The sequence below is a fragment of the Vanellus vanellus genome (genome assembly GCF_965231255.1).
Source record: "Vanellus vanellus genome assembly, chromosome: 14".
In the NCBI taxonomy this organism is placed as follows: domain Eukaryota; kingdom Metazoa; phylum Chordata; class Aves; order Charadriiformes; family Charadriidae; genus Vanellus; species Vanellus vanellus.
The window spans coordinates 17,599,745-17,669,614 of NC_138919.1; the positions used below are offsets into that span (position 1 = coordinate 17,599,745).

The 69,870-nt window shown below is 52.1% G+C and overlaps 1 protein-coding gene and 2 long non-coding RNA genes across 3 annotated transcripts; all 3 read left to right on the forward strand.

The window, feature by feature from the left end:
* Positions 1-6,976: 6,976 nt before the first annotated feature.
* MICALL2 (MICAL like 2) lies at positions 6,977-32,272 on the forward strand (the record flags this gene model as incomplete). The annotated part of the gene is made up of 17 exons (XM_082490692.1): positions 6,977-7,119; positions 13,436-13,484; positions 17,091-17,232; positions 19,708-19,868; positions 20,538-20,659; positions 21,050-21,721; positions 21,922-22,097; positions 22,960-23,035; positions 23,354-23,478; positions 23,986-24,135; positions 28,682-28,737; positions 29,242-29,365; positions 29,952-30,042; positions 30,415-30,488; positions 30,833-30,947; positions 31,924-31,970; positions 32,060-32,272. 17 exons carry the CDS (start codon positions 6,977-6,979, stop codon positions 32,155-32,157), a joined length of 2,421 nt encoding a protein of 806 aa, XP_082346818.1. The 3' UTR covers positions 32,158-32,272.
* Positions 32,273-55,887: 23,615 nt separating this feature from the next.
* Positions 55,888-58,728, forward strand: LOC309677751. The gene is made up of 3 exons (XR_014269710.1): positions 55,888-56,231; positions 58,265-58,515; positions 58,665-58,728. It is a non-coding gene; the product is annotated as an uncharacterized lncRNA (long non-coding RNA).
* A 1,137-nt stretch (positions 58,729-59,865) lies between these two features.
* LOC309677514 lies at positions 59,866-67,919 on the forward strand. Its single transcript, XR_014269686.1, has 3 exons — positions 59,866-59,945; positions 60,277-60,444; positions 67,782-67,919. It is a non-coding gene; the product is annotated as an uncharacterized lncRNA (long non-coding RNA).
* Positions 67,920-69,870: the final 1,951 nt, after the last annotated feature.

Sequence of the window (69,870 nt, forward strand, 5' to 3'; positions counted from 1 at the left end):
TCTCCTCACCTATGTTGGGATGGCATTCACGTCTGGTCCTCTCAAAGCACAGCTGCTTGCTCACAGAGGTGACCAGGTCCCACCTCCATACCCTGCGAACATCAGGGATCACAAATCCTCTGCAAACAGCAGGCACCTTTTGTGATGGTTTCCCACTGCAAATTATTTCTCTCTGCTGCAAAGATAAAATGTTTTTATGATTTGTGATCAAAACATCATGGTTTTATGATCCAGATGTGGCAGCCTTAGGAGGCAGATGGACACTTGTCCAGCGTGCACATGATGGACCTTCACTGCCTTGGCTGGGCACAAGTGGGCATTCCTAACCTGACCATACCCCGTTCCTGCCAGGCCTGGCATGGCTGGGAGCATGGCCCCACATGTGCCGATGCCCCGGCGCAGGGATGCGGCTGTTTGACTCAGCTCTGTGCAGGGTGGTACATCCCAGGAACCATGAGGGGTGTCCTGGAGCACCATGTAAGTTTGGCCACGAGCAGGGCATGACTAAGCTGGGAGGTGCTGGCATGCTCTTGACTCAGTGGCAGCTGCCTCTGGGGCATGCCTGACGTGGGGGAACTGGACGAGTTCCAGCACTGAGCTCAGAGGCAAATCTGCCCGACCCGCTACATCAACAGTGGAAACACAGGGAGAAGTATACAGGTAACAGCCCAACAAATGGGATTTCATGGCTAAAGGCACCGACGTTTTGCCAGGCATTAGGAAAGAGGAAGGGTAGAGAAAGAGAAGCCTCCCTTTGCAAGGAGCAGCATGTAAGAAGCCTCGCATAAAAAAGGGAGAGGAAAGCTCCATCTCTGTTACTTATCATCTGTGCGTAAATGTGGGGCATAGAGTCTATTCCTGGGACTGCTCCCCGGGGCCGCACCATCCTCTGCCTCCAGCCAACCTCATCTGTGACCTCGGTCAGCGACAAACGTAATCCCGGCCCTGCCTGCCCTCAATTAACTTCCTTCTGGCTATGCCACAGTTCAGGATGGCATGATTCACGCTTAACTCGAGGAGTTGTTCGCTAAAAGCTAAAAATGGTAAACCTTTTGTTAGCTTTCGGAGTGTCAAAGCCAGCCCCATGCCAGCTGAGTAGCCTGGCTTCTGCAGGGGCAGCATTGGCCTAAGGTGGACTGAGTTTAAAATCTCTGCATTGCCTATTTAGATAATTTGACCCTAAAGCAGCAGAATATAGAGTTTGCATTTTCCCCTCTTAAATTTGAGAGACCTTTATAATAATGTATCAGCCTGTCTTGTGTAGCCGAGCTGGCGGCGTCTTGCCTTTAGCATTACCCTGTTTGCATGAAAGGCATCTCCAACACAAGAAGATAGTGGGCGAAAAAAGTCAAGACCCCCAGCAACAATTAAAAAATTCATTAAGCTATAATAGGCCAGTCATTGCTGGGTAATTATTAAGCTGTAAGAATTGCTAATTGTCTTATTAGCATTAAACAATTATGCAAATAATGGAAAACATACCAAAAGAGTAATAAAATTACCTCCCTTTCTCTCTCTCTCTCTCTTTTTTTTTTTTTTTTTTTTTTTTTTTTTTTTTTTTTTAAAACCAATAACGAAATTTAAAATCTAAAGTGATGCTTATGGTTTTGCTTTCCAGGTTTTATTGGTAACAGCTTCGGAGAGGAGTGAGATCTCTAAGGGCACTCAGCAGAGGGTGAGTAGGACATCTTGAACCACAAGTACCACGAGTCATCTTGGAGGTCCTCGGCACCAGGCTGTCCCCCTGTTCTGTGCCCACCCCAGCCACCCAGGCAGCAACAGAGGGACACGGAGGTGCTGATGGCTTTGGGGGACCACGCAGTGGTCACACTGTTAGGCCAGGACTGGAGGGAGAGACAGTACAAAATTCAATCATAGACTTCCTATGGGACCCCCTCTTCTCCCCCAAATAAAGCATGTGGTGCTTCAGGTTTGGTCTGCGTGAAGACAAGGCAATTTGTAGTTTTTTGCATCAATTCAGCGCAAAAGTGGAAAGTTCTGGCCTTTAAAGTTATGCTATCTCAAGGATTTTATTACTGCCAAGTTAGTAACCTGAGGTAAGAGCCGACCTCTCTTCCGGGTGAGGTTCCAGCTGGGTTTTGGAGGTCAGCTATAGCCAAACGCCGAGCAAGCACCTTTGTGTTTACCCCCACCACCAGGAAAAGGAGGCTTCACTTAGCCATGGCCACAATGAGCTTGGAAGAGGCAAAGTGCCTCTTTGCTTCAGCATAGTTAATATTGTTAATCACTAACAAATATTATTGGTTTTCCAGGCTTTAAACTCTGCTCTGCTGATAAGGCACAGCATTTCAAGGCAGCCAAGCCAGCTCCTGCTCCAAGGTGGGTCCTGCTCCCATGGTGATGCCATGATTGATACAGGTCACCTCACCCAATCTCGTGATCCAAACAGGTTTCGATCTGTAAAACGCACCTTCACTTTCACTTTCTGATAAGAGTAGTGAAGTTTTCCGCTCCCAGAGAACTGGAGGGAGCATTGTGGCATGGTAGTGCAAAGATTGGAGATCGCCACCGCCTATTTCAGCTTCCTTGGAAGAGGAGGGGAGGTCACCTTCTGAAACAAACACCATCCCCTTGGAGAGCTGCTTTTAGCTCCCTGAGGCTCTCTGGTGACCCACCAAGCAGCTGTTTATGGCCTCTTCGTTTTTTTCTTCTCACCTGGTGTGTAGGATGCAGCATGTGAGCCATTTCCCATCCTTGTTGCCTGGAAATAACTTTCTGACATCAACCTCCAGCCTGTCCCGCACCGTACTGTTTTGGGGGACGGGAAAGTTGGCAGGTCATCTTGCTGGTGGTCAGGAGGGACAACAAGGGAGAGAGACTGGTTTCTTATTTGATGTGACATTGTGTTATACCTAGGTGACAGGACACACTTTGCTCTGATGCTCACTATTTTTGATCCTTTGAGGTTTTAGGATAATGGATTTACCATTTATGAGCTCCTCGGGGGCATGTGTCGTGCAGAGATTTACCAAAGTGCTTCTTTCTGTAACTCCACATTTCACTTTCATCTTCTTTCAGTAGAAATTCGTGTTCAGACTTGAATTTCGTAATAACCTTTTTTCTGCTACTTTGCAGGTCAAACTGGCCAGACTCGGAGGAGAAGCGGGTATCATGCGGAAGTGTTTCTGTGTGAGTAGCTGTGAAATTGTTGGGACTTTCTTTCCTCTGGCCTGGGCCTTTCCATCTCTGTGGAGTCAGCCTGGCTGCCTTCTGGGAAGAAAGAGCTGATGAGGCATGTTACTGATGAGATGCATACTTTTTCCTTCTCGTTTTGAATCCCTCAATTTAATACAAGCCATTGGCACAGGAATGTGCGAGAGCTCTTGGCTACGACACACACTTGCTATTGTTGGAAGTGAACAGCCCTGCATACAGCCTGCAGCAAAATTATGAAGTAGCTCAATTTGATCAGCTGGTTTCCCACAATAGTTAAAAGATGTGATTTCGGTCTATGATGCGCTTTTTTTATGAAAAAGAATGCATTACTTGATTCCCAGCTTCATGAGGCCCCACATTGTCTGATATAAGGAATGGACCCTTTCTCCCTCCCTTAAGTCCTCAAGCTAACAAACATTGGTTGTTTTTCTTTGGGCTTTAAGGTGGTCCTAGTCATATATTCAAGTTTTTTTCTCTACTAACAGTAAAGTCCAGGCTGCCGCATATGGGAACCAGGATAAATTTAAGAGGTAATGGCAGAGGGTGGTCCCCGCTAGTCATAGTCATGGCAACCGTCAGGAAGCACTCAGCATTTCTCTGTTGCAGTTCAGTATCTAGGAAGAGAACTGAAAAGGACTGTAGAAAAGAAAGACAAGGAGACATGTCTGTAGGTAGAGAAAAATAAATCAGCCCATGTTTGTGGACTGCTGCTCTCCAACAAGCTTCCAAACATGCCTCGGGAAGGGAGCTAGGGGAGCTGGCACTGCACTCACGGGATGCGCTGTGCTCCATGAGCCAGCAGAGCATCACAGGTGGGATAATTTCACCCAGCAGCACTGGGAAAAGCTCAGTGAGTGTAGGCAAGGTCCACAAAATAGGATGAGGACATATAAGGCTCCTCCAAGGAAAAGATGTAGAAGGGAAAAATACAGTCCAGAGTAAGGATTTGTAAGCGTCATCCCACAAGGAACGTCTTGGGAGAAGAGTGGTTGTGGTTAATGGGTAGGCAGCTGCACAGGCAGCTCTGCTCCCTTCCTGCCCCATTCCTCCCTCCAGTGCTTGTTAGTTTACCTGTTGGGTCATTAAAGACTCATCATAGCTATAAACTAACGCAGAGCTCTCCTTAATCACCAACTAAGAACACTGCACAAGTCGCTGATGCCTCTATTTTGAAAAGCCATTATTGGGCCAGTAGTAGTACTATTACTGCATTAGCTAACTCCTTCAGCGATGTCATTTTAATCACCTTAGCGTATAACGTGGACCTGATTCTTCCAGTGTACCAAGGGCTGTACCTCCAACCTAGCCCTCCCTTGGGGTGCACAGCTGGAGCCAGCGACTAACAGTTTCTTCTTCTGGTGCCTGCAAGCCTGGATGCCTTTCTGATACAACCATCTCGGTCAAACACAGATGACCGGGCTCAGTGCAGGGAGGAACGAGGTGAAATGTAGTGGCCTGTGATATACAGAAAATCACAGCTGCTCCCCGAGTCCAGGCTGGCTTTCCGCTCCGTGGGTCTGTGTCCCCTGCTGCCCAGCCCCAGCTGCCCCTTCCCAAAGCGCGAGGTAATGAGAAGGGACTAACCGCATCGACTCATTAAGCCGGGTTGCTTAGAAGACAGATTGTCATGTTAAACAAATATATTTTTAAAAAACTAAATATCGTTCCCTGGGCCGTGCCCCATCTGGGCCATTAAATCTGAAAGGGGTAACTACAGCTGTGTCAAAGCTGGGCTCAGAAGCCGATTTTCAGTATTTGTACTACTAGCAATTGGCAACAACTCCATTTTCAAACAGCGTTTTCTTCTCCTCGTTTCCCAGTGCTGCACTATGTCGATCGCAAGAACGGCGGGGGGTGCACACTGCTAAACAAAACAGTCTTCAGGACTTGCAAAAAGAGACCCCACAAATGCATTTCCTAAACCCATCACATCCTCTTTATTTCTCGCCAGCCCCTAAGTTACCTGATGTCAGAAGATGGGAGAGGCTGCCCATCGTTAGCCAGATGGCTTTTTATGAATTATGCAAATTCTATCAGTCCAATGAAAAGGTGGTGTGGAAACGAAGCGGGACAGCTCAGCTTTCAGGGCTCCAGCGCTGCAAGTTTCCAACTTGCAAGAGCGCAAGCATCCTTTCTGAGGGGAGGGGAAAAAAACCACCAACTTTGAACATAAACAACAACCAGCATTTCTTTTGATCGGTCCCTTGGTAGTCTGATTAATTTTGAGTGCAGATGTTTATGCTTTCCTTCGCAGAATACACCCCGTACTCGGGAGCAGGCTCACCCTGCCGTATTTCCTCCTTGCCACACCGTTCCTGTTACGGTTGTGCAGCAACATATGCTATGGCCTTATTACAAGGGATTCCTATAAATGGCATAAAGGATTAATAATGTATTTATAACACAACTTTGTTTTAGTATAAAGTGATCTATAAATTTGTAATAAATGTTTTATAATGTTTTTGTAGCCTGTTATAAATGATAAATGGGAGACTATAGATGCCACATCAAATATTCATGCTGCATTGTGTGCATTATTATGCCGTTACTGTTCAGGAAACCATTAATAATAAAGTGAATGGAGATGTAAAAGTTGCTGACATGCCCAGCAAGCCATTTATAATGAAATGTATAATCCTTACCATAAAGTAAATACATTGGCCAGTGATTGTTGATGAAATGGAAACACACTGAATTATTTGTGAGGTATTTATATATTAATGTATATTATCCATATCATGTCATAGAAATGCCATTAATATATTATATTATATGTATTATTAATTATTTTTACCTAATTTATAGGCAGCTTTTAAAGCGTTACCTTGTCTCTTCGGCAGCGGTGTCAGCCGCACGAGACCTGGTGAGTTATTTTACGTGATGTGCGTGTGGCGGGGCGGCCGGGGGGAACGGCAACCGCGCTGCTGGCCCTGGCTATGGCCAGCCCCGCCGTGGCCAGCCCCGCAGCAGGCGGCCGCCTTGCCGGCTCCCTCATCCAGCCATCCTGCTCTTCCCCCCTCAGCGGGGACAGGGCTGACGGGGATGGCGGATGGCTGCCGGTGACGGTCGATGGCAGCTGGGGATGGTGGATGGTAGATGGGGATGGGGGATGGCGGCTGGTGACCGTCCATGGTTGCCAGGTATGGTTGGCGACCACTGATGCCTCATGGCCGCCCCAGACGCTGTGCCCATGGCCGGCCTCCCTCCTTCCCTGGCCAGGCTGAGGCCTCTGGGCGGCCATGCTTCATCCTCCCTCCTCCTCCTCACACCTCCCCTGTGCGGCTGCTCCTTCAGGAGGGAAACCTGATACTTAGTTTTCTTTCGTGCGTGGGTGCGAAGGAAATCTCCCTTGTCCCGGCGGCGCAGGCCCAAGGGGTGGGGCGCCATGTCGCGACAGGGCCCCGCCGGGAGGGCCGCGGGTGCTGCCCACCCCCGTCCCTGTGGAGAAGCCGCCCCCCGCCCCCCCGCTCTCCCCCGGGCCCCACACGACGCCCCGCAGCAGCCGCCCACGCAGGTCCGCCCGTCGTGTCCCCTACACACGCTGTTGCGGGGGGACGGGGGGGGTGGACGGGACATTTTCTGTCACGTCTCCCCTCCTCCGCCCGGCGCGGCCCCGGGGCGAGGCGCAGGGAGGCCCTGAGGGGCCGCTGCCGCCCGCCCCTCGCCCGCCCCTTTCCCCGCCTCCTCCCCGCCGCCGCCGGTCGCCACACGCCGGCAGCCTCCGGCCGGGCTGGGCACGGCGAGGGGTTCCCTCCTGCCCCGCTGCCTACCCCCCGCACCTCCCCGGCCCGCCGAGGCCATGGCGGCCATCCAGAACCTGCAGCTGTGGTGCAAGCAGCAGTGCGAGGGCTACCGCGATGTCAGCATCACCAACATGACCACCTCCTTCCGCGACGGCCTCGCCTTCTGCGCCATCCTCCACCGCCACCGGCCCGACCTCATGTGAGTACCCTCATTGGGCGTCGAGGCCAACTCCGGGCCGGGACCCTCCGCCCGCAGCCGAGGGTCCTCTTAGGGCTGCGGTCAGCCCGCCATTGAGCAGCGGTGCCCCGGGCCCTGCGTCCACCATGGGCACTCGCCTTCTCCGCGGACGCAGCCCCGGCAGAAATCCCAGCTCCTCCTTGGGAGATGCTGTGGGCCAGCGGCCGGCACCAGGAGCTCTGCCGGCACCCACGCCGAAAGCCTCCAAGCGAAGAGCTCCCCTCTTGCTGCCTACATGTTGGGGTATTTTTCCCCCCACTATGTTTTTCCTTTCTTCCCTCTGTGGCTGAAGCAGAAATAGTTTAAATGCGCCTTTTCCATTGTAAGACAAGTTCAGGCACCAATTTTGGGGAAGCATTTCCTTCTTCGCCGTTTGTGTTTGCTTAGGCTGGGCTTTCCTCGCTCAGCCATTTACGAGTCGGGAGGTGAGGGCTATTTAAACAAAATGCAATAGCAAGGCAGGGCCTGGCAGCCGCTGGATTCCTGCACATCACTCATTTTATCCATCCAGAGCTCTGCCTGTGGGAGGCAAAGTGTTTCCCAGCACCTTACTGGTGCCATTGCTTGTGCCCTCTGGGTTTTGACCTGTCCCTGCCCAAATGTTAACGTCTGAGAAGGTGAATCGCCGAAGGGAGATGTAGGTCCTGCTTCCTAATTGTTTTTGTTTTTTTTTTTTTCCACTTCTGGGCTTGTTGGACTGTGAGGTGGGGGTGTTGAGGGGGGAGGTCAAGGCAAGGGAGCAGTGCAAAGATTGCTCAGGAATATCAGTTTAAGTGTTAGGTCTCTCCCAGTCAGATGTGTCCAGCTGGTGGAGGACTGGGTTGGGTTTTCTGTACTGCAGTTTTCCTCCTGTTCCTTGAATCCTGCCGTTCTCCTCATGCTCCCAGGACCACCTGCTGCTTGGGTTTGTGTGCAGAGATCTCTCTTGCAGGTGTCTTGCTTCTGGTGGAAGCCCAAGGAGAAGATCTCGTCCTGCTCTCTCTCCTCTGTTGTCTTGAAGCTTGGAAGAGGCAGGAGTGGGCTGGGCAGTGGGAGGTTGGTGCAGGAACTTCAGGCATGCTTTCTCTGTAGTCCCCAGTGCTTGGGCAGTCCCCATGGTGTTGCTGCATATGGCTTCCTGACATGCCGGTTCCCACATGACTCCAGATATTTCCTTTCCTTCCTTTGATTCACACTCCCAAAAATACAAAATACCAGGGCAGAAAGGTTGGTGTGACCAGGAGGTGCTCGCAGAGGGACTGTGACTGCTTCCTGGCTGACTCTGCAGCTGGCCCATCCGGAGGATGGGTATAAACAGGGGCTCAGTGACTTGAGAGCTGGAATAATCCTGTTGACCAGTTGAGTGGGCTGTTTATAATACTTGAACTGTGCATCAAGGGTTGTGGATAGACGTATCCTGTGCAAACACTCCTGTGCTGAAGAGGGAGTATGTTCCTTGTGGCATCTCTCTGTTCCCATTCATTTTCTTTTACGACAGAAATTCTGCCTGACTTTATTCAGGACCTTAGAGAAGCTCTTTCTGACTTTGACCCACTCAGCAAAGACTGCCTGAAGGTTAAAGTAAGAGAAGCTTTTATCAGTGACCTCCCTCATTGGTGTCAGTGGTGTAGTGCAGGAAAGCACCAGGTGTATCCTTGGCTGGCCAAAGTCCTGCTGGAAGGAAATTATGCTTTCAAGTGGTTGGCGGCCGGGGCTGCTGGGTGTCGTGTGTCAGATCCTGGCGCTGAATACTTGTGCAAATTCTCTGTGAATCTGTAAAAGCTTCTGTGAGTGTTGGCGGTGCAGGAGCCACCGGCAGAGAAGTGCGACTGGATGCACGTGTGGCTGTGACTCCTGCTTCCCAGGGGCTTGAAGTGGTTTATCCTGAGCTCCTTCCCTTGCTTCTAGCAAAGATCCTAGCTGAAGATTAAAAGCATCAGACGAAAAAAAACAACAAAAAACCCTAGAAAAGGATAATTGGTGTTTGAAGCATTCAGGGTGTTTGCATCAGCTCTGCTATATAAATCACTTGCAGAACATGATTCAGTCACGGCATCAGAGTTTTGCAATAGTGTGTTTTCCGTCTTGGTTTACACAAATGACATTCTTGGGCTGAGGAGGGCAGGGGATTTTTCCTTGCAGGAGCCTGAGAAATTCCCAGGAAAACTTCAAGCAATTACAAAACATGGTCATAATCATCGGCTTCTCTTGTGAGATATGTGGGTCGGAGGACAGGCTGGTGTGCGTCTCTCCCCCCTTCCTGTTTTTTTTCCGGAAAACGTATGGAAAATATGATAACTTCTCTCCAGCTTGGCTGATGTTGGTGTATATGTTATCGGTGAACAGGGCAGGCTGTGTAAAATTAGAAATGCATTTCCCACTCACTTCCCACTCACCTAAGGATGCTCTAGGGGAGTGGAGATACATGCTGAATTACCATGGAAATTCATCCCTCTTTAGTCGCAGTTGCAGAGTGCTTCATAGCCAGCCCCAGCCAGGCACGCGTGCTGCGTCAGGCGGGTCCCAGCCCGTTTTCTGGGGTGGTTGTGGAGCCCTGAGGCTCCTCTCATCAGAGGGACATGAAGCCTCACGGCAGTGTGGTGGGAGGCTGAGGTCTGCGGCTGCTGCGTGCAGTGGTGATGGCTGTGCAAGCTCCAGCCACGGTTTTAGTGGCCTTGGCTTGATAAGTGACTTAGAAGAAGCAAGGGGGCTGTGCATACTCGCTCAGCTATTAATGCCAGATGTTGAGGAAAGGTTTTGATTAAGCTCCTTCTCATTGTCCGGGATCTTGCTCTTTCCCAGACTGTGAACTAGTGTTTAGATCGGTGTTCTGGGAATTGACTGGTTGTGAAATCCTCTTGGCGGCTGAGCAGCAGCAGGCACCCGTTCCTCCAGCAGCATTTCCCGGGCTGCTGTCAGCTCAGCGGGGCAGGATGAGGCCGACAGTCGCCCGTACGAACAGGGAGGGCCAAAAGTCTGGGGTGAAGCAGATCTGCTGCCTGCTTGGCCTCTGTGGGGTTGTGGTTTGTGCGACAGGCGTAGGCGAGGATGGGTCTGGGGTCAGGGAGTCTCATCTTCTGTTGGTCAACCCCAGCGGCACACTGCAGCTCACCAGCGAGACCAGAGCAGTGTGGAGCAGGCGTTGCTGAGAGGAGAATGAGCCCATGGGGGACATCTTCTACCTGGGATTCCCACCCCTGTCCCCTCTCCCCAGGTTTGTCTGCTCCTCCAGAAAGAGCACAGCCGAAAGGTCCCGTTCCCAGTAGAGCACGCTGGATTTGAACCCGCTGTTCAAGGACTGCGAGCAGGCAAAAGGGTGCTTCACTTTTTTTCAGTGATCCTTTTGACTACGCATATCTTCTTGTATCTAATTAAAATAGTACAGCAGTGCTGAGAGGCAGAAGCTTTTTTGGGACCATCATGGCTCTGGGACTTTTCTTGCCCAGTCTGCTCCGAGGTAGTTTCCCAACTGAGTGCTTGTAGCAGTAGAGGTTCTTCCCAGGGAAGCACATGTGCTTGCAAAGGACTGTAACATGCTTTGTGAGTGTTGGGTCTGTGCAGCTGAAGCAGTGGGTGGTCACGGAGATTTGTGGGCATGAGAAATGCTCGGCCACTTTTTGCTAAGAGAAGGATTTTTTGGGGGAGTTAAAAACTTCGCTTCTATTCCTGTGCTAGTGAACTCCACTCTGATTTGTTTCCGACACTGGAGGCCCTCTCTTGGGTCAGATTTATATTTCTCACCTCTTCCAATTAATTCAGTTGCCTGTGTTTTTTCAGCGGAGAACTCCTGCTTCTCCATTTGTATTAGTTTTGCTTTCTTAGGGTTACATTGGTCCAGAGAGCTTTGATATTCCAAGATAAGAGATTCACCAGCAGGATCAATTTCCAAAGAAAATATTATATATAAGCAGTTCAGCTGACTAACCAGGGAAGGAGTGATGCTGAGAGGGCAGGAAGGTCTTGAAATGACCAAGTAACCTGGTTGGTTGTGCTCTCCTTTGGGGAACAGGAGGGGATTTCAGACACTCACCCTCAGAGATTTGGATTTTTAGGTCTCTTACATGCCACACAGTGTGAAGCTGCACACACACTACCATAGCAAACAGCTTTCAGCGTGGGAGCGAAAGGCACTGACCAACAATAAATAGGTAACTCCAATATGTTATGTCATAGGTGTCAGCACAACCGAGGAAGCTGGAGCTTCTCTTTGCTCTTGCAGGTGTTTGCCTGTGTTCAGGATGTCTACAGGCTTTATTTGGGAGCAGAACCGGGAGTGAAGCAGAGCACTGTAATCATGTCCTTTGGCTGGCTCTTAAAAAAAGCTGATTTTCTTGCCTGACACAAAACAGGATGATTATAGCTATTGTTTCACTGAAACTTTTTTGGCTTGTGATTATTTTTGTTGCTCTTTTTAATCCATTGTCTCAGGGAAGGGAAATCTCTGGGCAGGAGCACTGCTTGAAGAAAAACCTCTGCAAATCGCTTTGATTTTGCACAGGAAAGAGTATATGATTTAGAGGGGGGATGTGCCTCGTCTTTATGTGCTTCTTGGGGGAGTTTGACCTTTGGGTCTTATCTGTTGCTCGTTCTCTCCTTATCCCACATAGCAATGCCGGATGCGGGAAGCAGGGAGGAGGCGTAGGCTGTGGCATGATGGACAAACCTGTTTGAAGGCAGCTCTCTTATAACGTAACGCTCCACTTTCTGTACTAAGCAGATAAAGGACCTGGCTTGCTCCTTGCCATTACAAGTCATGGAAAAAGTTTCCCTGCTGCGATGCAGATCATGTGTTTGTCTCATGAATAGGTCGCTGCGAGCCAGCTTTGCCCTGGCTTTGACACGGCTCCTCTCAGAGGTGAGGGACTGGCTAACAAGGGTAGGTCCACATCGGTTATAAAGGTGGTATGTACATAAATACAAAGTTGGTGCTGCAGCCTTTTCTGTTTATCAGGGAGAATTTCCTCTCTGGTATCAGCCTTTTGCTTAGCTCTGTGCCAGCAGGTACGAGGACTATAAAGAACTGGGTTATCAGAAAGGAATTGACCCTCCCTGCTTGCCTGGGCAGAAGGAAGCAGCGTTGGAGAGCGGGGCTGCCAGCCAACAGTCGGTTTTGTATTCCCAGTTTAGCAAGTGACAGTCGGTTTAAAACAAAGCTGATGGTGGCTGTTTCCTAAGTGAGGGACACGCTCTGCTATGGGTGAGAAAGCACGCTGTGTTGTGGCTCTGCTTCTCATAGCACAAACTCACTGTCCCCCGTGCTTTCTTACCTGTCCTGTCAGGTCCCAGTTCCTGAGTTCCCAGCACAGTGCAGAGAGAGGTGGCATCTGGGTTGGACCAGATGGGGTGAGAGCAAATCTGGGGAGAGGGGAAGAGGGAGGTGATGTCCGGGCCCAGCAGAAAGGAAGAAGGATTGCTGATTTTGGCTTGTAACTGCAAACAGTAATTGTCTCTTCCTTTTCAGTTATTGGTTATGACTACAAATCAAAGGTGACAGCCCGAGGGAAAGGAGAATAAGATTTCTTGGTGTTATCAGCTGCAGTATTGTCTGGTGGGCAGAGGTATTTCCCAAGCAGATTCCTGGTGCTGGTTTTGTGGAGCTGTGCCAGAGGAGAAAAGAGGATTTGAAACCAGGACTTGTGTGCTGGTGGAACCAGCAGCTTCTGAGATCAGAGGATACGGGTGCATTGGAGAAGTGTGTGATACATGCAGCATCTGAGGGATACACACCTCCTTGGACCTGAGGTCTCTCTGCGTGGAGGCAGCTTGCAAGACAGGAGAAGAGCACGGATGTGACTGTTTGGAAAGTAATTCCAGGGAGAAGAGTGTTGCAAATCTGGCTGGCAGGCATCGGTGTTTCTTTTTGAGGTGGGAGAGGAGCAAGGCTTCTTTTGGGGGGAAAAATCCACCCCATGAGTTAGAGGTTGCTCCTGGCTGTCTCAGCAAAACCCCTGAATCTGCATGGGATGTTTTGGCATCAGCACGTCCTGTCTGCAGGAGGCTGCGGGAGTCAGCCCTGCGAGGCTGGATGTGCCAAAAATGTGTTGTGCTGCCTGTGGGCAGATGGCTGTGCCTGCTGGGTCTCCTGCATGTCTCTGTCCTGGAAGGTGCAGCAGGTCTGTGACTGTCTCGGATGGGATCTGCCACGCTGTTCCCTCTGGAGCGACTCTGAGAAGGCAGGGTGGGAGGAGGTGCTCTGTCCCCCAAAACAGTGAGGCTCAGAGAGGTTCGGGAAGCTGGAGGTGAAGCAGCTTACTCTGCATCAGCCACCTGAGATTCTTCTCTTCTTTCTATATTTCAGAAACTTCAACTCCCTCAGTAAAGAAAACGTGTACGAGAACAACAAGTTGGTAAGTGACTTTTAATGTTTTATTTTTGGTCTAGTCTATGATCTTGCTTACAGGGTTTAGCAACAGAAACCCAGCAGATGCAGTGTGCTGAGCGTGCCGTATTCAAATCCTTTGCCTTATTCTGCGTGTGCCCAACCTTCTGATTTCAACGGCAATGCCCAGTGTGCTGGCTGCTTGAAAGCACCCTCGTACTGCTCACACTTCTTCGCTGAGTGCACAGCGATGCCTGTGTCCAGTGTGTCCTGTGGCAGCAGGAACTTGGACAGAGATGCTGGAAGTCAAGACATGGACACGTTGAGTATGTGATGCTCCTGAGGGATGGAGCAGGAACTGGGAGGTAGCTGATGTGAGAGGGGAAGCATAGGGAGTGTCTCCCCATTTCTGCTTGTTCCCAGCACAGAGAATGAAGGCTGTTGGAAGGTGGAGACATCTTAAAACCTCATCCTGCTTGGACACTTCACTCCAGGATGGGATTTGAGTTTCTCTTGTTCTCTCCATGAAGAAAGTAGAAGTTGGGCAGGCTAACCCCCTTCTGCACTGGATTCAAGCATGGGCTTAGCGCTCCAAGGAAGGATGTTTTCCTCCCTTTCTCACTCGCAAAGAGAGAGGCAGCAGATTAAAATGCCTTTTTTTTTTTTTTTCCCCCTTGGCATCGTTCCACACAGCTTCGTGGTTGCTTGGCAGGAGCTCGGGATGTGAATGAACCACGGCAGCTTACTCTTGTCTGGACTGGAGGACTGACATCCTCTGACGCAGTGAGCCGTCTGAGGTGGTCCTTGCCTTTGGGAGAGCTAAACTTAGCCCCCCATGTTCCTTAGCTTCTGCTCCCCTTCAGCCCCAGCCGCGTTCACAGCGCCTGTGACGGACCCCCCTCTCCCCAGGCTGGGGCTGCAGTATGTGAGCAGTTACTCACGCTCTCTGGGGTTCAGCCCTTAATGTTCCTCTCCTCTAGGTGAGATTCGGACCAAGTGGTTTTGCCCTTGAGGTTTGGCATTTGGCAGGCATTAGGGCCTCTTCCCCATGGACGGTCATCCCGGCCAGAGTGCTGTGAAGCCCTGAGTGTGGCTCCTTCCCCAGCCGGGCTGATGGTGTCTGCTGTGCTGGCGGCTTTGCTTGTTTCTGGGAAATGAGCTGTACAAGCCGCCTCCGCTGCTTTTATTAATGAAAAGCTGCTTTGTGCCTCTCATAAAAAGAGTTGCTCCCTTCCTTTGTTGCAGTCTGTGTTACCCCCCTCTCCTCCCTCCATTTCTTAGTTTCTTTTATGTCCTCTATTTTGCTCTCTCTTCCGTACTCCACCTGCTGTAGGATGACTTGTCTGTGTTGCCCTTTCACTGCCGGTGTCTTGCTGCCTTGGCTCTGCCATGAGTGGGGTTTACGCCTCTGTCTCCCTGTGGGCTCCTGGGCTAGCCTCCCCCCTCAAGCTGCTCTCCATACTAGTTCCTACACTTTCTTCCTCTGGCTGCCCTTGGGATACGAGTAGGTCTGATTTCTCCCAGCACTGTTGCTCAGCTATTGTTCAGACCCTCCTTGATGCCTCACTATTCAGTAGCTTCTTTTCAGGAGCTGTATTATTCAATGAAAAAAAAATCTTGTCCGAGCTGCAATTTGCCATATAAGGTCTTCTGCTGAGGAAGAATGTGCCACTTCTCAAGTGCCAAAAAAAACAACCCCAAACCCTAGGAAAATTTCAGTTGGTGGCATTTTTTTGCTAAGGATTTAAAAAATATTTAAAGAGGAGAAAGGTTTCTAGAGGCCTTGGATTCAGTTCTTTCAGTGCAAATGGATGGTGGCGTGGTGTAGCAGATACAGCAGTGGCCTTTGTCAGAGGAAAGCTGTTCCTGGGCAGCTCAGGTGTCTTGGAGCGTATCATTTTGCCTCCTCTATGCAGAGTGGGAGCAGGGACACTTACTTCTTTTGTAAAGCACTTGGAGCTGTACTGATGAAAAATGTTATGCAGAAATAACGTGTTGCTTCTATAAAGGCCAGCCTGGGCAGGCCTTTAAGGAGGAGAAGGAATAGAGGAGAAGAGTAACTGTTAGGTGGTGATCTCACTGGATCTCCAGGCAAGAGCAGTTCCCAGGAACACGAGGATGGTGTAGGCACAGGGGACACTACATCCTAATGCTGCTCTCTGCGTTGCTCACCTGGTTCTGGCCAAACCAGTTGTGTGCATTGAGCATCCTCCTCTTTGTGGTCCAGGCAGCCCCTCATGCTTGTTCTTTGCCTGTTGCACTGGTTTCACCTGTGGCACCATCTGGCAGGAGGTGGCACAGCCTGCGTTCCTGCTAGACTGCACACCGGGAATGTCCAGCAAGAAAAAAAACCTCCACTGGTCAGACCAGTTGTGCAGCCAGCGTGACGGGGAACACTCCAAGGAATATATTAAGTACCAGGCTACGAGACAGGCGAGTTCGGGGCTGGGCTGGCAGCTGGGATGACGCAGCCGGAGGTAACTGGCTGAAAGCGTGCTTAATGTCAGCTCAGTTACATTTTTACTGGGATACCCGATGGAAATAAATTGTAATTATCTTGCTAAAAAATAATGGCTGTTTGTTTCTTCTAAGCAGGAATAGTTGGCTTGTACACCAACACTGTTGTGTGTCTGTGCCAGAGGTCAGATGCGGAGGTTTTTAATATGTTCAAGACTTTCTTTAACCCTTTCACTGTGGGGTTCAGCAATAGACCTCCTTGTGCTGCCACTCCTACAAGTGCTGTTTTGCTTTGCTGTGTTGGCATTTCAAAGGGGGAGGGAAAGGATTTTTTCCTATAAACCAGAAAGGAAGAAGGCTGGAGAAAGTCCTTAGTAAAAGCCCTATGCTGAGTTGAGCAAGGGCAAAGTTGCTTTATGGACATTGCGGGATTTTTTTGTCCTCTAATAAAGGCTCTTGTTCAGAAGCAAAAGAAAACAACTTTTCCCTCCTTTAACTGATTTTGATCCTGCAGTTCCAAAGCAGAAGGAACCACAAAGAAGAATATTTGCCCCAAATACGTGTTAGGCAGCATGGTAATGGTTAAGCTGCATTATTCCTCTCTTCCCTCTCTCTAGTCTGGGAGAGAGAGCTCCCTCCTGCAGCCTGAGATTTCCCCTTTTTCAGATGGGGAAGAGCAGGCAGTAGGCAGGAAGCGTTAACATTTGCACAGCTCTCGGAGATAGAAAGCTGCCTGCAAACACCTACCAGCGCACCGTTAATTGGGGAGCGCTGCAGGTTGGGCTGGAAGCCTTGGAAGCGAGTCTGCCAGCCTGGACTGACACATCCCCTTCTGCCAGGCCTCGCTCGCCGCAGCTGTGCATATCCAGATAGAGGCAGGCGCGAGGAAGAGCAGGGGAAGCCCAGGTGAGTTCTTGTGCAGTGAGCTACGGCCAGCTTGCCAGGCCAGATTTTTGGCTCCCTGCCTGAATTTCTCAACGCGGTGGCTGGAAGCCATGACTCTGTTGGTTCCTGTAACGGCCGTATGATGTAGGAGTTAAACTGGTGCAGCTGTTCCCCAGTAGAGTTATTATTTGAGTGGGGCTGTTTGCAGTGGAGTTTCTTACTTCTGATGAGGAGCAGCTCTGCTGCCTGGGCTGGACAAGACCCCTTTTTTGTTTTTTCCTTCCTTCTCTAGGCGTTTCGAGTGGCGGAGGAGGAGCTGGGGATCCCAGCCTTGCTGGATGCAGAGGATATGGTTGCTCTGAGGGTACCAGACAGGCTGAGCATCCTCACCTATGTTTCCCAGTATTATAACTACTTCCATGGACGGTCTCCTAGTAAGTACCATATTTCCTGGAGGGGTGGGAAGGATCAGGGATCAATTTTGTGCTTTCCCTTGCCTCCTAACAAGCTTTGAAAAGCAAAATAGACTGCACGGAGGCCTTTTGGTACTGGAACTATTTCAACGGAGGATCTGAACTCTTTACACGCTGGCCTACAGTATCACCAGTGCTTTTGGAAGGGCACAGGGCCGTGCCTTGTCTTTAAAACTAGTGCCTTAAAATTTAATATACAATCTAAAATTTCTTATGGTTCAGCCAGACAGGAGCAGTGAAGGTTGCCCTCTGTGGTCCCCACCTCAGCTTTCCTTTCTCGAGCACCTCCATCCCTGCTCCAGTCCTTGCCACACCAGAGGGCTGGTGAGAACACGGATTCTAACAAGGCTGAGCTTGTCTGTGAGGCTGTGCTAGTGCAACAGCATCCATGGTAGGGCTTGTACAGCACAGCAGTACTGATATAAGGAAGTAGAAGAAAATGACCCCCTTAACTGACATAATTGTGATAGCAATTCTTTCAAACATAAAACAGGCCACAGAGCTGCCAAGGCATTATATTCACGTACTGGAGAGTTTATCTGGGCTCACAGGAGCATTATTGTAGACTTGGTTTATATTTGGCTTTAAGCTCATACAAAATGAAATAATACGATAAACCAATTTCACAGGTTCCTCCAGAGAAAACTTTAGAAAGTGGGACATGAATGACTTAACTAGTTAAGGTGAATCTAGATGGAGACGACAGATATGAATTGAAAATGTCTTACATCTTGGAAAGAAACCACAGTTCAATCTGAGAGCTGCCTTTAATGTCTAAACTCTTCCCCCTTCTCCATCTCTTTACACATTTAAGCATGCTTTTTCTCTTCCTCCACAACCTCTTCCCTCCCCCCTCTTCATTTTTTATTTCTTGTTTTAAAACCGTGCTGACTGAAGTCAAACAAATTGCATCGTGTTTGTGCCAAGTGGTGGGAATCTGGGTCAGTTTGGGGTCTTTACCCCCTCCCCCCTGCATCTTGCCTACCCTGTCATCAAGCACAGCACATTTTTATACTCTCTAGTGTCCCACAAAACGCTCTGCTTGCATTCCTGTTGCTGGGTTGAATGTGCATGTCTGAAAATGAGCCCAGCCAGGAATGTGCCCTCTGACACCAAGCAGACTCCTAATACCATAGTCGTGCCCTTCGAATGCACTCCAGCAGGACCATGAAATAAGCAGGACGCTGAAGGCCAGAGAGGGCGAGCGGCCAATATTTTATTGAGGTCAGGTGTTTACAGAAGAGCAGAGCTGAAGCCACTCATCTTTGTGCTGGGCTTGGGGAACTAGATAAATGGCACAAGTGGGAAGTGAGGGGGCAGCCCGAGCCTAAACTGTTTGCTGGGTCGGCTGTCACAAGTCCACTGGTCACTGCAGTAAAGGAGCCCTGGCTGTTTGTTTGGATAGCTAGCTTTATTGAGAGAAAACTGCTGGGAACTGGCTTCCTCTCTGCTCCCTACACCCTGCCCAGGCTCCCTCTGTATTTACTGAGAAGGGTATAATCTCTTTTCAGACGGGCGGTCATTTAATTGGTTACTCTTAAAGTGAAGATGCGGCTCAAATATCCCACAAGGAACACAGAGATATCTCATTCTGAATAGGAAGCTGCACAAAAATAATATCCCTGTGAGACACATGAGGGGTCTTGTCTGCAAAAACTGTGCATGAAGCCTTATTTCCCAGGGAAGCCTCCCTGCACTTCTCATTCCATGCTTGATTGAAGTGTGTTTGGGATTCTCTTTTCTCCGCTTGTTGTGAATTTAGAGGGTTTCTCTTTCATCTGGAAAGAAGAGGATGGGGCGTTTGCAGGCTTTTTGAGGCAAGTCCTGTTCGTTTCTGCATCAGTGCCACCGTGGCACCTCCAAGTCTCTGTCATAGTATTACTCATTTGTAGTGGTCGTTTCTGCATTCGACAAGCCTGTTTGCTCCGTGAGAGTCCCAGCTGGGGTGTGGGGTGGACACCCACAGCAATGAAGGTTTGGGGTGTGTAGGAAGTCCGGAGCACAACGACTTGAATGAAACAAACCCTCCATGCTTCAGTTCCTTAGCTGTAATACCTAACAGCAGTGCCTGTTTCAGTGTTGATCAGTTCCAGCTAAACTGTGGGCCAGGTACAAACCCCAGGTCTTGTTCACCCCATTGAGGGTGTTTTGTATTTTTCCATTTTTTTTTCATTCCCCTCCATGGAATTCCCCGAGATGAAAAAAAAAATCAGCAGTTTCAGCTACCACATGATTCCAGCATGTGTTGGTAAAATTCACTTATCGCCTCTTGTCTCACTCCACTACAGAACTGCTCGTGAAGGAAGCTGTGTCCCCTTGTATCATTTGCATGTTATCCATCAGCCACCTCTGGATCTTTTTATTTTGTAAATGACTCCTAAGCTCATGGGTTTTCCTTATGTTACCTTAAAATCTTCCCTTTTTCCTTTCTTCCAGTTGGAGGCATGTCTGGAATCAAGCGTCCTTCCTCTGAGCCTCAGGAGCAGCCTCTTGGGAAGAAAGCTGTTTCAGAGCCTCCTAAGCCAGTGCCAGCAAAACTGCCTCCTGCCCATCCACCAGCCAGAGCTAAGCCAAAAGAAACTTCCCCAGTCGCCATGGTAAGAAATGTGTTTTGGGGTGCTCTTTAAACCTTAAATCTGTTCAGTGAGCTAGAGAGTATTTTGCTCATTCAAGGCTCCTAGTGGTAAGGACATAGTCTAAATTTTCTGCTTGCTATGGGAGATTTAATCCAGGGGTCTGGTTACTCCACAGATTCAGGTGGGTGTCACTGGAAAGCCATCAGTCAGATGGGATTTATCTAGTGGTGAAAAGGACATGGGTGTCTTAGGACATGGCTATGCTGTTCCTAGATCTTGGGAATGGAGATTTTTAACAAAAGGTATTATTTTTGCTAGAAAACATTGATTAAATTCTTGGGTGCAGTTTCAAAGCAGAACAGGGACAAAAACAGGGTGGAAGAAAGGAAGCTCCTTTCTCAAAAGGGTAAGGACCTTTCCTAGCTAATTTAAGTTGAAGACCTTTGCACTTCAGTTTCCCACAGATGGACAAAACACCCTGGTCGTCTGGCTTTGTAGGAACAAGTCCCCCTTACTCTGTCCTTCCGAGGGCTGTTCCACTTCGTATGAACATGGCTTAGTGGGAGCAGGGCTTTTCCGAATATCACTTCTCTGTCCTAGCCAACTGGCTGTGCGTGTCAAACTCTGGGAGATTTGTAGCTGTACGCGAGGTCACAGTGCTGCCTGCTCACCCGCTGCTTTTCCCCACAGAAGGGGATCCTGGCAGAGAGTGGGAACATCCCTAGCAGCAGCTGTGGGATCTGCGGGAACCACGTGCACCTGGTGCAGCGCTACTTGGTCGATGGGAAGCTCTATCACAGGAACTGCTTCAGGTACAGCTCTTCAAAGTTGGGGCACAGGCCTGTGAGTTGCAGAGGGGCAGCCTGTTTCCCTTGGGACTGGAGGGAGAGTGGTGTGAGGCACTCAAGGTGATGGAGGACATTTTTGTCAGAGTGGAGGCAGCCTGGGCCTGCCCTTGACCCGTGCATAGGGGAAACTCTTTGCACAGCTCTATTTTCATCCACACCTTTCCTACTTCAGGCCATGCTATCAGCAGCTCCTTTTTTGGTGCCTGAGGAATGTGCCCACAGGGTCTGCTCACTGCCAGTGTGGTACCTTTTCCCTCCCTGTGCTGACAGTGGAATTGTGCCTGCACTCTCAGCTGTGTGTCAATGGCCTCCCAGTGCTCTGGAGGATGTTTTCTGAGACTTTCTTATCCACAGGTGCAGGCAGTGTTGGAACGTGCTTCTTCCTGGAAGCTACAAAGCTGGGCCTGAGCCCGGTACGTTCATCTGTACCAGCCATCAGCAGCCAGACAATGTCCAGGTCTCTGGTCTCCGCAGCACAGGGAACAAACCTGAGAGCACCCCAGCCCCTACCGCTGCTAGGGCATTCCAGAAAACAGCAGAACCCAAGAAATTGGAGCAGGTGTTGAAGAAACCCAGCCAGGAAGGCCTTGCTAATTCAACCAAGCCATCTGTTTCGTCTTCTGGAAGCTCTGGCTTCAAAAGTGTAAATACTCCATGGTCCTCTTCACCTGTAAATAAACCAAATGACTGCAAAGGTACCTCGTTGGGAAATAAAACAGATCACCATGAAGGTACCGTCTCAGGGCCTCTTTTGACAACCTCCACAACAAAAACACAACAAGCCCGAGAAAATTTTTTTCGGTCATTGGAGTCCTCCAGCAATAAAACCTCTGACACCAAAAAACAAGTCCCTTCTTCTCCTGGCCCTGGTAAAACTGTCTCTGTCAGAACCACTACTGAGATCAGTCCAGTGAGTGCTGAAAAGGATCAGGCACGTAACCATATTACACAGGCTCTGGCTGGATCAATCACCTCTCCAAACAGGCCAGGAGGACTCAGTTCTACTGGCTCCTCAGCATCCAGCAGGCAAGTGTTCTTTCCCTCTTTACTCCCAAGATAATCCTTGGGGTAACTTGGAGAACTCACTGTATCTTTCTTCCCTTTTCCCTGCCTGCTTTTGTGGCTGAGATTTAAAGACATGTAGAGGGACTCATCCAAGTCTTTGGAAGAGGCCAGTAAAAAGGTCTGCCTTTTAAAAAGACTCACTAGATTGTTCTTTTTTGCAGTGGCAAGTTTTCTCCCAGCAGTTCTCAGTGGCAGAGTCCAGCTCTGAAAGCACAGTCCAGCAAAACAGGGTATACAGCACTAAAACAGGAGAAGATCACAGACCCTCTGCCTAAAAGCCAGGCTGCCAGCAAACCTGCTGACTCTCTGCGTAAGCCAGAGTCGAAAGTCATCAAAGGTGAGGGTGACTGGTTCACATACAGCTCTGCCTGGACATAGCATGCCAACTTTATGCCTTTCTTGTGGACGAGTACAATGCATGTGTCAGTGACTCTTATACTTTCTGTCTGTACCACCACGTAAGGGTTTTCTGCATTCTGGGGCTCAATACACCGCCCTCTGTAATTGCTCCCTCTAGTATGGCAAGCTTTTTTTTCTCAGAGGATCTCCAGGTATTTGAAGTTGTACTAGCTGTCATCAAACATTGGGATCATGGTGGATTTCAGAGGCTTTGGTAGACTTTCCCAGACCTTGCCAGAACTTCAGGATGATTTTGTGATTGCAGTTGGGGCTCACCCAGCCTCCTTGTCTGTTTTGAACCGAGCTTCCCCCACGATGACTGAGAAGTGGGCTGAGGGTGATGTTCTGGGTGGTACCCAGTGTCTCTACCACTTCCAGAGGGCCTATCTTTCTTTGGGCCAGAAGCAACATCTGTGGCTCACAGCAGTTTGCTGTGAGCTTGTGGTTTTTTTTTTTTTTTCCTCTGCCCCCCTTCCTGCCCTATCCTTTGGTCTCTGAGGTCTGAGCTGGTTGTGTTATATTGCTGTTGAACATGCCTGTTCCTTTACACCATGGCGGTGTTTCTGTAGTTGCCATAAGCATTTGACCTGAAAGGGGTAAAATGCCACCGTGGTTATTTGCTACCTACTGTATGTGAACCGGTCCATGTTAAACTTGTTGAACTGGTGCTGGTTTGCTACAATAACATCACAGTATCTACCCCAGTGCATGTCTTGTCTCCTAAGATCCTCCCGAGACACAAATCTGGCTTGTTTCTTTTTATTGGATCTGATATTATCTTGCTATGTCCCTTCCTTTAGGAAGCATGAATGTTGGTGAAGACAAGTCTGAGGGCCCAACAGAGTGGAGATCTCGGTTGAAGCCCGTGGCCATCAAGTGAGTGTCTTGGAGCTGGTGGGTCTCTGTGACAAGTGAATGGGCATGTCCATGTCTGCAGCTGTGTTTGTTGCTGCAGGTCTGTGTGCACATAGGAGGGAAGAGCTCCTGTGTTTTAATGCTTCTGTTTTCAACAATTTGACGGAAAAGGCAAAGGCTTTCATTTCTGGGGAGGGAAAGCGTATTTCAAATTGCTGGACTCTGATTAGAAAAGTGTGACTATCCCAGATGGACATCCAGCCCAGGATGTCGAGAGCTCTTCCTGTGGACCATTCTGCAAGAAGGATGGTTTCCTACCTTTGTCTTTCTTCTTTGCAGAGACCAAGGTGGCTCTAAGAAACCTACTGATAACTCCCAGGTGGGAACAGGGAGCCCAGCACACAAGGAGACAAAGCCAAGTCCATTAGTTGTCCCATCAGCAAAGCAGGACTCTGGTATGAAGGATATAAGCTTTGCCTTCATTTTGCTAGTCAGGCAGGGGACAGGCATGCTGCAAGGCACATGTAAGGAACACATTGGTGGAGACTGTGCCTTGCTTCCAGAGATTCTGGCTCTCTGCACCTGCTTTGACCCTGTGGTGCCTTTATTTGGAGAGCCACCCTTCCCCAAGGAGAGACTTTGTCTTCACAGGGTGCCCTTCTTGCCCTTCTGCAAGTCAGCTAGCAAGATCTCATTTACTCTCTCTTGCGTAAATGTTTAATGGTGAGAACTCTTGGTGGTGGTTCCCAACTGTTTATTCTTCTTTTCCACCCTTCTCTTGTACTCTGGCCTTGTAATCTCCCTGTCTCCTTTGGGCTTGTGCCCCTCACTGTCATCAAGCGAGGAGAACTAGGACTAGAAATGAAGGTGGCTAGTGGTGAGTCCCAGAGATGCTGGGTAAGAAAGGGATTTTTATGAGATACGAGGGTTGAAATTTCTTACCTAAAACTTGTCTGTGCTTCTTAATCCAGCTTCATCTGGTGGATTCATGAAGAAGAAGTTGATCCCCAGCTCAGATCTTATCAGGAGCTGCCAGAATTCAGAGCAAGGCTGGGAAGACCCTGGGAGCTCTGCCAAGAAAGAGGAAGAGGGCAACCAGTTGAAGAAAAGCACTACCACATGTAAGGTCTCTTTTGCTTGCTTAAAGGCACTCTCTCCTCTGCACTGTCAGGGGACAGAGTGAGTGGTCAGTATGGGAGATGTGTCCCTGAGTTTTCTGTGGCTAAGCCTGTGATTGTTGTCATTGGGGAAAAATCTGTGGCATTAATTTTTATCGGGCAGCTTGGCCTAAGCAGGAACCAGCCAGGCCAGAGAATTCAGTGGGAAGGGAAGAAATTAAAATAGCGATTTGTCAAGGTCACTGCCCTGTCATTCTTTAGACTCTAAGCTATGAAGAGGACCATCTCCTAATTCGGGGAACTGGGATCTAGTTGATGTCTCTGTTCCTCTCCAGTTGAGTGGCTTTGGGAAATGAGAGGAATGCAGATAACTGTCAGCCATAGACTCTAGCTGGCAGGACACACAGTAGCAGCAGCCAGGGCTGCAGCTTCTTGGACTTTCAAAGATGTTCTGACCAGTTTGTCCCTACGTTTAATACAGTTTTGCTCCTGTATGTTCAACCACAGCTTTACTGTGTACCTCTCCTCCTTTGCCCATCTGTCCTTGCTCCTACATATTTCACCACAATGTGAATCATAGAATCATTTAGGTTGGAAAAGACCTTTTAGGTCATTGAGTCCAACCGTAAACCTAGCACTGCCAAGTCCATCACTAAACAATGTCCCTCAGCACCACGTCTACCTGTCTTTTAAATACCTCCAGGGACGGTGATTCCACCACTGCCCTGGAAAGCATGTTCCAATGCTTGATAACCCTTCTGGTGAAAAAATTTTCCCTAATATCCAAACTAAACCTCCACTGGCACAACTTGAGGCCATTTCCTCTTGTCCCACGCCTTGAGAGAAGAGACGCCCCCCCCCCCCCCCCCTCCTTGCTACCCCCTCCTTTCAGGGATCTGTAGAGAGTGATAGGGTCTCCCTTCAGCCTCCTTTTCTCCAGGCTGAACACCCCCAGGGCCCTCAGCCGCTCCTCACAAGACTTGTGCTCCAGATGCCTCACCAGCTCCATTGCCCTTCTCTGGACATGCTCCAGCCCCTCAATGTCTGTCTTGTAGTGAGGGGCCCAAAACTGAACGTAGTACTCGAGGTGGTGCCTCACCAGTGCCGAGTACAGTGGGACAATCCTTCCCTAGTCCTGCTGGCCACACTATTCCTGCTCCAGGCCATGATGCTGTTGGCCTTCTTGGCCACCTGGGCACACTGCTGGCTCATACCCAGCCGGCTGTCCACCAACACCCCCAGGGCCTTCCCCGCCGGGCAGCTTTCCAGCCACTCTGCCCCGAGCCTGTAGTGCTGCATGGGGTTGGTGTGACGCAAGCGCAGGACACTTGGCCGTGTTCAACCTCACACCATTGGCCTCAACTCATCGATGCAGCCTGTCCAGATCCTTCTGTAGGGCCATCCTACTCTCCAGCAGATCAATGCTCCTGCCCAACTTGGCGTCATCTGCAAACTTACTGAGGGTGCACTCAATCCCCTTATCCAGGTCATTGATAAAGATATTAAAGAGAACTGGATCTAGTACCGAGCCCTGGGGAACACCACTTGTGACTGGCCACCAACTGGATTTAGCTCCGTTCACCACCACTCTCTGGGCCCGTCCATCCAGCCAGTTTTTTACCCAGTGAAGAGTACACACATCTAAGCCATGAGCAGCCAGTTTCTCCAGGAGAATGCTGTGGGAAACAGTGTCAAAGGCTTTACTAAAGTCCAAGTAAACAACATCCACAGCCTTTCCCTCATCCATTAAATGGGCCATCTTGTCACAGAAGGAGCTAAGTCCAGCAGAATCTTTCTTTAAACCCGTGCTGACTGGACCCGATCGCCTGGTTGCCCTGTAGGAGCTGCATGATGGCACTCAAGATGTTCTGCTCCATAAACTGCCCCAGCGCCGAGGTCAGACTGACAGGCCTGTAGTTCCCTGGATCCTCCTTCCAGGCCTTCTTGTAGACAGGTGTCACATTTGGTAACTTCCAGTCATTCAGGACCTCCCCAGTTAGCTGGGACTGCTGAGAAATGATGGAAAGTGGCTTGGTGAGCGCTTCTGCCAGCTCCCTCAGTACCCTTGGGTGGATCCCATCTGGCTCCATAGACCCGTGTGTGTATGTCTAAGTGCCATAGCAGGTCGCTCACCATTTCCCCTTGGATTATGGGGCTTTGTTCTGCTCCCTATCCCCATCTTCCAGCTCAGGGGGCTGAGTACCTGGGGAACAATTGGTCTTACTGTTAAAGACTGAGCCAAAGAAGGCATTAAGTACTTCAGCCTTTGTCACTATGTTTCTCCCCACTTTCAATAAAGGATGGAGATTCTCCATAGTCCTCCTTTTGTTGCTAATGTATGTATATAAACATTTTTTAATTGTCTTTTATGGCAGTAGCCAGATTAAGTTCTAGTTGGGCTAGAAATTTTCTGGAACTAACCTGATGTTTGCTTGGCTTGTTTGTTTGTTCTCCGCTTTCCTTACCCCATCTGGCTTTGTCTTACCTGATTGGACTGGAAGGTCCTCACAGCAGGGCTCAGCCCTGACTGATGTTTGTCTCAGAGCAAGCAGGATGGGTCCCAATGCGCCGGTGGCCTCATGCTTTAGTATTTGTTAGCTGATTCCAGCATTGTCCTTGGCCTGCACCTCTGACAGCTATGAAGCATTCAAACTCCAATCGTGTTGTCTATTTTAAAAGCTTAGCATGCCTCCGCTGCCATCATTTATTTTCCCATAACTTCCCATTTCCTTTTTCCTCAGACTCATCCACAAGGTTCAGCATTGCATCTTTCCCAGGAAGCAAGCTGTTAAGATAAAGGAGACTGACTTTATATCCGTCCTTCTAAAGTTTAATGATTGCGGTTGGGGAGTGCCCGCTATGGGAAACTTTCCCAGCAGTCTGCCCCCCCTTTTTCATGTCTGTGCAAATCTGCCACCTGAAAGGCTGTTCTCTTGCTGCTGTCACTTGGCAGCATGTGAATTAAGGACAGACTTTTTGCTCCTCTGTATAGGTTTTTACATCAGCACTCAGAGAGCCGCTGTGAACAGTTAGCTACCGTTCCTGCCCTTAATCCTGTGTGCATTGCATGGGCCTGTGGATGGTGAGCATTTCTGTAGATCGTTAGTTTTCTTTGGCGTAGGTAGTGTTTTCTGTTGAGAGAGGAGGCTCCAGGGTTCTCTTGCCAACTGTCCTATTTCCAGTTTGCAGGCAAGCAGCCAACCCATCTAGTATCTGTCAAGACAGAACTTGAGGATATCAGGGGATATTGGACCCTGAGCTGGTCAGGAGAGCATCTTTTTACTAGCTGTTCCTCTCCAGTGACCTTGGTCTTCTCACGAGCAGTGGTGCAGCTTTCTGCCTTGGTTGGAGATGCTGCAGAGATCAGCCAGAAGGAGCCCGGAGAGGCAGGTGTTGCTTGGGCAGCAGCAGGCTGCCCATGGCAGGCCAGGTCCTTCTTGGAGGAACCATTAGGAGAAGTGTAAGTTGCAGGTAGCGTAACAGGGCAACAAACCAGCAGCGTCCAGAGGGCAGAGTAACCGATGGAGGCCAGCAGTGCAGGGACAACACAGCTGATTGCCTGATTGCCATATCCAGCAACTTATTTTGCACTCTTCCTGGAAAAGGCAATAGAGCAAGGACTCGGCAAATGGAGAGCTGTCCTTGAGCTCTTCCTCGCATCAGCACCAGTTGCCAGAGACTCTCAGGGGGCTCCCCTAGTCTGTCTGTCCTGTTTTTCTCCTTGTGTGTGCTGAGCCTGCACCGCTGCTGCCTTTCTTACAGCCCTGCTCTTTTGATACTAGAGTTTTCCTTCCGATCACATCATCCACGTACGCCTCTGTTCTCTCTTTGTGGTAATTATCCAGCCCAGCCCCTCGGGTATCCGAATACCTCACACTCTTCTGTAGTTATCCTTGCAGCACAGTTGGGCAGAGGAAGCTGAGGCACAGTGGAGCAAACACACGTTGCTTAAGGATTGATTTTAATAGGTGTCCAGGGCCTAAATAATGCTGTGTAGTGGGGCCTAAGGGACTTCTCACCTAGGAAGTGTTTTGTGGAAGGAATTGAACCTTAGTTTCCTGAGGCTTATGCTGAGGTCCCCTAGACCATCTTTGTTTCATCAGTATTTACTGATACTTCTTTGTACAACAGCACTTAGAGGGGCATTTTGAAGTATATCCTTGTGTTTTCTGTGACAGTAACCCAATATTTCTGTTCTATCCTTTGGAAGCTTAATAAGGGGTGGCTTTTGCCACAATAAGTGTCTTTGAGTTTTAACAGGATAATGAATGAACGTGGAAGTCGATATTCTCGGGTGCAAGCTCCCAAGTCACACCTGGATTAGGTGACGGCCTATGCCCTGGGGATGCAAGCGGCACCCTGTGACCGGAGGGTACCTGCAGACACATCTCTTGCCTTAGCCGTGCTGATGCATGCGTGTCATCGGTGCCCTCTGTTGGGTGGCAGAGACCTCTTGTACTCTCTGGTGGTGTAGGTGCTGTCCCCCACCACAAAAATATTTAAAGTTTGTTGTGGTGTTTTTGTTGTTTTTTTTTTTATTCCCTTCTAGTTAAACCCTCCGTTCCAAAAAGCATCCAGAGCCCTGAAGCAGTGTCCCCAACCAAGGTATGGCTGGAAACCAGGTGTAAGGGGAACAGGCTGGGGTTGCTGGGTATCCTGCTGGAGTGCTTGCCCTGAAATATCCCAGTTTGTCTTATTGGGAGGGTTTATTTGAATTTCCAGGGAAAGGGTGAAAGGCTGTGGGTCAGAGACAAGATGGAGAGGCTGCTGGTTGCCTCCCATGCAAGAAGACAATAGAGGCTGAAATAAGAGTGCCAAACAAAATTCTGGTAATTATAGCCTTCCCCAACAAAGGAGGAGGAACGTCTGCGGATTGAAGAGTGTGGGTAGATGTTATCACTCACAGTGAATGTATCCAGTGCTGCACATTGCAGTGGCCACCGCTGTGTTGTGAGCAGCCAGCTCTGCATCTCTGCTGACTTGGCCCTTCCAGAACATGGCTCTGCAGTTGGGCTCCTTATGTCATTTCCCATCTCTGTTTGGGCTGTGACCTCAGCAGGGCAGTCTGAAGGCACTAAGCTGTGTTTGTTCCTATGTTTGTTTTTCTAGCTGCACCCAGACTACCTCCCCGAGGAGGAAATCCAGGAGAAGGTGCGTGACATCGAGAAGCAGCTGGATGAACTGGAATTGAAAGGAGTGGATCTGGAGAAGCAGCTGCGTGGTTGTGAGGGAGGTAAAGACGACCAGGGGCGAGCTCTGTTGTGGTGGGAAGGTGTCAGGCTCATGTCCTACCCCTGGGCATTATTGGCTCCATTTCTAGGAGCTCATGCTACGTGTTAGACACCAGGTTGCCAAAGATACCTGGTATAGCGAGATAAAGCCATGAGAATTTTGAACCCTCTCTGGCTGTTCCTAACCTCTTGTTCGAGCATGGTCTTGTGTTTATTTGGCTGAAGATCAGGGAGTTTGGGGAGTGGAAGGCTGCTATTGATCTGGCTTTTGGATCCTAAGCCAGACTGGCTGTCATGGCTGGCTCCAGTTTGGCAGGGCTCAGTGAGTTCATTTGGAATGGCCACATGGAAGATGAGCTGGCTGCTCTGTGGCAGGGTATCTGTGAGCATCTTCCTTCAACCTGCAGGGAGTGATCTGTGTCCTTTCCCTTGTACCCAGGAGTACCAAAGTTGAGCTGTTTTCACTTGAGGTTGCCTATGGCTCCTATAAGTTATCCCAGGCTCTCCCTCAAGTGATTGTGTGTTTAAGCCAGGGAGACTGAACTGGTGCAGCTTCTGAAGGAGTCTTGCCCTTTGTCTCCTTTGCAGACGAGTCTGAGGATGCCCTCATGGTGGATTGGTTCAAACTGATCCATGAGAAACAGGTGCTGCTCAGACAGGAATCAGAACTGATGTACAAGTAAGTAAAATTCACTCGTCTGCTTATGCACTTCACCTGTGAGCAGTAAGCAGGGATGAACAGGGAACGTAGCAGCCCAAAAAATAGTGTGCCAATTGGTAGGATAAGGGAGGGCTTGGGGACATCTCTGGGAGAATTGCCAGTGTCCTGAGGGTATTAGCTGATGGGCCCTTGAGCACTGATGAGCACCCAGGGTCTGTGATGAGTTTGTGGGGAGGGGAACCTTACAAATATGATGGAGAAAGATTTCCCTTGACCCACCCGTACCCAGGTGGTCAGCAATGCAGTGATGAAGCTTTAGCACAATATGAGAATGGCCCAGCCCTGAGGCACGGAGGGGCAGTAACTCATTGCTTCTGTGGTTCCTTCCAGGATGAAACAGCAGAAGCTGGAGGAGCAGCAGTGGAACATTGAGATGGAGCTGCGACACCTCATGAGCAAGCCAGGTAAGGACCAGCTGCACCGAGAGTCCTGCTGGCTCCTGGCTGTGTGGAGCACTCTGCTCTGCGTGCCAGCCCTGGGATGTCCTTCGGATCTGAATGACACTGCCAGGGATTGCAGTTTCACTGTGGGGTGTCTCCTGAGTGCACTGTCGAGCTGCCAGGTGCAGACTCCCTGTAACATCCAACCCACCTGCGCTTTCTGAGGGGATGTAAGATGTGCCCCTGAGCATGAGGATAATAAAATTTGGGTCTGTGAGAGGGACTTGGTGGAGCAGGGTGGAGGCAGGAGCCACTGTGGCGAGGTACTTACCTGTATCTGTGAGATGGGCTTCCCTTGTCTTGTGCAGAGGAACGGAAGACACCCAGGGAGAAGGAGCGAGAGAAGGAGCTGCTGGAGTCGTACCTGAACACAGTCAACGATCGGAATAATATTGTGGAGTGCCTGGATGAGGACAGACTCAGGTGAGGGCCCTCAGATGGTGGGAGGTGAGCCAACACGAGGGATGATTTCCTCTGCTGCCCAGGCTGTAGGGGTGGATGAATGGCTGTAATCCAGACTTCTGCTCCATGAGAGGTGGGTGGTGACCTGTCACCAACCATCTTGTCCTAAATGCTGCTGCCATTGCTTCCTTGGCAGCTGTTAGAAACTGAGATCAGGACTGCAGTTATGTTCAGTGCTCTCTCGAGCTAATGCTGCTCTGAGGACAAGGGCTGTGAAAATGAGGAAGGCTGGGGAAGAGAGGGAGAGGCTGGAGCTGGGAGGATGGAGGCAGCACGGGAGCTGCAGGAGGACTCTGGGAACATGAAGCCAAGAATGTGTTCATCTGCTGCAGCAAATAAAAGACGAACTGTAGCTGAGAGTTGGATCCCTCCCCAAGTTCAGAGGAAGACTGCTGTGTCAAGTAGCTGAATTTGTGCCTCCTGTTGCTGAGAGCAGCCTCTGTTTCTTGACCTCAGGGCACTGACTCCAGCTCGAGGATTCTAGTGATGCCCAGACTTTTGGCTCTGGCCTTGCCCAGGCCCAAGGAGACAGCAGCGTGCTTGTCTCTGATTGTGATGAGCACCTCTACAGCACCCCAGGCTACTTGGCATCTCAAGTTTTATTCAACTTCTCGGGTGTGGTGTTGTCTCACAACTCAGTGAACTGGGATGATTCATAGGCCAGCTAGGGGAAGGGCCTCCCTGCTGCAGGGCTGGACTGCCACACTCTGGAAATCCCTGTACAGGGATTGATTTCAAGAGAACCAGATGCAATTTGCTAATGTCTAGGACTCCTCTAACTGGTTGGGTTTCTTTCCTGCGCTCTTCTAAGGGTGTGCTATGGAGGTTGGTCATTTCCAACTGGGGGAATAACAGTAGTGTTTGTGTGGGTTTTGGTGTCTACCACTTTTTCATGAAACACAGCAAAGTTTTCTAATGCCATGCTGTTCCATTACAGAGAGCAAGAGGAGGACCAGATGTTGGCAGACATGATCCAGAGGTTGGGTAAGGGCCCTTTCTACTCTTATGGAGCAGCACTGGGTGGCACTGGGGCTGTGGGTCTCAACCTGCTGTGTCTGCTCTGTCTCCTGCAGATGGATCTCTCGAGAGCCAGGAACCAGACAAGAAGAAGAACAAGTTCCGCTTGTCCAAAATATGGAAGCAGAAAAATAAGAGTAAAGCTCAGGAGTGATGTTCCTTTGCCCAGCGGCCCAGAGAGGGTCATCAAAGGGATGTTCCTTCTTCACTGCTGCTTTCCTGGAGTCATGCAGGACTGTGATGAGGCTCCTCTGCTCCCTGACATTTAGACTGCAGGTTTGTGGACCAAATGGACGGTGTGAGTCCCCTCTGGCCTTGGTATGGGGCCCAAGGATGCCTTTCCCAGAAGATGGACTGTTTTCTTTTTTGGATCTAGCTCAGAGCTGACTTCAGCCTCATTGGCAGCTCAGGAGGGCAGAGCTCAATTTGCCTATCCACTGCTCCAGTGATTACCATCCTGAATGCAGGAGCATGGCACTGCATGTCACCCCATGGTGCCCCACTTATGTCAGCCAGGGCTGCACCAAGGACACTGTGCTGCTCTGCCAAATGGCCATTTTGCTTCCCTTCCTCCCTCCCTGCGTGTGCTGTGGCTCTTTGGCCAGGATCAGAGAGGCAGAGAAGGGAGGTGCTATGGGGCAAGAGAGATTGAGGGTCTCACCTTCATTGTGCCAGTGCAAATTCAAACTGCAGGCCCCACAGCCGAGAGGGGCAGAGAGCGGAACCACCTCTGTATCTATAGGGTGGGATGTCCTAGACCCAGAGCAGTTTCAGCAATAGTGCTCTGTTTCCAGACCTCCTTTTGGGAGGTGCTGTAGGCTGGTTTCTCAAAGCCGTGAGAGGTTGCTCACTGCTTCATTCCCTCTATGGGGGAGATTTGTAGCTTCCTTCTTTCTCCGACTGCACAGTGAAGCAGGGTTTTCATTGCCTGTGACCCATCCTGCTGAAGACGAACAGAAGTCTTCTTTTAACAACCTGGTGCTAACTGGGAGCAGAAGGGAATTAATGGATTTGCCTCACCCACTAGTCTTCTGTGTGGGACCAGCATTTCATCTCCTGAGGCTCTGTCCCTGAACAGCCAGCGCCCTCAAGGGGTGCTGTGGTTCACCTTGGTGGGACCAGGAGAGTACGAGCAGATCCTGGCTTGTTGGCAGTGAGTCTTTCCATTCTTCCCTCCGACAAGAGTGACTGCAGCCAGACCCCTGCCCTGTATGGCAGCATCCTCTCTTCCCAGTCAACTTAGGGAGCAAGGATGGAGATGGGCAGGGAAAGACCAGAATAATTCATGATGCCTTTAGCTCTGATATGTGTGGCCTTCCCTGCCCTTCCGTCTTCCAAGCCAGGTACTTTGAGGTTTCTCCGAGTCCTGTTCTCCAGCAGGGCCTGGGATTTTGCAGGGAGGAGGTTTGCTGCCCGCTGTGCCCAGTGGCAAAGCAGAGGCGATGCGTCCCTTACCCACGAGGTGGCAGTGGGGCTCTCTGTCCCAGCCAGCCTGCCCTGGGCACCGCAGGGGGGTGCTGGGTGAGGTACCAAGTGCCCGAGGGGCTTCCTGGTGCCCACAGCGTGTGCCATGGGGGTACATGTGGTGGGTCACCCTGTACCTGCATATGCTTTTGTCCAATAAAGAGTTGCTGGAGCAAATCTCGAGAGTCCCAGCGCAAATTTGGATATGGGTTACTGGGTGTGGGCTGCCCTGGTTGCTCTGAGCACTGAGGATCCCTCTCCAGAGCTGTGAGTGGTAGCAGGAGCTCAGTGCACCTGTGATGGAGAGGCTCCCCTGCCCAGAGCTTGCAGACCAACTGCAGGTCCTGGGAGAGCAGCAGCACCAAGGCATTTCTCAGTGATTCCATTTACATGTCAAACTCCTCCTGGCTCTCAGATAAGTGCGTTTTCCCCCTTGCTGCTTTAGCATCACGTGCAGCCCCGAGCCTTGTGGGATCCCAGCCTAGCCAGCAGTCTGAGGGAGAGGACGAGAGGCAGAGCTTGTTCTGTGGCATTGGTGACCCAAATGGCTGAACCGCGGTTTCATCAGGTAAAACACTGATGGAGCGCTTTGCTCCATGCTCACCCAGAGGGGTGACGAGCTGTTGTTGGGGGACATGCTGACCACAGGGGCTGGTGTGCTGTGCCTCACCATCCCGGTCTGCTTGTCTGGAAGCTTGCTCTTTCCCGGGTCTGTGATGAGGGGAGGGAGGAAGGCCCCTCTCCTGGACCTGGGCATTAGCAGCAAATCCCCAGAATTAAACCTGCCTGCGTGGGCTGCCAGCTGAGAGGGAGGGAGCTGAAACCACCTCTGCTGAACGAGAGAAATGAGTCGGTCCTCAGGAGTGGGTCCCCTTCCTACAGATATCCCAGGCTGTCGTTATTGCTGGGCTTTCATCTTTTCAGGCTCAGATTCTCCAACCTTGAGAGGTTTAATCTGTATGGATTTGGGGGTGGCAGCATCATTCAAACTCACCCAATCCTTCCCTCTCTAGGAGACAAGGGGCAGTTTAACCTTCACCCGACTTGAAGGCAGGCAGGAGATGGGTCTACGCAGGAAGGTGGTCACAAGGTGCTTCAGCTACAACTCCCGGGGCGCCGCACTGGCAGTGAGTGCATGGGCTGACCTGCTGCAGGGTTTGTTTTCCTGAGAAGGCCAACTGCTGCCAGAAAGCAGAGTCGTTACACCTGCTAGCTCCGTGCTTGCCTGCCTCCAAGAACAGGTTTTGAAGGGAAAACTCTGCTGCTTCTCCCATTGGGAGTCTGTTGGAGATGCTAACCATGGCCGAGGGGATGTGAGGCTCACCTGGAAATGCTACATGGGTTTAGAAGGTTTAAGTGGTCTCTAGGTAGAGAAAAATACTGAGACCGGGAGGGGAGATAGGGCACCAGCCTTCCTCACCGCCCTACCGGGAACAGGAGGTTATGGGCTGGTGTGAGGCTGATTTCAAAACTGACTTCAGTTATTTCTACACTAAAGGTGAGCGGATGAATAGTGGAGCAGTGATCCAAAGGCATCCTGCCCAGAGACCCAAACTCCCGTCCATGCTGATGGAGTGCTGTCTGGTCATGGCCAGGCTCTACTGGTACCAAGCCCCATTCAGGCTGCCCAGACCCACAGCTCCTGCTCGCCCGGACAGCCACTGGTTGTGACGATGATGACCCAGCTTGTTCTTCCTTCCTCTACCTGGAATTTGGGACTTGAAGGATTTGCATTTCCACCACTGTCCTAATCCAGGGCTTGAAACGAGCCCTAGGCGAACTAATCCGTTGGCTAAGGTGGAGAAAGGGAAGGGCTTTTTTCCAGCTGGCTGCTTTCGGCTGAGCCGATTCCCCTGCCTGACCCTCCATTGCTCTCCCAGTGCAACCAGCTTTGCTCGCCCCGTGGAAGTGCTCCAGGAGGCAAAGCAGGAGGATTTGGCCTTGGGACTGAGCGGGGAGGGAGGTGTTGGGAAACCAGCTCTCGGCTGCCTCTCCATAGCGGTCAGCCCTGAGTAATTAGGCGATCCAGGCACCCTCCTTTAACCACACAGGAGCCCCATTCCTTTCCGTGCTCTGCGGGAAAGGACCATGTGTGCTCTGCTCCAGCCCCATCAGAGACTGAGTCCCGAGGTCAGGCTAGCAGGGGGTTGACCGATACGTTGCTGTGGGCATATGGGTGTCCACATATCAGTGATGACTGAGAGCTTAATTGTTCTTCTAGGTCAGTTGCTCCGCTTCCAAAAAGGTTTTAAGGGGGCTGAGCTTCCCCCTCATTTCCTGATGGCCTCTGGTTGCGTTGGTGGCCTCGCCAGCTCCTGGATACCTGGAGTGCTGCTGCTGCTTTCTTTGTAGCTGAAGAGGAGTGGGAGGGACTGTACAGGGCCTGGGGGCCGCATCCCTGAGCCTCTGCCATCTCTGAGGCTCTTGGGGGTCCTTCTGCAGGCTTGGGGTGATGGGGAGGCTGCTGTTTGCTCCAGCGTTTCAAGACTTGCAGATGACGCTTTGATTAGGCAGTGCGTGTATGTCTCTCTCTCTCTCTCTCTCTCTTCTCTCTTTCTGCCGTTTTCTTTAATTACAATCTCGGAGGTAATTTCTGACGCATCATTAACAGTTCTGAGTAAACAAGGGGAATTCTCCAAATTATTCGCCATGAGCACAAAGGGAAATTGGCTTTCATCGTCTCCCTCTTCATCCAAGAAGCTGATCTGCAGTCGGCACGGGGAGGAAGGGAGCATCGTGGCTGCCCTCGGATGCCTCGAGTCAACTTGAGACGGAGCAGCAACCCATCCAGCTCATCCAGCTGACTGAGGCCAGCGCTGCCTCCAGCGCTTTGTCCCTGCTGCTGAGCTAAGTGGCCGGGGCTGGTTGCAGTTGGGACTGTAAATGCAAAGTGCCACTTGCCTATGAGAGCTTAGGGTGCTGCTTTTGAGTGTTTACCTCCCGTTTCCAGCTGGATGAATCGGTACCCGCGGTGCTCGGGAGCCAGCACAGATCAAAAGCGTCCTCAAGGCTGTGTCTCAGCGTGGAAGGTGACAGCCTGGTCCTTGGCTGTCAGGTTGAAGGGTGACACCCGAGGCCAGCGCAGGGTTGGGAAGGAAGGACAGGGCACTGATGTTGAGGGACTTGGGGCCTGGGGAACTGGGTTTGGTCCAAAGCAAGAACTCAGAGGGATGCTGGTGCGCCCTGTGAGAGCGGCAAATATGCCTGGCAGCTGGGGTGGGAGGAGGTGGATGGAGAGGACCTCTTGGCTGGGAGTCCATGGGAGGGCGTTCCAGCCTCGTGCAGGGCTACGGAGGAAAGGGCCTTCACTAGAGGGGTGGCACATGGAGCTCGGACGAGGAAGTTGCACCCCTTGGAGCACCCGCACCCCTCCTTGCCCCGTGTGCCACACCGACATCCCCTTCACCCACGCTCCAGCGCGGCGGCACCGCGTGCGCCCGTGGTAGCAACCGAGGGAGCGAAGGTTATTTATATTCATGTTGCAGCTCTGCCAGCCGTGACTCTGTTATCTGCCATGCATGAATATTATTTGAATACGGAGTTTGTCGTGACTATTCTTCCGCGTGAAACGGGGGATTTGCTGTGGGATGGGAGCCCTCCCTCCGGCTGTCACTCAGGAGGGGTTTCCTTTTCCTGTCTCGTTGGAAGCCGCGTCCCCAGCAAGGTGAGACAGTGGACACTTTTTCTCTTGTTAATATCCATGTCTAATCTCCTCTCAGAGGGGCCCTTTGTCCTAGACTGTAGCCAAGATGAGTAATTCAGGGATAGATGAGACGCTATAATTGGTTTGTGACAAATTAAAACATTTTTCCTTCGGAGCTGAGAGCAGGACTGTGGTCTGGAGCTGTCAGGCGTCACAGGGGAGGGCGATTTTCGGAGTAAGCGCATTGCAAATTGGCTCCAGATACGCCTTGGAGTCTGAAATTAAACTCCAGCTGGTGACTCTTCTTGGTTGGGGTTTTGTTTTAGGAGGGCACAAAGGGAACGTGTGCGGGGAGGGAGAGTCTGATCGATAAAGAGAATGTGACTTGGTTGGTTTTGTTTTTTTTTTTTTTTTTGCATCGTGCAATGAGCTGGGGAGCGGGGCGAGCCGTGGGGGGGATGCTGGGGAGCACCCAGAGGTGTGATGGGAGTGAGCGGGTCACGAGACGGAGCCCACCGTTGCCTGCCTTTCCTCCACCCTGCTCTCAATGGCTCCTCCATCACATCCCAGCAAGGAAGGACCACGACGGCAAGTTGCAGCTCACACCATCTCTTCCCCTTGGTCGCAAGCGGCTGCCAGGTACAGAACCTCCTCAGGAGCTGCATGCCGGTCCTTACCCTGTAGTACTTGTTTTCCCGGGCTGAGGAGAGTCCCTCACCTCCACCTGGAGAGCAGGAGATGGCTAAAAGTCAGGAACACAATGGTGATCAGGACAGAGAGTTGGATGAAGTACTTGGTTTGACCCCAAGGTGTTTATGAGCTGCTTTTGGGCAAAAGGGATGGAGGTGGGAGGAAAACGACTTCCTGATGCAACTGCTCAGCGCTGCTTAATGGAGAGTGCTACAGCAGCGGCATCTCCACCTTGCGATGGAGATGGGTGGAGAGTGAAGGTGTGCGTGGATAGCGGGCTTGGGGAGGACGTGGGTCTGTAAAGGGGGTTTAAAAGAGGCAAGAGGAGCCACCACGTGGGCTGGTTTGGGTGTAAAAGGCTGTGGGGAAGGAAGTTGTGAGATGGGAAGAGTGGACAAAGTCCAGAGGACGGGGGTGTTGAGGCTGGGCCTTGCCAAACTGGTGGGGTGGAGACCACAGGCGGATTCAGTATGAGAATGTGTCAGATGAGTGGAAACGAGGCCTCGAATTGTTTGCCTCAAGATTTTGTATCTGATACCGAAGAAAAAGGAGGCCCGAGGAAGGGATGCCATGAGTTTGCCAGGGGGGTCTGTGTCTCAAAGTGAAGGAGACGGTGTGGAAGAGAAACTTGTAGGTATGAAAGCAGGGGAAGCACAAAGGCTGTCAGAGTGTTGGAAGAGTTCAGACCCTGGAGGTGTCGGGTGAGGAAAGGAGGAGGAGATCTGGGCATCTCCTGGATATGAACTAGCAGTCCATAGGGTGGCAGGGTGATGGGGAGTTGGAGGCCTGGGAAGGAAAGATCGCAGGATCTAGTTTAAGCAATGGAAAGTGCATAGATGCTGCAAATCCTGAAAGGCGGGATGAGGTGGTGAGCTGTGACTGGTGTCGCTGGCATTAAGACGGTAGCTAATCCGGTTTAAGGGGATAAGCCCAAGGAAAACTGTGGAGACCTAAATTGGAGCTTGTCACTCTCCTGTGGAAAGCAGAAGTGTGGAGGAGGAGGATTTGCTGAAGGAGCCCCTGGATGGTTGGTCAGAAAGAGAGGGCGGCTGGAGGAGGGCTGTGGAGATGAAGGGTCAGGAGGTATCGGGTGGGAAGGAGTGACGGGAGTCACCGAAAGATGCAAGGGGTGGAGAATCCATTCGCTGTGGCAAGGAGAGGCCATGGGACAGCCTTTGCGAGGGGTGGCCGGGGCAGAAGATGATCCAGGGCTTGTGGGAGGGAAAGGGATGGGAGAAATCAGGGAAAACCTGCTTAAATAGAGATGCCTGTGCCTTAGTGCAGCGAGGGGTGTGCCGTATTTCAGAATTCACGCTCAATTTTGCCCATCTTTTCTTACTCTAAGTGTGATGTTGTTGCAATAGGATAGATCAAGTTCAGTTGTCTTCGTGATGAGGGTAAAATAAATACGTAGCTGCATGGGTTTTATCAATATTGCTGGATATATTTCAAAAAGGAGACAGGGGAGGCACTGAGAGTTTGTAGCTGGAATTACAAGCTCTGGAAGAAATCACTGGTCTAGTTTCAGCCCGTATATAACTTCCAGGAGCCTTCTGGGCTGCACAGTTGCGCTTTTAATAGCTGACCTGTAGCCCATCCTATTGGTGAAACTGGTAAGGTAGCAGCGAATCTATAGAAACGCAGTGATTATGGTCTGGGAAGCTTATACGATGCATATCAAAGCCAGTATGTGAATTGCGTAAGTGTGATGTAGGTCTGGCACTAAAGTGATAAGAGTCATATCAAGGGAATAACTTAATTAACTGGTCTTGATCAAAGAACTGTATGAATTCAATAGCCCGGTTTTCAGCGCTAAATGATGAAGTTTAGAAAAACTGTACTTGACGCAATTATCAATTTTCCTGTCCGAGGAGCTTTGAAGTGGCATTAAGAAGGGACAGTCTGTTGTTCCATTTAGGACAACTTTCTCCCTCCCTCAAGTGATCAGGAGGCGGAGGGGCTCCCTCTCCTTTTCAAGTGCTCATTTGAAATGGTCTGAAGCATAATAAACACTGGATGCCAAGGGGAACGGCATCTCGGCTTTCACAATTGTTTCGGGCGGTGTAAATCAGGAACAAAGAGCTGTCCTTTCCCTGCCAGCCAGAAAAAAATGGCTTAATTTCCTTACAGCTTTCATTTTGCCCAGGATTTTGGAGGGGAAGTGGTCCCGTTTAACTTCCAATGGTCCTGGACCTTCTGGTCCCTCTGGCGTGTCTGCCCAGCTGCGTGCTGTCCAAACAAGATGCTGGGTATGAAAGCAAGGAAGGAGTTAGGCTGTAGAAAGGCTTCTAGAAGTCTTAAAAATACTGAACGCACTGTGTGTTTATCCAATTTGGATGTGTCTGTGTGTACCGCTGTGTTCGGGGTCTGTCCCACAAGTTGGATTTCTGTGCTGACCGACTCTTTGGGCCAAAGGGAGGGGCAAGTTTCTGGCCAGCCTGAACAACAGTGGTCCAGACTTGGACATTTTGTCCACCTGAGCTTTTTCTTCTCAATGGGCTCCTCAGCTGCCAAGTCAAGCGGGTACTGGAGTTGGGTTTGCACCTTGATTAACCAGTGCCTATAAAAAGCACTGGTATACTCTCTGGAGGATGTACGTGGGCTTGTCCCACCACAACTCAGTCAAGCTCGAGGAGGCGGATTTGCCCACGCTACAGGACTGTCGCACCCGAATCTGGCTGCAGGGAGGGGAGGTCGGGCAAGGGCTCTGCCGAGTGAGAACATCCCAGTCCCGTCCTTTGAATTCACTCATAACCGCTGATAAAGGCAATGCCGAAACGCTGGCTCAGAGAGAAAAAGATGTCCTCTGCTAAAGGGACATCAACCCATGCCACAGATCAAGGGACAAACAATCCTGGAACACAGGCTTGTACTGAGTCTGATGTTTCCTTGTTTTCTTGATGATAGTAAAAATAATTTAAAAAAAAAAAAAAGATATTTTTAAAAAATGAGAAATGAAATGCTGAAACATCATGAGGAATAATAGTGAAAGGCCTGTTCTGCGGGGGGTAGGGTTTTCACGGCCTTTCCGAGTAAAATCTGGCTGTGTATTTGGTCCAGGGCTAAAAATGGTGTCATGGTTAGTCAATGAGATATTTGGCTGATGAAACCCGCCTCGTTACGGAAGCTGAGCTTCAACCTTCCGCACAACTTCACAGCTATTTTAAGGGCGGTGGGAGGTGGGCAGCCCTGCACCGCACCGTTGCGCGTGCCCTGCTCCCTTTGCTGATGGCTTCTCTCCCCTCCTCCGCATCCAGCTGCTGTCCTGGACCCTCACCCTTCTGCGTAGGTAGAGTCAGTGCAGGAGACGGTTCCTTCCCCCACTGTTACCTTGGCAGACCTCGGCCAGGTCTTCCAGAGAGGTGGGCCAATGCGTTTGGATACACCTCCTGGAAAACGATGCCTAAACCTCGTTCATCCATCAGCGACAGTGATGAGAGAAAAGTCCTACTGCTTCCAGCTGCTGCTGCCTTTGGACAGACTTCTCTACTCTTCTCCATCCCCTGGGCACTGTGTCCTTTCCACCGGTGAGTACCTCATTCCCAAGGCAGGGAGAACTGGGGATGTGTCGCGTCTGCCAGGTACGGTGTGAGGCTGCTGCGAAAAGCTGAGAAGCCTCAGAAAGGCCCTTGGGAAGTCGAGGATGAATTCAATTTTCTCGCGGCTCCAGGACTTCCCACTGCAGAACGCAGATGGACTCTAGTTTTGCTCTCTCAAATGAGGTGGTTCCTCCTCCTGGGCAGAAAGAGGGAACGATTTCAGGGGCAGCAAGCCGAAGGGCTGCTCGCTTGGGTCTTCCCCACAACGGGACTGAGCGAGGGAGGTGGGATGCTCAGCTCTCCCAGCCACACCGCTGGTTTTTCTCCGGGAGCTGGAAGGAAGGTGGGTGCTGGTAGCCGGGAGGGGAAGCTGCAGCTGGCCGTGCCGGCTCTGAACAGCGAGGGCAATTAGAGATCAGAAGAGCTGGGGTGGCTCCGTCACATTTCCCTGCTGCCGTTCTGGAGGTGATAATATAATTCATATCAGAAGAGTTAGTGGGCTGAAAATGAATTGGAGAAATCAATCCAGAGGGTATAAATGAATTAGCATGTAAATGAGGACACTTGCTCTACATAGTTTAATATTGCCTGCAGCTGTAAATAATTCCAGGGATGGAATCAAAAGCCGCAAACAACTTCATTTTTGTGCTCCTCCCCCGTCCGGGAGCACCTGCAGCTACGACCGACCCACCCTTGCAGAATCACCGCACTGCAAGGGAATTAAAGGAGATGAGATGTACATACATTTATTTTATTTTTTTTCCTGATTGGCCATTATTTACAAGGTTGCTGCTCCTGGTTTCGTGCACCGGGTCGCTGTTTGGCGCACGCACGCAGCGGTCGGAGCGGCAGGGGAGGGGGAGGCAGGGTACCGGCTTGTGGTGGGATCTCGTGCAGCATGTCACCAGCCGTCCCGGTCACCCCGTAGTGGGTTGGCGTGTGTGTGAAACAGCAATTTCTCACCAAGACCTGCAGCATGAAAGGCCTCGATTGGGGTGAAGGACTTACCCTCCTACGGGGTCTAAGGGTGAAAGAGGTGGGTGCTTGGGGGGCAGGAGCCAGTTGGGGGAAGCGGCTGCTTAAAAGGGTGCTTGGAGCTATCAGGAGAGACGGCGTTTCCAGGAGAGGTGGAAAACAGTTGGCACTAGGAGCAGGGTGGGAATTGGAGCGCTGTGCAGAGCCTGGAAAACTGGAAGAGGCGCAGAGACGGGTCATTAGAGTGGGGAAGGTGTCGGAAAGCCCCTTGATGAGAGGCAACCGAACAGGCACAGCTTATTTAGCCCGACAAAATGAAGGCTGAGAGGAGATGTGATTGCACAGGCTGATAAACACAGGGGAGGGAGAGGAGCTAGTTAAGCTAAAGGCCAATGTTGATACCAGAACATGCAGATACAAACTAGTCATGAATAAATTTCAGAGGGAAATGAGATGGAAGTGTCTAAGCGCCAGAGCAGAGACTATGGACGAGCGCTGGAGAGTCCACACAACCAGGCTGCTCTTGCGCTGGCGTTTGACTGTAAAATAGGATTATAGGAGCAGGTCCCTCGAGATCAGGCAACTGCGTTTTGTGATCCGGGAAGTCCTGCCTGTTGCCAAAAGCCCCTTTAATATTCTGGCAGGGGAAGGCTGCAGATCTGAGGAGGGCATATGTCTCATTGAGTGACTCCAAGAGCGGTTGTTGAGAGCTTTTGGAGTGGTGCTGATGACAGGAGGTTAAAGATGATCCTCAACAGTCTTTTATCAGTGCTTCTCTCTTGTTTTTGACACTGACGGATCACTGAGTTCCCTCTTTCATCAGGTTGGAGTTTCAGGTTCTGCACTAACTAGATCTCCCAGGTGGACTGGAAACACTGATTAAGATGGATAGAGTGAAAGCAAGTCCATTAAATTGTTAATAAAGAATATTACACACATACCTTAATCTGCAGCTAGCCTGACACTTTATAAAAGTACATTAGGATATAATCCAATTGAAGCCACAATATCGAGAACATCTTATCTCATCACAAATTGAAATTATATCATATTCCTCATTTCTTAAATTAAAAAGCTAAAACCTTTTAGTTTGCTCTCATATGCTTGTGTAAAACTTAATCAGTGGCTTTAACAACATTATTTTTCAATATGGGCCATTTCTGCTCTCATTTATTTACAAGAGAGAACTTCCTGGTAGGAGAAGTGATTCAATTTGCAGGAGGATACATCAAGCACTTAAGGATTTTGTAGGGATTGATTGATTATTTATCGTGTTATCTTGCCTGGAGACGTCTGATATGCCTCTGCTTTTGCTATCTTTCATTCCACCTAATGCTCTTCCTTTGCGTCTCGCTCCCCTCCGGCGCCGAGGGCGCTCTTCCCGCGCGCGTGTGTGCGCCTGCACGACTGTGTTGGAGGAAGAGGGGGTCAGGGAAGGCAAGGCTGAGGCTGCCTCTGCTGGGATGAAGACGCTGGACTGGGCAGATATGAGAGATTCTTCCCCTGGAAGATAGCACAGAGAGGTTAAAGGGTGGTTTGAAACCCTGCTGGATTTTAACCGCAGGCGGCAGCGCTGCTCAGCCATAGATCTCCAAGTGTGTCAAATACGTCCTTCCTCACAGACGAAGGAATTGGGGCACAGAGAGGCCATATGGTTTGCTGGAAGTCCCCCCCAGGAGCAGAAAACAGCCCTGAAGGGCCATCAGCTCTGGTTGGCAGCTGGTCGCCTCAGGCCGCGCTTCTCAAGGTAGCCGTAAACACCTTCAAGTTGTCCAGTGAAGCACTGGATGGTGTCTGGGCACCTCCTACTCAGCTGAGCTGTCCCGGTGATGCTTCTCGAGGGCTCTTTGCCCAACTGCCCTTGTCCCTACGCTTGTGATGAACCCAGTCATCCAACAAGGCCGGGCGTAGGGTGCAGGCAGGAAGGGGCAACCTCTTCATGCTTAAAGAAAACCGTTCTCGTAGCAATAGCAGAGGATGCTAATTGTCTTCTGTTGCCTCACTGTTAGTGGTGGCATGTTCTCCATGGAGGCGTTGAGCCCGAGGCCAAAGGGGAGACACGCAAGGTCTCTGTTTGGGGGGGGAGTGACCTGCAGGGGCCCTGCAAGAGGGCTGTGGCTTGAGCTTCATCCTGAACGTTGGTGCTCTTTGGCGCTGCGGCGTGAGCGGGTGAAGGAGGGATGCTGCCCACAGGGGCTCTTGGCCTCACGTCCCTGGCGGGGCTTTGGGGCATTTAGGTACAGCAAGAAAGAAAACTTTTTTGATTTTAAGCAAGAAAACAATGACAGCAAAAACTCCAACCAAACCCTCAACTGCTTGGATCGTGGTTGACTTCCTGGCAGGGGGAGGCACTGGGAACAAGGGAACAAGGACATTTGAGGTTTACTCTTTTCACTGCTGCAGATTTTGGCAAATTGCTCTCCCTGCCGTAGCTTTCCCTGAGCAGTTTGAGATCAGCTGGGTTTATTCTTTTATAAGTGTTGGAGTGCAGGAATTGCTCTCTTCTGGTGAAAATAAATACAGAAATCCTGAAGCATGACTCCAAAGAGACACAAACCTGCGAGTTAAAAACCACGCTGGAAAGAAAGTACTTCTGGCTTGTCTTCCTTTTCTTTTGCTTTCTGGGCTTTCCTGTTGTAAGGATTGCATCGAGATGACAAACTAGAGAGGTTTGAAATATGGAAACAGTCCCCTGACTCCAGGAGCTCAGACTTAAATATCAACAAATACCTCAGGATGCAGTGGTGAGTGCTGACGGAGCAGCTGAGTCGGCGAGCGTGGAGGTGAACAACTCCAGAGCCCCGCAGAGCCCCGCGGTCCTGATTCGCTGAACCCAGCGGAATAAATTCCTGTGTAGGATGATCCATGTGTACGAGGCCCCGCAGGATCAGGGCCAACGTTTGCAGAGTACTGTGAGATGCTTGGATGAAAGGGACTACAGAAGCGCAAAGTATTACTTTTTCATGATTAGTGCAATTGCTATCCTTGGGGCTGTCCAAATGTTGTTGTTCCAAGTGAAAATATAAAACCGTTTTGGCACGTTTCTCTTTTTTTTTTTTTTTTTTTTTTTTGCATTGTGATAAATAGAAATGCAGGAGGGGAAAAAAAAAATATCTCCTCCTAACAGTGAGAGAAGGAAAGCAGTCCCTGTGCAATTTGTTACACATCTCATATGTCTCTGACTGCTAGCTGTAGAGATATTTAGAGGGAGTATTTAGCCAACCCAGTGCACAGCCTCTGGAGTACCAGCTTCTGCTTTGGTCCATGCTTGGTTGAGCCTTTACAGCAGCTTTATGGTTTTTCGACACAGCGTTTCAGGAGAGGCTTTGATTCTGGAGGATGCCAACTGCGCCGAGTGGGGCTAAGATGATTAATCAAATTATTTGAAGGGTGTTCGCCAGAACTGGGAAGTGACCGGTCTCTGTCCTAATCTCCGGATTGAGATGTCAAGCCCGGAGCGCTGAGCTCGCCAGGAGGCAGAGGGTGGAAAGAAATCTCCGGCAGCGAACAGCCTGGCGGGGCTGCCCGTGGTGGGGAGGGATGCTGGCCGTCGGGGACAATGGGGTGGTGCTGCTAGGTGGGCTGGGGGGGCTTTGCGCATCAGGAAGGCCAAACTGAGCTTCTCCAGCTGCTACAGAGCGGGAATAAGGCGATGGTTGTGCCTCAAGCTGCCTTTCTCCCACTGGGCTGTGGGGAGGGAGGGAGGGGGAATGGCCGGGATGTGCTGCGCTGCCGCGGCTCCTGACCGGCCACGGGGTATGGGGTCCTCTGCTCCCACCTGATTCGGGGTCTTTGCCGAGCAGGATGGAGGAACAAGTGGCCTGGCGTGGAAGAGACACAAGCACAAAGTCGTTTTGAACTCGGTGTCAGGCGCTTAGAGGAGCTGAGGCTTTGGTTGAAGTCTTGCAGGGGATGGCTTAGGGTGGGCGGCGCGGGACTGCGCGGGGAGGGGTGGCAGAGCGCTCCGCCGGGTGAGAAACGCGGCGGGGAGCAGGGGCCCGGCTCCTGTGATGCGCTTTTCTCTTCAGGGACCAGATGGGTCCATCGCCCATCTGCTTTTGCATTCGGTAAGCGTTCGGATTTACCCAGGTGAAGAGCACCCAAGGAGGAGAAAGCACGTGCTGCACGGGGCAGCCGGGGCTGGGTTGAGCACGGCAGGGTTAGGAGAGAAGCCACCCGTGTGGGGACGAGGGAGCCCCTGCTGCCCTCCTTCCCCGGCCTGCCTGGGGGCTTGCAGGCGGACGGGCTCTCCCCAGGACCAGGGCGAGCACCGGGCATTGCTGCGTAGGGAATTGCAGGTCTCGACCCTGCTCTCCGGCTGCCTGGGCGGCCGGTGTCCCTGCTTCCATGTGAGCCCCAAAGCATCCCGAAGTCCCTTTTGCAGCATGAGCTGACGGCGCCCGGGGCGTTTGATGGCCCGGTGAGCTGAGCATCCTCACTACCGGCCCTCCCCGGCGCGCTCGGTGCCGCTTTCCTGTCCACCGCTCGCTTCATCCTCGGCAAACACCTCTCACCGTCTCTCCACGTCTCTTCCAGCCCCAAACCCGGGGGGCCACTCGCCCTCAGCCGGAGCGGCACCGGGGACACACACCGTGGGTTTGCGGAGCCATCTGGGTGGTGCAGCGCTGGCGGACGATGGCTCCCGGTCAGGCCATGGCAGGTCGAGCCGCCGGCAGCCCCCCGCCGCCCCGAGCCCGGCGCCCACGGCACCGCGCGGCCATCAGCTGATGGGGAGGATGACTCAGCCGGCAGCTGTCGGGCCCCTAAAATAATGACAAAAACAATTAGCAGTCCAAGCAGTAGCCTCTCCTTAATTATCTCCTCCGAGTTTAATTAACTAGCTAAATTATCAGCAGTAATGTAGGCATTAATTATGTCAAATTACAGTGTAAAAATCACAAAGTGTGGAAAATGTCAATTCAGCTGTGCTCACCTGCCGGGCTGAGACGGTGCCGGTGACAGAGGCTCAGCTCAGCGCAGGGGAAGGGGCTGTTCCCCCTCCCCGGGGGATCGGGACCCCGACACGGCAGCCTCCGGCGGTACCGGGGGGACACGCCGACACCGATGCTGATGGGAGGCGGTGGCGTGGTTTGGGTTGGGAGCCGTCGGGGGGTGCCCGGACAGGCGCAGGAGCGGGGAGGTTGGGAGAGTTTTGGCTCTGGCAGAGGGAGGGGAAGGAGCGTGGCTCCCCAAACCAGATGGCTTGGATGCTGAATTATTAAATTATGAATATTAATACAAATCAGACACGGAAGAGGTAATAATTTTGCTGCCCTACAGAAATAATTAACATAATTTTGATAAATTACATGATAAGAGAATCTCAAAATTGAGGTAGATTTATCTTAATTAATATCTTGGACTTGTTCCGAAAGGTAAATTGTTCCACTGGGGACCGGGGAAGGGTGAAGAGGGGACCTCCAGCTCCACGAGCCGGACCCTTCCCAGGGTTAGTGCGGGGGGACGATGGGACAGCCCCCCCCCCAGGCTGCACCCCAGCCCCGGCTCAGCTGCACAGCGGGGAGTGATGTCGGGGTTATTCCCGTCCCCACAGGGCCACCAAGTGACTTATTTCAGGTTGCACGGGTCGGTGGGAGAGCAGAGGTTTGCACTGGCATCTCCAACCCGCCGCGTACCCAGTGCCACCCTCCGCTGGGCTCCGACGGGGGTTTTGCCGCGGCTCTCTGTGGAGGCAGTGCCGGGCACGCGCCGAGGTCTGAGCCCGCGGGACAAATGGCTCCACCAGAGACTGCTGCCCGAGTTCCCCTTGACTTCGCTTCAGGTGCCTCCGCTTGGGCACACGTGCCCCGCGACACGCGCGCCTGTTGTGTTCGTCCCTCTGCGCTGCTGCACGCACAGGATGGTGGTGGGTGGCTTCTCGGTTTCACAGTTCATGCGATAATGTGGGCGTCTTCCCTTGTCCGTGTCTAGCCAGGGGCTGCGCACGGGAGTAAAACCTCGTCCGCTGTCTGTGCTTGCGCACACATGTTTTTTTTATCCTTCCCAGTGCATCCTTGACACCTTCACCCACACGCTGGAGATGAGCACGCTGCGGAGGTGGGCGCACACTCCCTCTCAGGTCCACGGAGCGGAGTCTGAGCTGCACATCTCCACCACCACCGCTCCGAGGGAGCGGGGCAGGGCTGCACACCCGGCAGACGGAGACACACCAGGCAGGTACGGTGTCTTCGTTTTCTGCAGGTGAACCACCAAGAGCTGTACGTGGCTAAACCAAAGTCAGCGGGGACATCCCAGGGTGGACGTTAGCCTGGAAGGGAAGGGGACGTTCAGGTATCGAGCGATTTGCTGCACCGTCCCCTCATCGTGGTGTGGGCTGCTTTGCTGCTGCACCACATAGTTTTCCTTCAGCCCGTGTGACTCTGGAGAAGCCCATGTCCCTCTCCCCGTGTGCGTGCCGCACATGGACAGTGCCCTTCCCCTTGGCCGAGCCATGGTCATTGCCGGGGTCTGTCTCTCGGTGCTGCTGCTGATCATCAGCTTAAGCCTGCCAAGGTGCAAATCTGCCCCAAAAAAGCTGTATGGACGGGGGGTGCAGATTGCTATACGTTGCGTAAAATTTGGCACTCAAAATTTGGCATCATCCAAGCGAGCGTGGCCTCACCTTCAGCAGAGGCGCAGCCCAGAGCAGACTCAGCAGCAGTGATTTAACCCCTGCAGCAGTAGACATCCCCCGGGCGCAGGTGATGCGCGTGCTGGTACGGAGATCTTGTGGCATCAAAGCCGCAGCTCAAATTACAGGGTTAATTGCAAAATTAAAGGAAATTATGCTTTATTATGATATTTTTGCCGTACCAGTTCAAGCAATCCAGGAGAAGATGTTACCTGCACGTTAACGGTGTCCGTTTAAACGTCTGGAGCGGTAGCTCCACTGCACTCGTGTCTGTAGCCTGGTTATGTTTCAAGTATGTGTCTGCCGAAAAGGCTTATAGCTCCGTTACTTGATATATTTCTGACACGGGTGAGCGGGAGGAGTGCGAGGAGCAGCCAGGAGCGGCTGTTCTCGGGAGGCTTCGGTCTTGGTCTCGAGCTCGAGAGGTTTTTAGATTCACATCCACGCGTTTGCCAGCTTAATTGGCAAAAGCTTTAATTTTTCGGAAGGGTTAGAAATCTTGTTGATCTGTTCCCACCGGCAGTATTTAAAGCCTCGAACACTTTCCTTTTTCAAAGAGCTGTACAAATGTTAACTAATACAGACCCAGTTAAGCGTAATCTCTAGACGGGGAAAGAGAGTCAGGCGCCGCACCAGTCCCTTACCCTGGATGGGGGAGTTGCTGGGTCCCTTCACCCAGAAGGCACTGTCATCTCCTCCGAGCCTTCCCCGCTCCGCCGGACCCTCTGGCCTCGCCGCTGTAAAACCGAGCTGTATTTCACGGGGGTTTTTTGGCCGGGCAGAAAATAATGGGAAGAAAAAAACCCCAAAGCCGCCAACTGCCGTGACACCACGGCACAGGCTGGAAGCAGAGACGTGTCGTGATGTGGCAGCGTCGGTGCGCCCAGGTGGGATGGAGACGGTGCCCGGGATAATAAGGGATATTTCTGGGGCACAAGGAGCAGTACGAAGCAGTACTGGGAGTATCATTAATGGAAAACACACAACAGGAGAGCCTTTGCCTTACTGGGAGCTCTTAAATACAGACTGAGAGTGCTGTGCTGTAGGTGAAGGTGTTTTTTTTAAGGAGAGTTAATGCTGTTACCCAGCAGGTGGGCCAGCACGTGCCGCGGCCACCCCGACACCCCTTCTGCTCCCCAGCCGGCTTGCGGGGTGGCGGAAGATGGAGGTTTACCTCGGGGTCCCCTCTCGCGTGGACCCCATCCGATGGTCGCCGGGGCTGGAGCCGTGGGCAGCCCCGGCAGCAAAAAGAGGGGTGTGCAGCCGCGTGTCTGGATGGTGCTGGAAACCCTGTTAAAACACAGGTACCCCGCTCAGGGGCATGGAATGTGCCTCCGTGCCACTCCCCACCCCGGCTGGCTCCTGCCGGGGCTTGTCCAGGTTCACCGGCCACTGGCCACCCGCCGCAGGCGGCTCAGCAGCCCTTCCTCGCACACGTGCTGGTGGGCGCCCAGCTCCCGCGGCAGGACGGGCACGCCTTTGGGCTTGTATATGCATATTTTTAGACGTTTTCCCTGCAACAGCAAATCAGAGCCCGGGCTCTGGTGTGGCAGGGGTGGCCTGCGTGCATCGCGCCGCACAGCCCCGGCAGCGTTTTTTTTTTTTTTGGCCGGCGAGCCTCACGCTGCGTGTAGATATATGCATGCACACAGGCGTGGATGGATGGGCGGGCACCAACGCCCGCTGCATTCAACGATTCAATTTGAGTCCGGCCTTAACCCCTTCAGCGCTGCGGGAGGCATGTCCTGGGGCTCGGTCCCACTGGGAGGCGGGAGGGGACACGCTGTTGAGATGGGAAGGATGTGTTGGCCCTGGGGGGGACCGTATTGTTCAGCTGTGTCTGGAGGTGGAGGGTGGAGAGAGGAAAATGAAGCCCAGTGTCATGTAGGGCACAAGGGAGGGATTTTTAGGAGGTCTGAGTGGAAGGAGGGTTGGATGGAGAGTGGGGCTGGCAGGACCCCCCCGCTTCAGGCAGCAAACGTGGAGCTGGAGGTGGGGGAAACTGAGGCACGAAAATAGGTGGACACGCACGGAGAGGGGCGGCTGTTGGTGTGACCGCCCTGCTTCTGCAGAACAAGGACAAGGGGGTGAAGGACATTTGCGTGGCCGAGCTGAGGCAGCGGGAGAGCGCAGGAGCCGCCCCTACACCCCGCACACACGTGGGTGAGCGCGAGACGTTCCCACCCAGGAGAACACGTCCGTGATGCGGAGCTGGTGGAAACCCCGTCCTCCCCCTTCCTCTCGCAACCTCCCCTCTGCTGGGGCCGGAGGGGGGGAGATGGGCTCCGCTGCCGCCTTTTGCGGCTGCTGTTTCCACTTTGTTTCAGGTTTCTCCTCTGTTGGGACTTTGGGCCTTCCCGTTCCCCAGTAACTCTATAATTACTTCACAACATGCTGCAGGAATAGTCGGGGAGATGGCTACAGCGAGCACAACAATGGTGACAAGTAAAACATTAATTTCTGGAGTTCTTTTAATTAATTCATCAGGAATCGTGCTGTGCGGGATGATTACGTTAAAGTGTTTAATTACAAATTTATATGTAATGATGCACTTTAATTACTTTGGACTGGTACAATATTATTGGGCCCTTTTCCCAAGATTCCTGGCACCGGGTTTGGGCTGCACATAAGCAGTGCCATGGATGCTTGTGCCTCTAAATTATTTACATGGCATGGGAGAAATCCCGTCCTGATTGATGAGAGCAAATTCCCCCCTTAGCTGAGCGGGAGCGAGGGCCGTGGGGAACGCGGAGGAGGAAGGTCAGCGCGGCGTGCGTGTGTCAGGCAGAACATCGGGGCGTTTTCTGTTGGAAGAATGGAGGTTAATCTGGTGGAAACTGAAGTGATAGAGAGCCAGGCGCGATAAATATTTATCAAAGGGACCGGTGTCAGGATTCCGGTTCACCGACGCAGATATACGTCCAGGATGGATCCCACGAAGCGGCACGGGATGCTGCTGCAAACAGCCCTCGCCAGGCACGTAGGGCGGGTTTTCTCCAGCTCCGCTCCTTTCGCTTGTCCCCCTTCCCTTTGTCTTGCCTGTCTTTGTGCGCACGGGTGTGTGTGCGTGCACGCTCATTTTCTTTCCCTTTAGGCTCCCATTCTCCCCTCGTCCCGTCTCTGTTTGCCTCCGTGCACGGGGAGCATCTGTCATTCTTCGTTCTCCTTTGTCAGCATCCTCCCGGGCTAGACGGACCCCAGAGGGGCTGCCACGCCGTTAGAAAGGCCCGCGAGCTAAAGTGCTTCAAGTTAAGTTGGAGGTCGGCCTGTCTTTAAGCTGCTCTACGTGCAAAATAACCAGTTACGCAGCGCAGATCTGTGCGTGTATATATATATATATATATGTATATATGCATATCTGTGTGCTGCACAGGGAAATGTGCAGGGCAGGCGCCGCCTTGCGCTGGTGGGTTCGCACACGGGGGTCTGCCAAAACCTGTTTTGCTTTGCTTGAGTTTAGAGCAGAGAAGAAGTCAGACAATTTTCCTATTCCCGAGAGAGGGAAATTGATATCGGCTTTGGGTACGTTACAGTGGTGGACCGCGGCAGAGGCAGCGGGGAGGTTGGGTGTAGAATTTGCTGGCAAATAGCAGCACATGGACCCTGTGAGATGCTCTGCTTCGCTGCAGCCGGGACTTTCCCTGCCTGTTCCTCGTGCAGTCGCACGGGTGATGCACTGTTTCGTCTAGGACTGCAGCGTCCCGAGGGCCAAGCCATTTCGCTGTGTTACTTGGCCTTGAGCACACCAAAAAAAAAGCCACTTGACATAGCTGATGTCGCACCATCTCTTTGTGCGGGTGCAAGTTGCTTTTACTGGCCAGCCCATTTCTGGTGGACCTGGCTAGGAAGAAATGGGAGTTTTCTTGGGAGATGGCAGAAGAAGTGCCGGGGCAGAGGTGGGTGATGGTTGCCCTCATGGCCAGCACCCGTTGCGGGCTCTCCGGAGCACCAGAGCTCAGTGGCCGCTTTGCTGCGGTTGAATTGAGCTTCAGGCCTCTGCGGTGGGTGCTGCAGCCACCTCATCTCCTCCAGACAGACAGACAGACTGAGTTTCAGAGCTTCACCCCACTGCTGGGCCCTGGCAGGATGGTAGGGGAGAGCAACTTCAGGGGTTTCATCTCCTGGGGGCGTCTGCAGTGGGACACTGTGGTGACTTTACCTTCAGTCGTTTTTCTCAGAGCTTTGAAAGTGTTTGCAGCTTTGAAAGTGTTTGCAGATTTGTAGCTATTTTTTTTTTTTCATCTCCTCATCTAGTGTCCATCTCTCCTGCCTCTTCCCACCTTGCCTTGACCCCTCTTGAGCTGCTCCGCCATCTCAAAGCCATATTTCGTCACAGCAGTCCTGTAAAGGGAGTCTGTTCTCCCTTACCGGGTCAGCTGCAGGGGAGCCCAGGTTTGGGTTGGTAACGCTGGGGAGCTGCCGTGGGAGGAAGAAGGTTGGGACATGGACCAGGAGCAGCCAACAGCAGAACAGAAGGGGGTTTAACAGAAGGGACCAGACCCCCCAGTCTGCTCAGCTCTAGACCCAGAACACGTCCTCACCCGCAGAAATGGAGTGAAAACGGATCTTTTGGTAATCTCTGGGTGGCTGCTGCCTGGAGGCATGTAGCTCAGATGATGGCCAGTGACAGCCCCGGCAATGTTAGTGGCAATGGGGTCTATGGCCGTGGAGAGCTTCACAGGGAAGGAACAACACAGCTCCTACAGGGCTTAGGCTTAGGAAAGCTCATTGCCACGGTGACTGGGCGTGATGAAACTTAAACGGAGAAGGGTACGGGCACACTGGGTAGCGTCTGGGGCAGTTGGTGTTCAGCTGCTGGATCAGCGGATCATTGATGTGTGTGAAAACGGGGTGCTGTAAGGAGCTGGTCCCTGCCAGGTTCCCCACAGCCAACGCTGTCCATGCTCGTGCTGTCAGCTGCGTGCGGCTCCTGGGGATGTTCCTTATCTTCCGAAAGGTCTCAGGGCTGTTAGGAGAGAGGGTGAAGCTCTTTTGCCGCTCGCAGGGCTGGCAGAGGGGTTTGATGCCCTCCCGGCAGAGCAGGCAGCGCCGCGCCTGGCTGACCCAGACTGGCAGCACTGGGAGGCTGCGACGGCATCCGTGGGTCCTTTCCTAATATTAATTATGGATCCAGATTTGCAATCCAAGCCTTCCTCTGAGCTCCCGGCACTCACCGCTCAGTGAAGGTGGAAAGGGATGTGATGGACTGTATCCTCCAAGGAGACGTAATAGCGGGCAAGTGGGATAAACCCTTGCGGCACAGGGTGCCCACCCCGGGCAAGCGGGGGGCTAACAACTGCTGAGTGAGAGAGGTCCTGGTGAAACGAGGCCGTTCACGTGGGCTTCACGTGGGTAAGCAAGGTGGAAGGAGTCCCACGGGGAGCCAAAAAATGCATTGCCCTGCTGACTCACAACAGCTGCTGTTCCCCATGATGCTATAGCTGAGGCAAGGGGGGAAAAAAAGACTTTTTTTCCATGGGGAGACAGGGTGTTTGCAAGGCCGGCTTGTTCTAGGGAGTTTTGTCTCCTGCATCTCCCCTCCTGTGACGGTCAGGCTTTGCAGAGCCCATCCGGCAGATGGAAATGGTCCTTCACTGCACACGGAGGGGAGTGCAGCACTCCTCCCCCACAGGCTTCCCGTGCCCCTTTCCTTTTCCTTTGGTTTAGGTTGGAAGGGACCTTAAAGCCCACCCAGTGCCACCCCCTGCCCAGGGCAGGGCCACCTCCCCCCAGCCCAGGTTGCCCCAAGCCCCGTCCAACCGGGCCTTGAACACCTCCAGGGATGGGGCAGCCACAGCTCCTCGGGGCACCCTGCGCCAGGGGCTCACCGCCCCCACAGGGAAACATTTCTTCCTGATATCTCATCTAAATCTCCCCTCTTCCAGTTTGAAGCCATTCCCCCTCATCCTATCACTCCATGCCCTTGGAAAAAGTCCCTCCCCAGCTCTCCTGGAGCCCCTCTGTAAGGTGCGACTGCATTGGGCAGGGAATTGGGACCGCCGGACACCTCAGCGAGTGCAGAAGTGCTTTTGCCGCAGCTCAGGTGTTTCCAAGGCGGAGTTGTTCCCGGCGTTTGGCGTTGCACGTGGAGGGTCGTGCAAACCTTTTCCTTCCGAGGGAAGGGTTCCGCGAGCGATGGCGGGAGCGGAGCTTTCCTGGTGGGTGGGTGGGGGACGGGGGGGCCGTGATCACACGGAAAACGTGTGAGCGCCATGAAGCGCAAAGCGAATGGGTGGCTGCTCATCCTGCACGCCTAGCGTGGAACGTGTCCTGCACGTGTTTGTGGTAGCCACAGGCTCTGCCTGGTGGAGTTTGTCAGGCTGCCATGAGGCTTCACATGCTCTTCCGTCTTCTTTTTTTCCCTTTTTTTTTTTTTTTTTTTTTTTTTTTTTCTAGACGTCAGTCCAGACATCCAGAAATGGTTTTAGCGCTGGTACTTCCTGTGGGAGGAGGAGAGGGGGTGCCGCACACCTACCCCCCTCTCCCAAGTGGGGCACCTTTCCAGGGCAGGACCTCCCCCCCCCACCCTGCCCCGAGCAGAGAAATTCATTCCGCCGTAAATAATTCCTGTTTGTGGCTTTTCTCCTGCCTGCATTGAGCCGGTCCGGGCGCTGGAAGCAGAGGCTGCTGTCTCGCCATGACGTGTTGGAGCACCGCACGTTGTGCCGCGGAGGGCTCCCTGTGGTGCCGCGAAACCTCCCAGTGCCCCCTCCCCAGCGCCCCACGCCAGAGGGGCGGGGGGGCTCCTGGGGGTCCACGGAGGTGGTGCCTGGGCTGCTTTAAAGCAGCTGAGGGTTGCCGGAGGTTCCCCTTTGCGTGGGATCAGCCTCCCGGCGATAAACCCCTCAACCCCGTCCCCGGCGGCGTCGCGGCGCTTCGGCCGAGCGTGGCTGGCTGCGTCCGTCCGTCCGTCCGGGCTGCCAAGGCGGGGAACGGCTCCTCGGGCGGTGGGCCTGCCAAGGCCAGATGGTGTTTGCGAGCGGCGCCAGGTCCCAGCTGAGCGCTGCCCGGCGAGACACGCGCAGAAGCTGCCGCCGCAGCCGGCGCTGCCAAACCCGCGGCATATGCTGCGCTCTGCCCTACACCTGCCGATGGGCAGCCTCCGCCCGCGCGGCACCGGGCGTGAGGGAAGGAGGAAAAGCGGCAGCCCCATCTGGAAGGAATTTAGGGGATAAATAGAGGCGGCGAAACCAGAAAATGAAAAGAGAAAAAAAAAAAAAACAAACCAAACTATTTAAAAAAAAAAAAAAAAAAAAGATGGCGCCAGGGGAGCCGCAGCCGCACCGGTAAGGTCGTGGGGCGCAGCGGGTGGGGGATGAGCAGCACCCGGGGGTGGCGGTGCGTGGGCAAGGGGTGGCCGGGACATGTCCCCTTTGCACCGGGGTCCCCCCTTTTCCCCGTGCACAGCCCAGGGTGGCTGCCCTGCCACGTCCCCGCCGGCCCCAGAAAAGGTGCCGGGAAACTGCTGGGGGAGTATTTAACTTTTCCATGGCGGGAGAAAACCTCAAATGATCATGAGCAAAATTGATGGGAGAATATACTTTCTGCCTACTTTGAATTTACTTTGGTATACTGTACGTACTCGGGGCTCGGGTCTATAATTTATTGAAAGGAACCAGACTGGAAACCAGCTCCACACTGTGAGTAATTTCTAGCATCGCTGTAATCTATCACCGGGAGACAGGGCACTTTGTTTCTCTGAAAAATTATTTTTATAGTTGGCTTAGTAACAACAACAATTATTATTATTAATATTAATAACTACTTGTGTAAGGCCTTTCATGCACGGTTTAGAAAGTGTTTTGCACGTGGGTCAATAGGTGTTAGCTGCGTCTCACGGGAAGGGAAACCGAGGCACGGATTTGGCCGCTGCCTTGCTTAGGCTCACCCTGGTGTGCAGCACCCTCGCTCCCAAAACACAGCTTGGACCACTGGACGCTGCTGCCCTTCGTGTAGTTCTAAAGTATTTGAGGGTTTAGTGGGGATGAAAGAGGAGATCGGGAAATTATTTTCTCTAAAATTCGGGTCTAGTTGCATTGAAAATATTATTGAGAAAACTCCAGAGAGAACTCGCCCTTTCCATGCCGTGGTGGCTGGAGCTGATGTGCGGGTTGTCCCCCCCTCCGGCGTGCTCCAGCTCATCCCCTGGGACGAGCACAGAAACGCGCACAACATCTCAGCTCGGAAATAGCCACTCAAACATTTCCTCCACTTAGTTTTAACGTAAGAGAAATAGAAAATTGTAGAAGCCTTTCATTTCCCCCAGGCTGGCTCCCCAGTGTCTGGCCTGTGGCCACCGAGGCCTTGACGCCATCGCCTCGAGCGCAGGGACGGCCGCCGGGATGCGAAAAGCAGGAGCGGTCCTCAGCGGCGGCGGTGCCAGGGCTGAGATCCACGGGACGCCCGTCCTTATCTCCGTGCTGCCACGCTCACCGGCTTGGCTTGTTAAATAACGCGGTGCCACTTCGCAGGCATCTCCCCAGTCTCACTTTCCCGAGTGGAAAAATGCCGTTTTTAGGTAGAAAGCAGCAAAGACCTGCTGGCGAAAACACAGCCGGGGGATGGGGGGAGAGCTCCCAGCCCGGCTCCTGGGGTGGACAGACGTGGATGGGGACACCTCAACGTCACCCTCTCTCGTCCTCTCCGCTGCTCAGGCCACATGCAAACTAAACGTGGTTGTTCTGGACATGTGTGAGCTTACTGTAATTTGGGGAGCAAAACTACTCCAGGTGATAATGGCATTCTTCTGTGGAAGCGGTGTAAACTTTCTACCCATACATCATTCAAGACACTATTTTATCTGTAACGGGAGAGCTCTTCGGCTGAACTTCATCCCTGTCTCTTTTCACTTCTTGCTTTGCAGCAAGAATAGTAATACTCAACATTTATGGAGCGCTTTGCGTCTTCAAAGTCCATTTGCGGGTATTAACTGATGAAGGCTTGGGCTGCTCCCACGAGGTGGAGGGGCACAGCAGTGTTATCGGCATTTCCAGGTGGAAAAATCAAGGCTGGAGAGGAGGTAGGGCAGGATCAGGGCTGGAGCACGGGCTCCTTGCCCAGCCCCAGGCAGCATCCTTCAGTGCCTCGCTGTGGCCCACCCTCTCTGGGTTCGCTTGCAAAACATTCACTTCCAGTAAGAAAAGTGGGTTAAAAAAAAAAATAAAATAATCTGAAAAAAAATCATTTTTTCCTTCCATTAGGAATTTTAGCATTTTGGGGGGCAATTTTTTCTTTATTTCTTTAATGCAATGAAAAATGTTCGGAGCAGAGCCGTGTTCCTTAATCCTGTACAGCGGTAATATAATCTGCATTTGTTCAGAGCCGTTCAACCTGAATCGTCCCTGAGCGCTGAAGCTGACGCGCAAGCAGTGCGCGGCCGTGAATCCACCCACCGCCTCGACGTCGGCGCTTCCAGTTAAAACACAGCGAGACAGCCCAGGCGCAGGTGGGGCAGGGCGAGGGCACTCGTTCCTTCACCCAGGAGCACGTCCAACCAAAGGTTTTTCACAAGATACCCATTTCTGCTCAATTTACTATGCTGAAGTTGGATGCGTAGGATTTACCGTGCAGGTATGTGAGCCCCGGCCACATTCTGCCCGCGCTGTCTGTCCGTCCAGGGTTTCTGGACATCAGCAGTTCCAGCAGGGTCATGCAACATCTGCCTATCGCTGAAAAAAAAAAAAATAAATCCCCTTTTCCACCTGGAAAAAAAATTCCAGGAAGGTGTGTTGGAAGAGACACAGCGCGTGGCGGTGGTAGTTAATTATCCAGCATCCCGGTGGGACTGAGCTGTCACCGTCACCGCTAACGCTGGAGAAGCGGAGCCTCGAGGAGGGCAGCACCACGGCCCCCCTCACACGCAACGCCAGGCATCAGATGGAAAAGTGAAAGTGTTTACACTGCCAGACCCATCATCTCGCCTGCAGAAGTTAGAGAGGAGGGCAGGCAGCAGCTTGGGGAAGCCCGCGGTGCACGTAACGTATTCCCCCCCCCCCCCCAGTTTTCTCCCCTTTCCCAGGACTTTCGAGGGGTTTTGTTGTTTTTTTTGCTTCCTCGCAGGGTGAGGAAGCCAACAGATGGCACTGTGCTGTTTCTGGAGGAGCCCAGCCTTGCTGGAGGCCGGGCGCGGGATTCCCGAATGCTGGAAAAGCGTTGCACTTTGGGGAGGTTTCTCCCCACGCGAGGGCACAAAGTCTCCCCGTGGCCCTTCGTCCACCCTGAGATGCTGCTGCTGCTCTGGCCCAAAGCGCGACGCGAAACGGGTATGTTTGTACACGGCCTCGGGACGTCGTCTGTTAACAGGAAAAGGGACGCAAAACCACCCTGCGGATCAGGCGAGTGTTAGAAAAATTCAAATTCCCATCAAGAACTTTTTTCTCCCCGTATCGTCTGTGACAGGCGTGGGCGGATCGGACCCTTCGGCGCTGTGCCAGTGCCCGGCTGAGGAAATCGGTTGTGGGGAGCTGATTATTTTGGCAGGAGACACAGGGTTCCTTGGGAGCGCAGCTGGATCAGCCGGTGGCCCTCATCTGGAGTTTGAATTTAGCCCCCGGGGCTCCCTGCTGTTCGGGATGGGCAGAGCCCCGGTGAGGGATGGGGTGATGCTGGGGATGGGGTGATGCTGGGGCTGGTTTCTGGCAGTAAGATCCTGCCTGTTCTTTTCATCAAGCCTCCCCTGTGCAAGAGTGTCCTTTATGTTACATGTCCCGCAGGTTCGCCCTTGCTGCTCTGGGAGCAGAGACACCTTCATGGCTCCAGCCGTAGATTTGGGTCCCGTAGGGCGGGTGGTTTGGGGTGAATTATTGCCACTGTTCAAAACGAGCCTGTTAACAAGCTCTAACTCCTTTCCAGTCCAACATTGCGAAGTCCTGTGGAGCCGTTCTCCAGTGTTCCCAGTCCTACCTGGCGAGTATCACTCTCATCAGCGATGTGCTGGGCTCCCTTGTTTCCAGCTCCTCAACAAGCTTCTCCTCCCGAGATCTCTGCTCCCTCCTGTAATGGTACCGCATCCTCCATTCAACAGCAGATACCGGGGATGGGGGTGGGGATGGGGATGGGGATGGGGAAAGCTGGGCTCCAAACCCAGCGGCGGGAGCTGCTCTTACCTGGTTAGCTACATCTGAGCAGGCTTAGCTGTCAAGGTGGGGGGAACTCAGAAACGCGCCCCAATTTTCTTGCCGTAAGCCACAAGACCTTTCCGAGCGAGCGGGGCCAGCGGTGATTGCGCACCACAGCTCCGCACCCTGCGGTGCCGTCTCTCCGCCTCACCTTCCTCCAATCTGCCATTGCTCTTCTCCCCCCTTTCCTCCCTCTTCTAAAAACCCTCTCGAGGTCCAATCCAGCGGAGGGATGCAGCGTTGGCCGCCAGGTCCTGAGCGTCCCCGTCTCCGGCGGAGCCCCCCGCGCACCCTCCGAGGACGTGCTCGGCGTCGCCGCTGCCGCGGGCTCGACCCCGCTGCCATCCCGTGCCGCCTTTCAAATTGCCGAAGTCAGATTAGGGTAAGTAGTTAGGTTAGGCTGACCTGTGCCTTGTCAATCTTTACATCATTCAAAGGCAATTTAGCCTATTCATTCATAACAAGAGGCTATTGATTGAATAATCTCTGTTATTAGCATTTGGGTAGAACTTGCTCTTTGTTTTATTTTATTATTGCTTTTGTTGGTTAGCTCAAACCTGCTTCTGTTTTGCCCTGCTGTAACTGCCACTGCAATTACAGAAAAGAGTATGAGCAGATACTTGATTAAGCCTTGCAGAGATTATTACAAAGCAAGGCCTCTTTCCGAATGCACATATTTCAGAAGAAATAGCATAAAGAGGCGCGCACGTGTGAATTCCTCGAATCTGCAGGCACAATTTATCCTTGCAGGTCAATAGCTCATATTGTCTGCTCTGCCAAATTGTTCAAACATATATAATGCTCTCAAAACATTGCTTAATTAGATTCTAGAGAACATTGACACACAAACAAAAGATATTAATATCAAGGATTTCAGCATCAAATGTAGTTTACACAGATCAAAGAACATTTTTGGTGCAAAGAGGTTATGAATGTGACAGGTTGTTACTCCACAAGTGAAGAATATGACAAGAGAGGGAAGCGGTGATCAGAGAGCGGAGCACACAGAGGAACGAGTACGGACCCGCGAGGGACACGGGGAAGATAAAGCCGCAGAAGCAGAGAAAAAGGAAGATTACCGGAGAGGCAGGGAAAACACCTTGCAGAAAACAGTGACAGGCTCCGTGGTAATACCCCCTAAAACGGACACGGAGCTTTTTGGGGGTAGAGGATTGTGGATCGCTGCTGTGGGGTAAGACGAGATTTGTCCTCTTTCATAGGGATGGCGTATTACGAGCAAGATCCGAAACTCGAAAAATGTGTTTGTAGGCAAAATCCTCCTTGAAATTAAGGGCTAAGGAGGTCTGAATGGAGACTTGGTCCTCAGCTGGGAGCCTTTTGCTGCTCAGCCACTTGATGTGGTCTGTGCTGCTTGAAATTGGGGTGAGGCAGTGAAGAGGTGAAGGAAGGGGACGTGGACATGAGCTGGAAGGGTCGTGACATGCCTGCACGTGCCCAGCGAGGGGGAGATTGATGGTCTCCTTGGGATGGGGATGTCCTGTCCCTGTCACCTTGGAATAGCTACAGGGTCTGGGAGCAGCTTCGTGGAGCCGCAGTGATCCTGGGACAAGCAGAACTGCCCCAAACCTGCAGCCTGAGCTGGGGAAATTTTCAGTCTGGCCAATGGGATCTTAATTCAGCTCAGCCACAGCACCTGGAACAGAAAATTTCTCGCTGGTGGCTACCTGGAAGCGAAGCAAGGAGCTGGAAAGAAAACGTGGGAAGTGGAGGTAAGGGTAGGCACATAGCAGCAGGCCAGCAAAACAAGCAAGCAGCTAAAAGAGCAAGCCAAGAAGAAGTCAATAAAATTGACTTAAAATACATATGAATGAAAAAAAAAAAAAAAGCCAAAGCTGTATTTAATGTCAATATTGTTGTAGTAGTCTGCGATATCATGAATAAATAAAAGCAGATGGTGGATTGATCGTACAACACCAAGAAAGGCACTTGTGAAGAATATTTCCTTCTCAAGGCGCACAGACTCACGCGCGCGTTTCTCGTTTGCTTTAATGGGACTCGTGTTTGCAAACTCCTGCGTGTTGAGAAACAGGGAAACCTCAGTGGTTAAGGCTGGTTTTGACACATTTCCTTTTTCTCCTGGAAAGTATTAACTTCTGTTTCAGAAGTGTTCCACCTGCACATTACGCTGTGTGTCACAGCGACCTGCCAAATCCACCGTAAATTATTCAAAAATACGCCGACAAATGGAGGAGTAGCATTTTAAAGTGGGGGTAACTTGCAGCGTTGCTGAAGAATACCCTCTCCTTTCAACTTTTCCCGACAAGTGCTAAAAGCAAACTGTGCCTGTCGCTTCTGACAAGGGAAGGATTACCCTCATCCAGGTGCCGGCCAGGCTGCTGGGACCCACACCTCGGTCCTGCGAGGTGCTGGGTGCTCTCCGAGCCAACCACGGGGAAGAAGCTCAGCTCCTTGCCCAACTTTGCATCGACTGATTTTGCTTCGTGGATAGCGCATCGTAATATCCCGTTCAAGAAACCTGGGAAGAGGGGAGACTGCATCCTGATGAGCTTACGTGTTGCTGGCAGAGAGGGTTCGCTATTAGGCCCTCTTCCAGAAGACCGTTTAAGCATGCACTTTCTGAAAAATGTTATTTTTATTAAGCCTTTTCGTTAGGTAAGTCCTTACTTATACTGCAGTTGCAGAGACCAAGCAATTTGTCTGTCTGTCTGCCACTGTTTCTCATTGCCGTGGTACGCAGCCTTCAGAGACTGAAATAACATCCTTAACGTCCTCGTGAAAAGGGCCTTATTTGTCTTAAAACGTAACTCCTATTATTAAAATTACAGTGAGAGCAGTAAGGAAGTGGCCAGGTACAAAATCATCAGACTATGTTCAATTATGTGCCATTTCATCCCAACTTTAGCTCTCCTCATCGACAGGAAAAACAACAACTTTTGCGTTTCTTCTCAGAGAGTTGAAGGTGCGGCTGTGCCAACGCCTGGCGCAGGTGACGCGTTGTGCCGTCGCTTCGAAGAGGTAATTGGAAAAGGGTGCGGAGACAGAGCCATGAGAAGAGCAGAGAGGTGTCCCTGTTGCATGGGGGTCACTCAGCCCATGGCCACTTTGGGCCACCAAGCGCGGCTCAGGAGCAGGGCTGCCTCAAGACCATGTTCTTGCTGTCTGCTTGTACCTCACTGACCACGACTCTCTGTGCTTTAGGCAATTCCTGTTTAGAAAGCCTCTGTTGTACCCTTCAAGGTGGGTTGCTTTGCGTTTTGATCCCTTTCTGAAGCCGTGGAGCTGCCAGGAAAATTTTGTCTGCTTAAAGTGAGTTGCTGCGGAGCACGCATACGTGGGCTGGCCACGGCAAGCTTTGAGAGATGCTGACCTGCCTGCTGATCATGGTCCCATCCTGCAGACTTGCTCTTTGGGCCCCAAGACGGTGCAGAGAAAGCCAAGAGCCTCTTCATTTGTCACTGTCACAATTTGCATCTCGTTTCAAACCTGGTTTCGTAGATCACAGCCCGGGTGTTCTTCTGTTTGCGTAGTGCCTGTTACAGTGAGATCCAATTTATGGCTCGTGCTCTTCAAGTGTTTGACAGTTCTGGTTTATCTGCCCCAGGAGTTTTGTTTTTCCCCTGGAAATGATTAGGCGGTTGTGAATTGACATGAGGAGCTATCAGGAGGAATAGGCAAGTAGAACATTAACGGTCTGTGGAAAACACAGGAGACCTCTATCAACAGGTATTTCGGAAAGGCGTTTGGGGAGTTACTCTCAGCCCTTGTTAGAGGAAACAACTTGCAAAGCTATCGGCTCGATTGCCGCTGGACTTGAACCCGGCTTATAAAGTCACCTGTGATCCAAGTGCGAAGACACGCCGGTGGTAGCCGCGTGGCCGGGTGGCCCGCGGTCTGCTCGGTCTGTGCAAACCTCGGCTGCGAGGTCCTGGGCGTGCAGGCTTGTGGGATCAGAGGTGGAGGACAAAACCAAAATTCCCCAAAAGCAGCAGTCGGGTGCAGGACCGACTATGTAATAATCAAAATGCTGCTAATTGTGGGCTACTCGTGGCTGTGAGCACCCTCAGCTGGGGAGCACCAGCAGCCTAGGGGCAGGAGACCCTTGTGGTACATCAACAGGTAAGGAGATCCAGTTTTTCGGTGAAAAAGAAGGACCGGTCCCTTGTGTCAAGGCGTGACGCACAGCGCGGGTAGGGGATGGCGCTGCCTGCCAGGCAGAGGTGCAAAAGGCTGAGGGGGGGTTTGGCTGAGGTTTGGGAAACCCCGAAGGCAGCGGATAATCTGGACGCAGAACGGTCATTCGCCAAATCCTGTAACAGAAGCGCAAGGGGCACTCGATTGAAAACAGCGAGAGATTACGCTTGAGACAGATAAAAGAAAGCACTTCTGGACACGGCAGGTAGTGAACTTTGGGAACTTGCTGCCACGGGAGGAAAAGGGGATTAGACAAACTCGTGGAAATAGCTTTGTGAACGGCAGCGAAAATCCCCGGGCGGGGATGCGCCCTCCAGCAGCCCTGCCAGGACAGCGCGGGGAGCTGGGGGGCGCGAGAGGGCTGGAAGGTGGACGAGGGAGCATGGTGGCCTTAAACCCCATCTCCCGCTGTGCCCGTCGGAGACAGCGTGCCGGGCCTGGATGTCCCGCCGGAGGGAGCCAGCCGGGGCATCCCTTTCTCCGAGCTTTTTGGCACGAGCATTTCTGCGGCAGCGCGCCACCGCCGGCTTCCCACGCCATCCATCGCCCCGCAGCTCATTCCGCATCGAGGGGCAAGTGGCACAGCTGGTGGTGGGGGTGGGGGTGGGGTTCACACCCCCCACCACCACCCCATCCTCGGGGCGGGGGGCTCTGCCGTCCCCCCGTGTCACAGCCCCGCTCCCCATCCTTCCCGCGCCCTTACGAGCCCCAGCGACGGCAGCTGCCCGGAGAGCACCTCGCCGCTACAGCATAAGACGCATGGATCAATTAACTCAGTTGCTGGGTTTTGCTTTTGAATCAATTAACTGGAGCTGAAATTAACTAAAAATATCCTTTGCTTATTAACAGACCGAACTAATTGCAATAAAAGGTGGGGAAAAAAAAGGAGAAACACAGAGATGCTATTTGTCACAGCGGATCTCTGCCCTTATCTTTATTGCAAATTTTCCTCATTTACCAGGCGGACTAAGGGTTCCACAACCTCCAAATGGGTAGTGCCATCCCACGATGAGGCAGCTGCGCTGCCCACCATCCCCAGCACATCCCAGCTCTGCGGGGCCGGGCCGGGACCCGCTCCCGTCTCACTGGCCCTCCTGCCCCGGCTGCTCCGCGGGGCTGGCAGCGTGCAGCCCTCTTTGTCTCGCCTTCCTTCCCTTTGTTTCTGCCTCCATTTCTTTGTTTGCCTGGTTTTTCCTTTTTGTTGTTGTTGTTGTTTGCATCCATCGTTCCTCTGTTGGCCTTTCCTTCCTCGTGCGTGCCCCCACCCCGTCCCAGGGATTTCCACCCGTCCCCCTCAGCCTTTTCTTTCTTCCCGTTTCCACCATCCTCTTCCCCTTCCCTCCATCCACCGCGCTATCCCACTCCTTCCCTCTGTCTTCCCAGCTGCAATTAGAGCTAATCAGATACCTGAGCAGCTCTGCAAAGCTATTAGTGGCTTCCCGCTCATCCCCGGGGGAGGTGAGCAGAGCTGGACAATTAGGCTTTTCCACGCAGCCCCCACTCTGATAAACACAATAAACAACGCGGGGCGATGGGCACATCTCTGCCGCCGGCGGGACGGCGCTGGGCACGGCGCGGCGAGCATCCCTGGCCACCCTGGTTGTCCCACAGGCGGCGGGGACCCGGTGTGTGGGATGCTCCCAAGGAGCGCACCCGGCCACCCTCCTCCTGCCCCTGCTCCCGGAGCACCCCAATTTCAGAGCCTGGGGGGGTGCTTTTTGGGGGGGGCGGGGGGGGGCACAGCTTCTCCTGCGGGGCTGATGCGCGGTGTTTGTTGCAGAGAATTTCCCCGCTCGCTCCGCAGCCCGGCGCACCCCTCCTGCTGCTGGATCTATGAGCTGTGTGTGTGTTTTGTAATTAAGCAGTTAATTGCACTGGAGTTCTTGATTAGCTTTGGGGGATGGTAATGTTCTAGCAGGATGAGATGTTGTGTACAGTTCAGAATCATTTACAGAAATTGGAGCTAATTTTGCTGTCTGTGCTTATTACTGCATTAATTTAATTTGGGTTGCTTTTAGCTCATTAACACATCTAATTAATTCGTTGACATCACTATTAAGATGTCTCTTTGAAATTGGCGTCTCCAGATAATCAGGATGGAAGAGGCTGACAGATCAGGCGCGAAGCTGACTGGGAAAATGGGGAAGGAAAAAAAAAAAAGGAACGACTAATGAATTTTCCATCAGAATCGCACGGTTTGTCAGAGTTGGTATCAGAGAGGCAGAGACAGAGCTAGCGAGGCAGAGAAAGGGCATGAGAGAGACAGCGGTGGTAAAGGGAGACTAGTTCTTTCAAATATATTATATTTGTTAGGAGAGCGAGCAAGACGCATGAGAGGACAATAAATATTCTTTAGCGAGTCGACATCAAGGCGGCACGTTTCTGAGTTAATTTTCCTCTCTCCCTGGTTTTTCCATTGTGGCCTTTTGGCTCTTTTCATTTTTTTCCCCGCCTCCCCTGGTTTTGTAGCGCCGGTGGCGGCGGCTGCGATGGACCGACGGGGCTGGGGACCGCGCGACGCTCCTCCTGCCGCGGCGGGTCCCGCTCGGCCGGGGATGGGAGACCACCCGTGCCCCGTGCTGCGGCGAGTGCGGCGTTCAGGGGATGGACGGACAATTGCAAGCAATTAATTTACCATCCTTTAATGAGTTAGCACATAGCAGCGGAGCCTCGGTATCTGGCTGTATGCTGGCCCGGCTGCATTTGTGAAATAAACCAGCTTAGTTTAAGCCTGCCTTCACGGTGGTTGTAGTCAGCAGAAGAGAGACGTGTTATGGGTTCGGAGGGGCGGTTGTGTCTCGCTGGTCTGGGTGGAAAGTCGCAGCAAGAACCTATGGCACTGCCGGAGGCTGGGAAATCACCCGCGCGGGAGCAAACGGGAGCAAACCCGGCAAAATGAGGCTGGCAGCAAGGGGGCAAATAAAGCCTTCCCCCAGGCAAGGGTCGGTGCCCCTTGTGCGGGGCACGGGCTCACAGCCCATTTTTGGGTGCAGCCGTGAAGCCGGTGCGGTGTCCTGAGGCCGGGCGGTGGCAGGGCTCGGGGACAGTCCCCTGGCAAGGGTTGGAGTTGGGTGGGCTACAAGAGAGAGGAGAGGAGCTGACGCCGACCTTGGTCCATGACACAGGCTTACAAGGATGAAGCACGTATTTAAAACGACCCAGAAGAGCTGCTTTTCTGGCTCTGGGACCCAAACTGGGAGGGTTGATGTGCGAGGGAGGGGGCTGGGGGGCGCAGCTGGCAAAGGGCAAACAAGGAGTTTGCACAGAGGGCAGAAATATCACAGGCAGAATAAAACCAGAAAGGCACGGGGGAGTTCTCGTGGGAGAGGTGAGAACCGGGGGAGTCCCGGTGTTAGAAATATTTACTGAAAGGCAAGGCCGGGCTTGAGGAGCAGATGGGGAAACACTGTGGACCCTTTCCTTTCTCTTTAGCCCCTCTGATGTCCACCTCTGCACGGCGCTGCAAGCACATCCCTCAGCACACATCCCGACTCTCCAGCCTTTGGGGTTTCCACCATTCTCATATTATTTCTCCTTTTCCCCCAGATTTGCCCAGAAGTGCCTGGTCAGCACGGTGCAGAGCTGGGACGCTGGGAGCCTGAGGGTGGCCATGCTGCTGCAGCGGGAAGCTCTCCCCTTCTCCAGCTCCAGACGCATCTTCCCAAAACCATGAAGGTCACAGACACAAAGGGAGGAGGGAGCACACACAGGTATGTTTTGAGGCCGATTATGGTTTTCTCCCCTAGGCGACTCCCATCCAACTGCAGAAGACACAACCTCTTTCTGTTCCATGTTCCCCGTGACAAGTGGGACAGAAACAGGAGAAACAGCCCCCAAGCCCACTTGACCCATGGTTTCAGCCTTTTTGGATTCACAGAACCCCCAGATTTTCACAGTGCGTGTGCAGACCCCTCCATATACTTAAAATTTGTGCTGACCGACAGCAAACCACCTTTTCTCAGTTACCTTCCACAACCCTTGATGGGTCCCTCTGGAGTCTGTAGGCAACACATTGAAACCACCGATCTGGTTAACTCAGCACACTCCCAACCGCGTCCTGGATGCGCCAGCCAGCGCGGCTTGTTTCTGGGAACATTTTCTGTGGAGTTAGTAACATTATCTGGGCTACAAATGTAATGTTCTCTTCCCACCATCCCTCTGCCCCTCTCAAGGGAGATGCAGTGTGGAGGGAGGCAACAGAAGGAGCGTTTTCACCGGGAATAGCTATCCCGCAGAAAGGCTTTTGCAAAATGGCTTCAAACTAATTGGTTTTAAAAGAGAAGAAGATCTCAGGTTGCAGTAGGAAGGCCTTTGTGGAGGGAGAAGATGATTTTAAAGGGTCTATGCGTTGCACCTGATTCCATGGGTGGACCTTGATGGCACTGAGATGAATGCTCGCTGAATCCAGACAGGGCAGCCCCGTGGCCCTCGCTCCAGGGACATCCCCGTCCTCATCAGGTTCGTTGTCTGTGTGCCCCCTCAGACTGGAAAAGCCAAACGGAGAAAGCAATTTCTTCCTCGCAGCAATTACAATCCTTGCCGAGAGCACGAGGCTGGGGGAGATCGTGGGCAGGAGCGCTGGACCCTGGGAGAGGAGGCTCCGAGGTCCTTCCAGGCAGGGTCTAGGTGGTGGTGAGGGGTTGCAGAGTTGAAATCTCCATCATTGCCTTCTTTGCTTTGCTCAAACCTCCCTTGGGAGAAGCTCGTGATGGTGGGTGGAGGTGAAGGAGAGCCAAGACCTTCCCATTACAGAGATAAAGGCAGTTGAGCTTTGTGTTGTGCACCGTAGGGTGGGCACGGGGAGGCTGTGCACTTTTGCCAGGGTTGTCAGTCTTGGAGACACATGGCATATGTGGGCGTCTACTCGGTTTTCAAAGGTACCAAAGCACACCAGGGCCCAATTATAAAAGGAGAAGACTGATTTTAAGAGCTGCTTCTTTGTCAGTCTTGGTTTGCCCCACTGCCATCAAGCTGAACCGGCCGGGCTGGCAGCTCCGCTGGTGCTGTTACCTGTTCGCCTTCCTTGACAGAGCCCAAATCCTCCTTTCAGCCCACCCCAAAAAAGATAAGCACAGTATCATACTGACTGCACAGTCAATCTGAAAAGCCACAGGAGCCAACCGCACTGGCTTCCTGGGATTCCTTGTCCAGCAGCAGTGCTAAAACGGAGCACGTTTGTAGGTCTCTTCTCCTACTTGTGATTTGGGAGGAAAAAAAACCCAAAACCCACAAGAGTATCCCCACATCCTCGGTCTAACAAATAAAGCCAAGCGACTCTTCCTCCCCTGCACCGCAAGGCTCGCCCTGTGAGGAGCGCGGGACGACTTACTCCACCGTTGCGCCGCAGTTTCCACCTGGGGAAGAGAAGTTTGCGCAAATTTCTATTCCATTCAAGGGAAGAATATTAGAAACTCCTCTCTTTAGCACTTCATTAAACACTTTACTTTAATAGCATCCTCCAGGGAATCCCGATCTGGACCACGTGAGCCAGGAGTAAACAGCTGCATCAATTAACCCCATAATCTCGAGGGTGCTATTAGAAGGTGAGATACCCTTAGAAAGTGCATATGCCTGCAATTAGGCTTAAAATACTTATGTGTCAATAGCTTTAGTTATTTGTGCTCTCTGCTATTGA